We start from the raw sequence: 70,444 nt of genomic DNA on the forward strand, positions 1-70,444 counted from the left end.
CCACAACAAAGACCTATGTTGTTGCACCGCACACTGTGAATGTTCCTACTAAGAATGGTAAACTCAAACATCTCTAATGGATTATTGATACAGAAGCCACATATCACATTTCTTGCACCCTCTCTGTTTTTGTTTCATACAAACGCATTAAGCCCGTTCTTGTAAATTTACCTAATGGTTCTTCGCTCACAGCACACTTCTCTGGCACTGCTGTTTTCACAGATAGTTTTTACCTGATTGATGTACTTTATCTCCCAGAATTTCATTTCAATCTAATTTCAGTGACCAAGCTAGTTAATACTCTTGCTTGTAGATTGATTTTTGAGCCAAAATTGTGCATGATACAGGATACCAAAGTCTCGAGGATGATTGGTGCAACTAAAGAGGTTGGAGGTCTCTACTACCTTGCAAGTCCAGTATTGCCAACACCTAGATTGTCTTCCTCAGCACAATTTTTAGCTTGTTTGTCTACTGCTACTGCAGCCCAGTCTTCCTCATAATTGTGGCATTTTTGTCTAGGCCATCCCTCTTTTGATAGGCTTAGAATTTTAGGTAAAGCTTTTCCATACATTGCTTGTAATAAGGATCAAATATGTGATACTTGTCATATAGCTAAACAACGAAAATTGTCTTTCCCTGTTAGTGATAGCCGATCCAATAAACCTTTTGATTTGATTCACATTGATATTTGGGGTCCTAGTTCTATATCTTCAATGCATGGTCATCGTTTCTTCTTAACCATTGTTGATGATTTTTCCAAATTTACTTGGCTATTTCTGCTTCAACATAAGTCTGAAGTGGAAGCTCTCATTCCTCATTTTTGTGCCATGATTGAAACTCAATTTAATGGCAAGGTCAAAATAATTTTCTCTGATAATGGACCTAAATTTTTCTTAACCAAATTTTATTCTTTTAAAGGGATCTTACACCAAAGAGTTTGTGTTGAAACACCTCAACAAAACTCAGTTGTTGAACGTAAACATCAACACTTGTTAAACGTCACTAGGTGTCTCCTATTTCAGGCTCATTTGCCCAAAGTTTTTTGGTCTCCTGTTGTGGCTCATGCCACTTTTCTCATTAACAGATTACCTACCCCATTCTTGAATAACAAAAATACTTATGAACTTTTTTACAATAAACCTCCTGATTTTACTTTCCTTAAAACCTTTGGTTCTTTGTGCTATGCTTCTACTCTTTCACGCCATCGTACTAAACTCGATCCTCGAGCTCGTCGGTGTGTGTTTATTGGTTATAGACATGGTACCAAAGGCTATTTGTTGTTTGACACTAAGTCAAGGGAAGTGCTCCTTTCAAGGCATGTGGTGTTTCATGAGACCGAATTTCCTTTTAGATCCATGAATCACAATTTAGACCCTTGTGTAACTCCCTCGTTACCTACTTCTCTGGGAACCGAGGACCTTGATCTTTCCCCTTTGACCCCAGGCCAAACTGATGCAGCTCCACTAGGATCCCCTGAGGAATTGCCAGTCTCACAACCTGTTACACGCCATACAACTTGTGCTCGGCGTATTCCTACTCACCTTCGTGATTATCAAGTGACCATTCCTCCTTCTCTAGCTGCAGTCAATTCCTCCTCGCGGGCTTCAAGCACAGGTATCATGCATCCTCTATCCTCTGTTGTTTCTTATACATCCTTATCCCCCAAGCATTGTGCCTTTACTGCTAACATTTCTAGCATCATGGAGCCTAAAACTTATGCTCAAGCAGCTCAGCACAAAGAGTTGCAGGATGCCATGGATAAGGAGCTTGAGGCTCTTGCTCGAAACAACACCTGGACCATTTTTGATCTCCCACCCATAAAGAAACCAATTGGTTGCTTGTGGTTTTATCGTATCAAACACAAACAGAATGGTACCATTGATCGATATAAAGCGAGACTTGTAGCCAAAGGCTACACTCAGGTTGAGGGTCTCGATTACCTTGACACTTTCTCCTCGGTTGCCAAGATGGCCACTCTTCGCTTGTTGTTGGCTCTCGCTGCTTCACAGAATTGGTTTCTTCATCAGCTTGACGTTGAGAACGCTTTTCTCCATGGCTCTCTTGATGAGGAGATTTACATGCGCTTACCTCCTGGTGTTTCCTCAGCTCGTCCAAATCAAGTTTGTCATCTTCAGAAATCTCTCTATGGGCTCAAGCAGGCGAGTTGGAAGTGGTATAATACCTTGGTTACTGCTCTCAAATCATTGGGCTATGAGCAGTGTCCTCATGATCATATGTTGCGGCTTAAGTGCACTTTTGTTTCAGTAACAACTTTGTTGTTATATTTTGATGATTTTTTACTTACCGGCAAAAGTTTGGAGGACATTCAAGCAGCCAATTCATTTCTTCATAGTCAGTTTCATATCAAGGATATTGGTGAACTCAAGTTCTTCCTTGGTTTAGAGGTGGCTCACTCAACTAAGGGAATTTTCCTTACTCAACGCAAATATGCTCTTGAGCTCCTCACAGATGCAGGTTTACTTGGTTGTGAGCCGGTTAAAACTCTTATGGATTCCACACTTCATCTTTCCCAGAATGGTGGTACACCCCTTGCTGATCCCACCAGCTATCGTCGCCTTGTGGGCCAGTTGCTATACCTTACAACCACACGACCTGACTTGAGCTATGCTGTTCAACAGCTCAGTCAATACCTAGCATCTCCTACAAACCTTCATCAACAAGCGGCTAATCGTGTTCTTCAATATGTTAAAAGAGCCCCAGGGCAGGGTCTCCTTTTCTCATCCACTGCTTCGGAGAAGCTCCAAGCTTATAGTTATTCTGATTGAGCTGTTTCCCTGATACTCGACGCTCCATCACTGGTTATTCCATCTTTCTTGGCACATCCCTGATTTCATGGCACACGAAGAAGCAAACCATGGTGCCTCGTTCTTCATCAGAGGCAGAGTATCGAGCACCGGTTGCAACTGTATGCAAAGTCCAGTGGCTCTCATATTTATTCCAATTCATGGGCATTGTTGTTCCTCTACCAGTGCCTCTGTTTTGCGACAATCAATCTGCCATTCACATTGCTCAAAACCCGACATTTCATGAGCGGACCAAGCACATAGAATTGAATTGTCATGTCGTGCGCACGAAGCTTCAGGATGGGTTGATTCATCTTTTACCTGTTTCCACACACAATCAGTTAGCTGATATCTTTACAAAGCCCCTTCCTCCATCTTTCTTTCCTAGTTTTATTCTCAAGCTGGGCCTGCACAATCTCCATGCTCCAGCTTGTGGGTGGGGGGGGGGGGGGGTAATACAGAGTAATACTTAGTCTATTAGGCAGTTAGTTTAGTAACAACTAGTTTGTTAGTTTGTTAGACTAGTCAGTTAGAGTAATTAGACTAATTAGATTAGTATTTAAGCTCAAAGTTGAGATTGATGTATTCACCAATTCATTTTTCCACTTTTCTTAAATAACAAATCATCAATTCTCTCATATCTCAATAACATGCATGCAGCTATCATCTTTCAGAACAATGTGCAATTTCTTTAGAAGATTTCAGTGATATGGAGGATTGGAGTAAGAAATTTTATTAGGTGTATTATGAATAATGTTTCATTCACACCTTTCTTTGAGGTGGAGAAAGGTGGAATGGGGAGAGAGATAGGAAGAAAAGAAAAAGTAAGAGGAAGAAAGTATAGGATGTGATAGATGATAAGATGAGAGAGATAGAAATAAAAAGAGGTGAAAATGAAGTGTTTAAAAACTGAGGTGTGTATATATCATTATCCGTGTATTATATATGTGAATGAAACTTTTGATTAAGAAGTGGTTCAATTCCTTTAATAAATTGTGTAACCTTAAGATAATTCTGAAAAATATTCTTAATTATCTTTCCGTAAAAAAATTAAAACAGGTTTAATTAGTAAATTATACCTGTTTTTGTGAAAATTATTTTCAATATTTTTATTTTATATTTTGAATTCGCATGAAAATATTATAAGTTGTTGTATGGTTAGACGCATGAGATCAACACCTTGCTTGCCGTGCATTTAAAAATTAATGAATAAATCTAAACAAACTAATCAGTCATTTTCACCGGAAAAAAAAAAAAACTGATCGGTCATCACTAGTACTTTTTTAGGAAATCTTGAATATTAAACTTTAAATTTTAGGAGTCTAAATAACCTTATCTGAACCCATTATATCCAAACCCCTGACCTCCCTGGAACGAAGAAGGTAACGCGATTTAGATCCCTAGGGTTTCAGATTTGGGTATAATGAGTTCATATAAGGTTCATGTGAGTTCACGTGATACTCACGTGCTTCCCTCTCTCCTCAGATCTCCTTTTCTCTCAAACTAGACGTCTACGTAAGCCTCCTCCATTAAGAAATAAACGGTAGGACTAATGTTGCACACGACCTACAACGTCGGGGACCATCCATGTAATTAAATTAGGTGGGGGACCAAAATCGTGGCTTTGGTAAACATCGAGGACCAAAGTTATAATTAAGCCTAAAAAATTTTAACTACTGTGATCTGTGATCGATCCCGATCAAGTAAAAACATAAGTTTTTTTGGTTACAGGGTAAAAACATAAGTTTTTTTTTTAAACTAAATGAATTCCAAAATTAAGAAATTCTCAGATAATAATTTTTTATTTTTATTCTTACCATCATTATTGTTATATATTAGCCCGTTGTTATCCATAAAAAGGGCAATAAAACTATCTTTTTTAAATTGGAAAGATAAATAATTAATATTTAAAAAAAAATGATCTACGTGAACAAATAATTATTGAGAGAAAATATCTACGCTATTAAAAACTAGAAAAAGTTATACGCCAATGATAAAATCAATAGCCTTTTCAACCTTTTTTTTTTGTGAAAACCAAAATTTAGAAAAGTATGACAAAATTGAAAGGAAAAAGGAATATCGAAAAATCAGATTTTTAATTATCATAGAATGATTATTTTGAATCTATCTAATTATCATAGAATGATAATGTGATAACTAATTAATTGGTCGATCCGGAATATCTAAAAGTAGTTCTTTTGTTTACAAGAGGAAATAAATTTTTTTTAGAAGTTGAACTGAAATCAAAATCTCTCTTTTTTTTTTTGGTTTGTACTTGCTTTTTTCTTTGTTAAATAAAAATCAAAATATCCAACAGAAAGTTAGGTGCATTCCTTTTTTGGTAGTTTGAAAAGCTTAAAAACAGAACACGAACAAACATAGCAAATACAAAACAAGGGCAACTAGCCACTATCTAGTCAGTGTAGAACCTCCCTGATAGGATAATCCTATTAAAATAGAGCAAGTTACCTCCTGAGTCATGTCATCTCAAAAAACACCTCAAAGCACCCCAAATATCATACTCATAAAACGTTTTCAAAAAAAAAAAAATCACTGAAAATTTACCAATTTTCTTTTACGAAAAAATAATGTTTCATTAAAAAATAATTGACAGAATATCCAACCGAATACAAGCATTAAAACAAATAGGAACACTGTCAGTCCAGACCTCATCCATATGAGAGGTTGAATATTTAAAAGAAAATAAGCACATCATTAAGTCCTAAAAAGAGCTAAACATGAAATGTATATCCATAAGTAGTTTTTTTTTTCTTTTTCTGAATCGAGTATATCCATAAGTAGTTACAAGAATGAGACCACCAATTAAAAAAAAATCAAATCCTAATAAAATATATTTTTTCAAAAATCAAATAAAATATTAATTTATTTTCGTCATCTGAACTACCTAAATAAAATCAAAAATAGATTGATGAGATTATGTCCATGATCTGCGTATATGATCCCTAGTTACTCTATAAATATCCATATCCATGTAATGTGAAACCTATTAATTAAATTCAACTAAAAAGATTTTCCGATGAATAACAAAAAAAAATCAATAAAAAGATTAAAAGCCTTACTCTTTTCTTTCCTTTCTATTCCTTTCGTGTTACAGTTGATTGCTTGTCAATGGAGCCCTTAACTTCCTTACGGCCCGTTTGGTAGTCAGAATAAGATATGATATGATATAATATGTGAACAAGATAGCAACATGATAGGATAAGAGCATGATAGACTCTTATCATATCCTGTGTTTGAGGTGCACATGATAAGGACAAGATATGATAATAAAAAGGGTTAACTGTTATATTAGTCCCTGTCTTTGTCTCGCCGTCTGAGGTAGGTCCCTCCCCGGAAAAAAATTTGTCTGAAGTCCTCTTGTTTGAAAAGTGGTTGGAGCAGGCCCTCGCCGGAGGGCGGAGCTCCGGCGAGTGCATGTGTGGCTTGGTGACTAGGATTAATGAACCCACGTGGCATTAAAAAATAAATAAAAAATAAAAATCAAATTACAACTCAGAATTTTAAACCTAATTAACCTATTTCTAATTAACCCTAACTTAATTAACCAAAAACTAATTTCCCCCCCAAACTTAACCCAATTCACACCAAATCAACCCTACCCCCAAATCAACCCAATCCCAATCTGAAGTAGCAGGGTTCTCCTTCATCGTAAGCCTTATCGTGTTCTTCCTCTGCCGTCTCCTGTTCTTCTTCATCGTCTTCCTCTTATCGTGTTCTCCTTCCTCTCTATCTTGTTCTTCTGGGTCGGCTTTGGTGCGGCTTCTTCTGGGTCTTGTCGTTTTCTCCTTTTCCTCTCCTATTTGGTGCGACTTCTTCTGGATCTTACATGGATAGTTCTTTTGGTTTCAAGGGTTCCACTGCTTCCTCCTCTCGTTCCAGGCAGAGGCCACGATCTGCAGGTGCAAGGGCTAACTGTCCTTGTGGTCTTCCTCTCATTATTTACACTGCTGGTACTCGAGTGAACTCAGAAAGGAGGTTTTTGAGATGCAGAAATTGGCATATAAGTGTTGTATACTTTGATTTCAATCTTGGGTAACCGTTCTATTTGGATTTCAATTTTGGATAACCCTTCAATTTTTCTACACTTTCAGTTACCAGGCACATGTAATTTCTTTTTTTGGATTGATGATCCTGTTGATGAAAGACAACCCAGGCATGTAGAGGCTGATACTGACATTTCTGAGATTGACAATTCATCTAACTCTGTGCTTCCTGGACCTGATTTGAAGAAGAAGATGAAGAAGTTAAAGAAGAAGGTTGAAATTGAGACATTTCACAAGAATGTTGCACGGTTGATTGCTCTGATTTCTTGGATAGTCACAGTTCTGGTGTTTTTGTATGGCAAGAGTTTGAAGGGTTGAAGGGTTTCAAGGGTTTCAAGTTAATTCTGTTTTAGGGTGGTTGGTTTGTGTTAGGGAATGAATTTGGTTGTTTGTTCTAGGGGATGTATGTGGTTGTTTGTGGGATGAAATACTTGTTGTGTAGCATGAATTCAACTTAATGAAATGAAAGAAAAGTTGTTGTCTCTCATTTATGTCTCATTCCTACTTCCTTTACCATACACAGTTAACATTGAAAGAAAAATGATAGTATAAGGACTTAAACATGAAGTCAAACATGTAAGTAAAGATGCAAAACTTTAAACAGAAACAAGAGAAGGACTTTAACCTTGAATTTGAAGTGCAACATCAATACATAAGGAGGACTTAAACATGAACTTGTTGTTTGGACCATATAGTCACAACAAACAAAACAACATAAACAACATAAAAGCCTGTTTTAATAACTAACAAAAGCAAGTGGCTATAGTTTTGTGGTCCACAAATCCCCACTCCCTAAATATTACAAAAAAATTGACCCTAGTGGCCATGTGGTGCATCTGCTGCTTTTGACAAAAAAAGATTCCCACTCCATTAAAGTTGTCCCTCATCCAAATCACAGTCAAGTTGAACCTCCAAGGGTGTTGTCCATCACAACACTGCACTGTGTTGGAACATTTCCTCCACCTTCTTCTTCTATTATTTCCATTTGATGTCCTGCATCTGCTACAGAACCTGCTGGATCTGAGCTGCCAGGTTCAGGATTTTCAACCATAGAACATGAAGTAGTCGCCCCTCCATTGTCATGAATTAGTGCAGCTATATATTTGCTTTTAATGCAGCCATCATCAAAAGATCTAGGAATTTCAGGTACCTTTTCTTTCTGAAAAAATCATAAGGAAAAGTTTGCTATAATTTGTGTTCACAAAGTGAAATTAAAGCTTATTGGTTGATTATGGGTTTAGGAAATACCTGTTTTCCATTATTGTGAGGGACTTGGACAGTAGCAGAAGTTGGTTCCCTTATCACAATCCCAGGTAGAGAAATTGGTTCATTGGGGGGTTTTCTTTGGGTATTTCTTACAACTTGTCTTATAGTGACCATATTGCTTGCACACACTGCACCTCTTATTACCTTTTTTCTGTTTCAATACACAAGTTGCATTACATTCAAGAAATACAAAATTATGAACAAACAAAATTTAGTAGAGTTTAGTGTTAATACCACTTTCTTATTCTGACCAGTTGTTGGTTGGTGTGTTTCATCACATGGAGCTGGAGCTGCAGTGGCCTGTTGTGATTCAGTCTCCAACAATTTCTCCAGTACTGCATCCATCTGGGCATCAAGCTCTGCTGCATCTATCTCTATCTCTTCTTCAATTGGGTTTTTGCAGCCTTTCTTATTGTGTCCATACTGGTTGCACCTGCTACACCTCACAAAAGCACCTCCTCTCTTCAACTTGTTTGGATTAGGGTCATCATATGGGTCCCTCCTTCTCAATTTTTTGGGCCTCCCTGCACCTCTCTTAAACAGTGGTGGCAGAATGCACTCAGGGTCATTTGGTGTCACAATCCACTGGTCAGGGCCAGGAAGTGGAGTGATTTCATGCTCATAAGTAGCCTTGAAAGCACCTCTTTTGTAACAATCATCAACATAGCTCTTTGGATCATAACCCTTGAAGTTAATTCCACACACTGCATGCCTGCAAGGAAAGCCATTGATCTCCCAGAATTTGCAGCTGCATTTCCTGTCCCTCAAGCTTACAACATGCCTCTGCAAAGTGTGAGCATGACGAACTTCAAACTTCTCATTTCCCACTTGCCTAGGAATCCAGTTCTTGCTCTTTCCCACCTCAAATCCTATTCTTTTAAGTGGCTTTGGCATAATCTGACCTGTCCAGTTGTTAAGCTTCTCCATCATCTTTGGAAACCTCCCCATGACATAGGTCCTAATCCACTCCATCATAGTGAGAATAGGTTTGTCTCTGGCCAAAATAATTGCAGCATTGAAGGACTCCGAGAGGTTGTTCATGATGACATCACACTTGGGCCAAATGCTAAATGCATGACTGCACCAAGAAGATGTTGGTTTCTCCATCAACCATTCAAAGGCAAGCAGATTCTTTTCCTTAATGAGCTGCATTTTCTCCCTCCATTCTTCTTCATATGTAGCTTTTGCGGCTGCCATCATCAGGTTCCTTAAAAGAACTCCACCACCAAACTTTGTCTTCAAATTTGCATACAGGTGTCTCACACACAGCCTATGATCACAACCTTGGAGCAACTCTTCTTTGAAGACTTCCATCAAACCCTGTGATGATAACATAACACAAGCCAGACAATTAGATTATCACCATGACATTGTAATATTTGTAAGTGAAAGAATATATATATATATTTACCTTTTGTTGGTCTGAGATAAAGCACCATCTACTTGACCTTGTAGGGTCAATGTCATCCATCAACAGCTCCATAAACCACCTCCAACTGTCCTTGTTCTCTGATTCAACCACAGCAAAGGCAAGGGGGAAGTATTCCTCATTTGGATCACGAGCTACAGCTGACAAAAGGATCCCTCCATGTTTTGTTTTCAGATGACATCCATCCAAGCCAATAAATGGCCTACATCCCCCCAGAAACCCTCTCTTACACCCTTCTAAGCACATATAAAATCTGAGGAACCTAGGATGCAAGCTAGCTCTTGGTGTCACAAAGTTAATTTTGCATGTGTTACCTGCATCCCTCCTTCTCAACTCATTGCTGAATCTCCAAAGCAAAGTATATTGCATTTCAGCAGCTCCATCAACCTCCTCAGTTGCCAACTTCTTACCTTTCCAAGCTCTGTATCTGGTAATTCCAATTCCCAGATTTACCCTGAAATCATCAACAATCTCATTTGTGCTAATTTTGTTTACAGTCCTGATTTTGTTCAACAAATTTTTCTTCACCCATCTAACATTGGCAGACTTATTATCAAAAACCCTTGCACATGTGTGCTCTCCCTTAAGAGTTTTGATTCTATAAGTCTGTTTGTTTCCAACTTTGCTACATAAGATCACAAATGGACAGCCATCACTCAAGCATACAACCCTGCATCTCTTACTGTCATTCTTCTTGAATTTATATTCCCTGTTATTTTTCATACAGTAGTCAGTGAGGGCTTCCTTGAACTGTGTAAGTGATATAAACTCCATACCCAATGTGAATTTGAAATCTAGGCCCATGTCATCCTCATTGAATCTTTCAAACCTTCTCCTAGGAATCCCTTCCTGCTCACTATCAGTGGGGACACTTTCAAGGTCCTCACTCTCATAGCCTCCACATAAATCTGTCTCATCTCTCTTTTCCCCATCATCATTATCTGCTGCAGTTTGTTGAAGCATTTGAGTAATGTGCTCATTCAATAGGGACTCAGCCTGAGCAAATCCTGGGTTTGTAACTTCCTCCCCTTTTGCTAAATCCCTTTCTTCTTCACTATCATCGACCCTATCAACTTCAGAAACATCAGAATCATCATTTTCTTCTTCCTGGTTATCCTCACCAGCTTTATCACCATCTACCCCATCTACTACTTCAGGAACTGCAACTTTAGGGTCCACAACATTAGGGATAACGGGTTCAGGAATCACAGCTTCAAGGAGAACAGGTTCAGGGAGAACAGTTTCATTTTGTAGCATTGCAACTTCATTAGGAAATTGCTCATCATCAGATAACTCTACAACTTCAGGAGGTCCCTTATTTGTTCCTTGTCTCACCATTGCTTGAAACCTACCTGACTTTCTCACCCTTAGTTTTTGTACCTTAACATTCTTGTTGGCATCTTTCTTCTTTTCCTTTAATGCAGTAGGTAGAGTGGGAGGGTCTTTGGATAGATTGTCCACAAATATAACACCTTCATGGTCATTTCCAACTGCATATTTAGCAAATTCCTTGGCATCCATATCTGTTGTGTAATTCCTGAAAACATGCCAGTCAACATCCTCATCAGGAAGCCACAGTAAATCAAACTCTTTGTAGCCAAGACCTTTGACAATTTCCACAGTCTTAGAGTAGGACCATTTAGACTCATCAAGATCATGGAACTCACTTTTGGCACCACCGAAGTAATGCCAGTAAGGACTACTTCCAAACCAACCACCATGTCGCACAACCAGTGTAAAAACCATCCTGAGAAATCACAAATTTATCAACCACATAAAACAACAGTGAAGCATGCTAATATAGCAACCCTCATACCCATCCCTGCACCCTAAGTCATTGTAGACGAAAACCCTAAGCATGCTAATATAGGACCATATGCCATTATCGAAGAACCCAGGAAAACCATAAACCCAAAACAACGAACCAAAAACCCCAAACCCAAAACCACATGTCATTATTGAAGAGGAGAGGAAGAACGAAACTTACTTTGAAGAAGCACAATGAGCGGCGAGCCGGAGCAAGAGAACCGGCGAGAACACGAACGATGACGGAGAATTCGATGGTAGACGATGGTAGGGGAAGAACCCTGCTACTTCAGATTGGGATTGGGTTGATTTGGGGGTAGGGTTGATTTGGTGTGAATTGGGTTAAGTTTGGGGGGGGGAATTAGTTTTTGGTTAATTAAGTTAGGGTTAATTAGAAATAGGTTAATTAGGTTTAAAATTCTGAGTTGTAATTTGATTTTTATTTTTTATTTATTTTTTAATGCCACGTGGGTTCATTAATCCTAGTCACCAAGCCACACATGCACTCGCCGGAGCTCCGCCCTCCGGCGAGGGCTTGCTCCAACCACTTTTCAAACAAGAGGACTTCAGACAAATTTTTTTCCGGGGAGGGACCTACCTCAGACGGCGAGACAAAGACAGAGACTAATATAACAGTTAACCCTAATAAAAAATGTATCAGATTTATATGTGAATAAAAAACACATTTAAAATTGATCATTATATTAAATTTAATTTCTTTACATTTTCATAAATGAGTCTATATTTTTAAATAAGTAAAATTAATTTAAATTTTATTAATTAGCCTATTTTATTATTTTGAAGATAGCCTATATTTTAAATAAAATTATGCAATTAACCAATTGGTTTTCCCTTAGTTGTGACACGTGATAATTAACAATAAAAGATAACTAAATTAAGAATATTATTATTTCAAAATTACTTTATATTTAAATTATAAATTATTATATAAGTAGATAAGTAGTTTTAAATAATAAGATATGAAAATAGAAAATTAATCTATTACTATTAAAACATCAATATTTATAATCAAAAGTTTTCACTTAGCTGTGACACGTGATAAATAATAAAAATTAACTAAATTAAAAATATTATTATTTCAAAAATACTTTATATTTAAATTATTATATAAGTAGATAAATAATTTTTAAATAATAGGATATGAAAATATTAAATTAGTCTATTATTATTATTAATAAATCAATATTTGTAAGTGAGTAGTCTATTTTACTATTTATGAATAATAATTTTATTTATTTTTTATTTTAGTTAAATTAATATTTTTCTATTTATTAGTTAATATTATTATAAGTTATAAATTATATAATATTAAAATAAATTAATTTGGAGTTAGGATATTGAAAGAAAATATATAACTGGTATCCTATCCTGTTCTATCCTAGCTCCCCCCTTAGGATAACATTTACACATGATTGACAGGATATGATAGGAGACAGGATAGTGTTATCCTATCCTGCTGGCGCAACAAACAACAGATAACAACAGGATATGATTATTATCCTGTCCTATCATATCCTGTCTTGACCACCAAACGGGCCCTTAAGTATATATAACGCGTGTTCAAGATCCAAATCGTTCATCGCACAAGATAGTCCTGCCAAAGATTATTTCAACCTCTATTTTTATTACACTCATGGAAATACTACATATGATCCCATCTTTCGGATCCCCTGTCAGGGGTGGAGGCAGAAATTTTATTAGGGGCTAACGAAGATTTAAAGGAATGTAATTTATAAGAAAATTTTACTTATTCTCACAAAGCATGTGCAAAAAGTTCATATATAACTAGCAATATTTATAGGCATAATAAATATATAATTAGTTTGAGTACAAGAGATACTAACAAGCTCATAAGCATTCTGACAAGAACAAAAAGTCAGACTTGACAAAAAACATTAGTTGGGTGTGCCCTCTCAAAATGTAGTACAAAAAGTAGCTCACTGTAAGTTCATAGCAGATAATCACAGAGAATAACCACAAAATATCTCTTCCATACCAAAAACATTACTAGCACAAAAGTCTCATCTTATAGATGACGATGAAACCTGAAAACTATAAACAAGTTATTAAATATATTTAAACTTAATATCGTCAAACATATAAGAATGTCAAACATATATACCTTCGAACTTGAAGACTGAAGTTGTGCTCGTCGTTGTTTCATAGAGTAAAAATCATCAATTATCATATATGTAGTATATTTTTCAGCAATTTCCTTTTCAATATAAACAATCATGTAATCAGTGAGAAAATCATCTTCCATCAACTATTCTCCTCACGAATGCGTACTATTTGTAGTTCTTTTGATTGGCTGCATTTTGCTCAAACCATGATGTGCAACCATATGGACCAACATCTGGAGCAACATGGTGGAATTACATATGTTGCTTGTTCAGTCGTTAAAGTCAAGCTTGTTGTGAGGTTGCTAACTGTATGGTGATTCAGAAGTTTTTATCCTATGCTGTGCGTTTTATCTTCTGAAGGCGTGTTTGTTTTAATCTTGGCTGAAGTAACAAGATTGATAGCGTGTGGACCAAGTCTATCTCAAATTCTGTTTTACTTGGTTCTGTTATTTTATCCTGGTAAGATTTGATTCCATGAAGATTCTTTCCAGAAGTGCTGTTGTGGACTCTATGACGTTCGGCCCATTGAAGATCCAAGCCTCACGTGAACGTCTATATAAAGGAGTTTATAAACCCTAGCAAAATAGGGATTCTGAGCGTGATATACTGATCTTAGGGTTTATTATTTGAGTCCTGTTGTGAGTGTTGTACCAACTTAGTGCTTTAGTTCATCAAAGTACTGAGTTGAATTTGTTTTAGTTGAGTTGTAATCTCATCAAACTGTTTTTGATAAACATGTCTTGATCACTGTGGCAGTGATTGTTAGGAGTTAGAGAAAGTTTTCTCATAGCTTAGAGGAGAAGGGCTAAGCTTGATTCACTTGTGTAATAGTGGTGAACATATAAGAGGCTCTATACTAAGGGGGAGTACTTAGGTATAGGAGGGACTTTTATGTGACCTGAGAACTATTATTTGATAGTGAATTGACTCCTGGATTGGTATCCTCCAGACGTAGGTGATGTTCACCGAACTGGGTTAACAACTCCTTGTGTTTTAACTGTTTGTTTATTTTTGATACTCTGATTGTGTTTTGTTGTGCTACACATTGTTGCAACATTGTGTATCACATCTGTCCTAGGTGAATACGAATTTCAATTGGCATCAGAGCAGGCACCCTGTTCTGGTTGGGTGAGCTCCAGGGAAGACTGTTTCGGTTCCAATGGACAACTCAAAGGAAGGTGGTTCTGTGAATAGACCACCTATTCTGGATGGCACCAACTACGACTACTGGAAGGCGCGTATGATTGCGTTTCTTAAATCAATTGACAGCAAGACCTGGAAGGCTATTGTCAAAGGTTGGAAACATCCGGTCAATATACCCAAGGAAGGGTCATCTGTTGGTGAGTTGAAACCTGAGGATGAATGGAATAAAGAAGAGGATGAGGAAGCGTTGGGCAACTCTAAAGCGTTGAATGCTATATTCAATGGAGTGGATAAAAATATGTTCCGATTGATCAACACTTGCACTGTGGCAAAGGATGCTTGGGAGATTCTCAAGACTGCTCATGAAGGGACTTCCAGAGTTAGAATGTCGAGGCTTCAAATTCTAACAACTCAGTTTGAGAACTTAAAGATGAAGGAAGATGAGACCATTTCTGATTTTCATATGAGACTGCGTGATATGGCAAACTCCTCATTCGCTTTAGGGGAACAAATGTCAGAGGAGAAGCTTGTGAGAAAGATTCTCAGATCTCTTCCCAAGAAGTTCGACATGAAAGTAACTGCTATTGAAGAAGCTCAAGACATAAGCAGTATCAAGGTGGATGAGCTTATTGGATCTTTGATGACTTTTGAAATGACTCAGAATGATAGACCTGAGAAAAGAAATAAAAGCATTGCTCTTGTCTCAAGCACAGATTTAGATGATGATATGTCTGACAATGAAACTAATGAAAGCATATCTGAAGCCATTGCTTTTCTGGGAAGAAAATTCAACAAGGTTTTGAAGAGGCTGGATAAACGATCAAGGCCAAATGTGCAAGACAAACGACCTGACAACTTCAAGAATCAGCAATTTCAAAGAAAAATGAAAGATGAAGACAAGGCAGGAAATGGCCGAGGAGTTCAATGTCATGAATGTGAGGGTTTTGGCCACATCAGGGCTGAATGTGCCACATACTTAAAGAAACAGAAGAAAGGAATGGTCACCACTTGGTCTGATGATGAATCTGATACTGAAGGTGAAGATGTAACAGCAAACAAAGTAACATCATTCATGGTTAGATGTGATTCAGATGATGGAGACAGTGACAAGGAAATCTCCGATGAAGAACTTGCTGAAGCCTATAAACTTCTCTACACTAAGTGGAAAGAAGCATGTATCTATGGTCAGCAACAAAAGAAGCAAGTCCTTGACCTTCAAGCTGAGAAGAAGAAGCTAACTGAAGAAGTTGCCTTATTGAACTCAAAAATGGAAGGAATGACCAAGTCCATTCGCATGATGAGCAAAAGCACTGATATTCTGGATGAAATTCTTGATGTGGGAAAAAGTGCAGGTGATAAGACTGGGATAGGATTTGATTATCGTGCTGTTAACAAGGCAAGTCAGAACATGACCAAGGAACATGTGCAGATTGGAAGGCAATCAAATGTTAAAATGTGGAACCACAGGCCCCAGCAATCGGTTACACATTCGTATGCTCAAGTCAGGAACTATCAAAATTCAACTTGGAGATGTCATTACTGTGGCAGATTTGGTCACATTAGACCATATTGCTTCAAGCTGTATGGATATCCTATGCTTCAAGGTGTATCACGAGAAGATGAAAAGAAAAGTCCAGACAAAAGAAAGTGGAAGCCTAAGGTTAATTTTACTGCTCTCATTGCTCACACCTCTCTGCGCGCATCATCAAAAGAAGACTGGTACTTTGATAGTGGGTGTTCCAGACACATGACAGGAGTAAAAAGTTATCTTGAGAAAGTGAAACCACATGCTAAGAGCTTTGTTACTTTTGGGGATGGAGCCAAAGGAAAGATCAGAGGAATTGGAAAATTGTCTGACACAGGATCTCCAAACCTTGATGATGTCTTGCTAGTTGAAGGGTTAACTGCAAACTTGATCAGCATAAGTCAACTTTGTGACCAAGGCTTGAAGGTGGTGTTCAAACAGTCTGGGTGTGTTGTCAAAAATAAGAACAAGGATGTGCTGATGAGAGGAGCTAGATCAAAGGACAACTGCTACATGTGGACCTCTGAAACAACATCTTTGTCTGCTCTATGTTTGATGTCTAAAGAAGATGAAGTTAGAATCTGGCACCAAAAGTTAGGTCATCTGAATCTTAAGAGTATGAAAAGGATTGTTGCTGAGGAAGTAGTTAGAGGGATACCAAAGTTGAACATCCAAGAAGGAAAGGTTTGTGGTGAATGTCAGATTGGGAAGCAAGTCAAAATGTCTCACCAGAAGTTACAACATCTGACTACATCAAAAGTGCTTGAACTACTGCACATGGATTTGATGGGGCCAATGCAAGTGGAAAGTCTGGGAGGAAAAAGGTACGTTTTTGTTTGTGTAGATGATTTTTCCAGGTTCACTTGGGTAGAATTTCTGAAGGAGAAGTCAGACACCTTTGAAGTGTTCAAAGAACTATGTCTCCAAGTGCAAAGGGAAAAAGGGAGTGGGATTGTCAAAATACGAAGTGATCATGGAAAAGAGTTTGAAAATGGTCAATTCTCTGAGTTTTGCTCATCTGAAGGAATCAAACATGAATTCTCTGCTCCTATCACTCCTCAGCAAAATGGAGTGGTTGAAAGGAAGAACAGGACATTGCAAGAATCTGCTAGAGCTATGTTGCATGCAAAAAATCTACCATATCATTTTTGGGCTGAAGCCATCAACACTGCCTGCTACATTCACAATCGTGTCACTATTCGTCAAGGAGACACAGCCACTCAGTATGAACTATGGAAAGGAAAGAAACCTACAGTGAAGTATTTCCATGTTTTTGGGAGCAAGTGCTACATTCTGACTGACAGAGAACATAGGAGAAAACTGGATCCTAAAAGTGAAGTTGGAATATTTCTGGGGTATTCTGGAAACAGCAGAGCTTACAGAGTTCATAATATCCGCACGAGAGTCATGATGGAATCCATTAATGTTGTTGTTGATGATACATCCAATGAGAGAACGGAACAAGCACATGATGAAGATGATCTACCATATGAGTGTACTGATGGGGAACCAGATGAGCCAGCAATTCAATTCCAAAATGAACAAGAAGACACTGTCTCTCAACTGCCTTTAGCTACCAAAGAACCCTCTATTAGAATTCAGAAGATACATCCAAAAGAAAATATCATTGGTGATCTGAATGATGGGGTTATTACAAGGTCAAGGGATCTAGTTTCTAATGCATGCTTCATATCAAAAATAGAACCAAAGAATGTCAAAGAAGCTCTGACTGATGAGTTCTGGATTCAATCCATGCAAGAGGAACTGGGACAGTTCAAGAGAAATGAAGTGTGGGAATTGGTTCCAAGACCTGATGATGCAAATGTTGTGGGAACTAAGTGGATATTCAGGAACAAGTCTGATGAAAGTGGTAATGTGACAAGGAACAAATCTCGTCTAGTTGCTCAGGGATACTCTCAAATAGAAGGGGTAGACTTTGATGAAACATTTGCTCCTGTTGCTCGTCTTGAATCTATCAGATTATTGTTAGGAGTAGCATGTGTGCTAAAATTCAGACTATATCAGATGGACGTCAAGAGTGCATTCTTGAATGGTTACCTGGATGAAGAAGTCTATGTGGAACAACCTAAAGGGTTTGTAGATCCAAGTTTTCCAGATCATGTGTACAGATTGAAAAAGGCTCTGTATGGCTTAAAACAAGCACCTAGAGCCTGGTATGAAAGATTAACAGAGTTTCTGATCAACAATGGTTATGACAAAGGTGGCATTGACAAAACCTTGTTTGTTAAGAAAAATGGCAGTGAACTCATGGTAGCTCAAATTTATGTTGATGACATCGTGTTTGGTGGCATGTCGAACCATATGGTGGAACAATTTGTTGAACAAATGAAATCTGAGTTTGAAATGAGTCTTGTAGGCGAATTAACTTACTTTCTGGGACTTCAGGTAAAACAGATGGAAGATACCTTATTCATCACACAAAGTAAGTATGCCAAGGGAATTGTTAAGAAGTTTGGTCTTGAGAATGCTGGCCATAAAAGAACACCTGCTGCAACTCATATCAAGCTTACAAAGGATGGGAAAGGTACTGATGTGGATCCTAGTTTATATAGAAGCATGATTGGAAGTCTTTTGTATCTCACTGCCAGCAGACCAGATATTACTTTTGCAGTTGGAGTTTGTGCTAGGTATCAAGCAGAACCAAAGACTAGTCATCTCATTCAAGTGAAAAGGATCATTAAGTATATCAGTGGTACAAGTGATTATGGCATTTTGTACTCTCACAACACTAATTCAGTGTTAACAGGTTACTGTGATGCGGATTGGGCTGGAAGTGCTGATGATAGGAAAAGCACATCAGGTGGATGTTTCTTTCTTGGAAACAATCTAATCTCTTGGTTTAGTAAAAAGCAAAATTGTGTCTCTCTCTCTACGGCAGAAGCGGAATATATAGCTGCTGGAAGCAGTTGCACTCAGTTGTTGTGGATGAAACAAATGTTAAAGGAGTATAATGTGCAACAAAATGTTATGACATTGTTTTGTGACAATCTAAGTGCTATCAACATATCTAAAAATCCAATTCAGCACAGCAGAACAAAACATATTGACATTCGTCATCATTTCATCAGGGAGTTAGTTGAAGATGGCACTGTTACTCTGGAACATGTCTCAACTGAGAAGCAGTTAGCAGATATTTTTACCAAAGCTCTGGATGCCACACAGTTTGAAAAATTGAGGCAGTTATTGGGTATCTGTTTATTTGAGGAATTATAGCAATTAAAGGGATTTTTGTGTGCCAACGGCTATTTTGTCATTACTTATGAGACACGCTTAATCAGGAATTTCCATTGTTTCTTGATAATCTCTCCTGCAACTTCCACTGTGCAACTTCAAATCTCTGAAACTCACTCCAAAACCGTCCATTCTTTTCTTGAAGACCCGTGTTTCCTTCTGTGTGTCTTCTTCACCATGAGTCAAGATTCTAGCAAGAAACTCACTCCTGAGATGAATGCTTACGGGGTAAAGGTATTGGGTTTGAAATCCAAAACCCCAAAATCTTCAAAGGTTTCAAAATCCTCTCCTCATACCTCTGAAATCGCAATTGCTCAAGGTATTCCTCAACCATCGTCTGATCCGAGTAAGATGAAAGGGAAAAAGGCTCGATCCAAGTCAGATGCGTCCAAAGCAAAGAAGAAGATGGTAACGAGAAGCTCTGAGGGAACCCAGGGAGTAAATTTCGAGGCTGAAATCAACTCAAGTACAGGTGATGATGTTGCTGATTTTCGTATCACTGAAGTGTTGGACACTCCTCTCAAGGAAGTTTTACATGCAAATGTAGATCCAATTGTTCCATCACCAAGCAACAACCAATCAAGCCACGGTGTTGATACTGATTGCAACAAGAATTCTGATCATCTTGAAGAAGAGGTAATGGTTCCCATCTCTACTCCCTCTGTTGATAAAGATATGCATGTCGAGGATGTTCAGAATGTCATTGAGAACTCAGAATCTGATGAGGTGTTGCTCAACACCCTTGGTACTTCTGCTTCTGTTGCTTCAAAGAGGAAAAAGATGACTGTTGTTCGTAAGTACTCTACGCGTTCCTCTGGCAAGAAGTTAGGTTTGGGTTTGAGTGAAAACAAGAAGCGCAAGAAGGTCATTATTCTTGATGATGATACTCCTGTTGTCCAGAATGTCAAGAGAAAGGTTCACAAAGACAATGCTGCTCCTGTTGTTGATGAGACTCCAATTGAGGAGTTGGATAAGTCAGATACTGGTCCTGCTGCTCAGAAGCGTAAGATTGGGAAACGAATTCCAGAAAATGTGCCTGCTGCTCCTTTGGATAATATTTCTTTTCACTCTGAAGAGAGTGTTGGCAAGTGGAAGTATGTTTATCAGCGCAGGATTGCTCAAGAGAGGGAATTGACTGGTGAGATTCTGCATTGTCAAGAAATCATGAAACTTCTTGAGGCTGCTGGGTTATTGAAAACTGTTACTGAGATAGGTGGCTGCTATGACAAGTTGGTGAGAGAATTTATTGTGAATGTGACTACAAATTGCACTGTTTCTGGGCATCCTGAGTTCAGGAAAGTTTTTGTGCGTGGTAAGTGTGTCCATTTTTCACCTGAGATCATTAACCAGTATTTGGGAAGGAGCACTGTTGCCACAGGAAATGAAGAGCTGTCATTGAGTGCTATCACTGAAGAACTCACGGCTGGTCAGAATATGGTATGGCCTGCTAAAGGATTGCTGTCTTCTACTTATTTGAGTGTGAAGTATGCTATCTTGAATCGCATTGGTGCTGCAAATTGGGCTCCTACTACACATAGCTCAGATGTTTCTTCAGGTTTGGCCAAATTAATTTATCTGGTTGGAACTCAAACTCAGTTTGATTTTGGTGAATATGTCTTTGCTCAAACTATGAAGCATGCTGAAACTTTTGCTGTCAGGCTTCCTATTGGTTTTCCTTGTTTAATTTGTGGGATTATTTTAAGTCAACATCCTCAAATTCTCCTTGATGATGAGGTTCCTAGCAAGAAAGCTAGTCTTCTCACTATTGATTCCAGGCTGCTAGCTGGTGCCCATGTTTCTGATGTTGCTGATTTGGCTGAGATGACTCAGGGGGAGGGTACTTCCTCTCAGAAGACTCCTGAGACTCCTATTGCTGCGCTTATTGCGGTGTCTAAGATGCTTCAGGACACAATTACTAGTTGTACATTGAGGAAGAAGAATGTGGACACTCTCATTCTGCAGTTGACTAAAGGCAAGAGGCCTCTTGAAGACAATGCTGCTGATGATCAAGATGCTGCTGGTACTTCTGATGATGACACTTCTGCTAGTGCTTAGTGTATTTGTTCCTTCTCCATTCAATCTGGTTGTAATATTTTGTTGGCTTCTGCTGACTCTCTGCACCCTTTGACAAATTCTGCTAATAAGGGGGAGAATGGTGTTGAGTGTTTTTGTTATTCAGACTAAGTATGGTATTGGTATTCCGACTCAGTAGTGTGTTCAGTTCATCATATGCTGTGTGCGGTTTTGTGTTAATGGATGAGTATGGTTGTTTTTGCATATGGTTGTTTTTGCATTGTTTGGCTTTCTAATCATGTTTTAGCAAAAATTTGCCAAAGGGGGAGATTGTAGTTCTTTTGATTGGCTGCATTTTGCTCAAACCATGATGTGCAACCATATGGACCAACATCTGGAGCAACATGGTGGAATTACATATGTTGCTTGTTCAGTCGTTAAAGTCAAGCTTGTTGTGAGGTTGCTAACTGTATGGTGATTCAGAAGTTTTTATCCTATGCTGTGCGTTTTATCTTTTGAAGGCGTGTTTGTTTTAATCTTGGCTGAAGTAACAAGATTGATAGCGTGTGGACCAAGTCTATCTCAAATTCTGTTTTACTTGGTTCTGTTATTTTATCCTGGTAAGATTTGATTCCATGAAGATTCTTTCCAGAAGTGCTGTTGTGGACTCTATGACGTTCGGCCCATTGAAGATCCAAGCCTCACGTGAACGTCTATATAAAGGAGTTTATAAACCCTAGCAAAATAGGGATTCTGAGCGTGATATACTGATCTTAGGGTTTATTATTTGAGTCCTGTTGTGAGTGTTGTACCAACTTAGTGCTTTAGTTCATCAAAGTACTGAGTTGAATTTGTTTTAGTTGAGTTGTAATCTCATCAAACTGTTTTTGATAAACATGTCTTGATCACTGTGGCAGTGATTGTTAGGAGTTAGAGAAAGTTTTCTCATAGCTTAGAGGAGAAGGGCTAAGCTTGATTCACTTGTGTAATAGTGGTGAACATATAAGAGGCTCTATACTAAGGGGGAGTACTTAGGTATAGGAGGGACTTTTATGTGACCTGAGAACTATTATTTGATAGTGAATTGACTCCTGGATTGGTATCCTCCAGACGTAGGTGATGTTCACCGAACTGGGTTAACAACTCCTTGTGTTTTAACTGTTTGTTTATTTTTGATACTCTGATTGTGTTTTGTTGTGCTACACATTGTTGCAACATTGTGTATCACATCTGTCCTAGGTGAATACGAATTTCACTATTGATCCCAACTTATTAGACGCGGTTCTACCTCGCATAGGTGAATGTGCTAGGGGTATGCTGACACCAAACATTGAAGGACGTCTCATAAGGGGCATAAAAGTGACGGTTGAGGTCACCGCACAGTTTCTTGATGAAGAATACACGCAGATTTGCAAGAAACAGTGAAAAATTATCATCCTTTAGAACTAACAATGTGCATTTTGTTTAGAAGATTTCCCCAATGGTGGAGGATTCAAGTCTAAAATTGATTCTACTAAACGTTCACGTCCTTTTCATAGTGTGTAATGTGTATTGTTAAGTGGATGGAATGTACTAGTCGTCTAGTGTCACACTCATGTCCACTATGTCGTTCTCAAATAATATGAATGAATACAAGGTTACAATTTTCTCAATTATTAGTACCTTCTATAGAAAACTGTTTTTAAATTGTTCCCCATTTTCATATTAGGTACCTAGATCCCCAAGGTTAGCTCTCCGCAACAGCTTAATGAATTCTGTCCAATCTCTCTAATTGGGTGTATCTACAAGGTGGTGGCTAAATTGCTAGCAATTAGACTGCAACCGGTTTTGGCTAAGGTCATTGATGAGAGGCAGTATGCATTCATTGGCGGTAGAAACATGTTAGATAGTGTTATGGTGGTTAATGAGGTAGTCCATGAAGCTAAAATCAGGAAGCGACCAACTTTAATCTATAAAGTTGTTTATGATATAGCATATGATTCTGTTTATTGGGACTTTTTGGAGTACATGATGAGGCGCATGGAGTTTAGTGAGAAGTGGATTGGGTGGATTATGGGGTGTCTTAAATCTGCGACTGTCTCTGTTCTTGTCAATGGGAGCCCAGGTGCTGAATTCAAAATGGAGAGAGGCTTCCGACAAGGGGACCCCCTTGCTCCATTTTTATTCCTGATTGTTGTTGAGGGACTGAATGGGTTCTTTCTTAATGCAATTAAGGTAGGAAGTTTCGAGGGTATTTGGTGGGGGACAGCTTGGACATTGATGTCTCTTTGCTCCAATTTGCTGATGATACAATCTTTATTGGGGAGGCATCTATCCAAAACTTGGTGGTGTTAAAAAGTATCCTCCGTTGCTTTGAATTATGCTCCGGGTTGAAGGTTAATTTTCACAAGAGTAAACTGGCAACTGTTGCGGTTGGGGTTGGGGTGGCTAGCCAATTTGTGTCTTTTTTAAATTGTAAGGTGATGGATATACCGTTCGTGTATTTGGGAATCCCAGTAGGTGCTCGCCCAAGTTGTCAAAGGATGTGGGAACCAGTGATTAATAAAATTAAGAACAGATTGTCTTCTTGGAAACAAAAGCTCATTTCCTTTGGGGGTTGTATATGCCTCATTCAGAGTGTGTTATCCTCGCTCCCACTGTTCTTCTTGTCATTCTTCAAGATGCCGCTGTGTGTGGCGAAGATCTGCACTAGGCTGATACGGAACTTTCTGTGGGAGGTAGTGAAGTGGAGCGGAAAATAGCATGGGTTAGATGGCCAGATGTTTGCAAGCCTAAGGATGTGGGTGGGCTGGGAATTAAAGATTTGCCTTATTTTAATGATTCTCTTCTTGGGAAGTGGATGTGGCGTCTGAAAACTGATTCTGGCAGCCTTTGGTGCTCGGTGATTAAGGCAATCTATTTTACTGGCTCATCAATTACGGAGTCAGCTTGGTGGAGGGGAGTGCAGGAAGCTTGTGGTGGTGAAGTCGGTGGCTGGTTTGAGGAAGGAGTATCAAAGCAAGTGTGTGCGGGTAATACTGTGAAGCTTTGGCTAGATGATTGGTTGGGTGCTGGTGTTTTGAGGGAAAAATACTACGGGCTCTATAACTTGTCAAGGCTGAAAGGGGCTCTTGTGTCGGACTGTGGTTATTGGGAGCACGGGAAGTGGTGTTGGAATTTCAGCTGGCGTAGAGAGCTTGTGGGGAGGGAGATAAGCAGGCTGCAATCGCTTATTCTTGATCTTGATCGTGTTTCTCTGATAGAAGGAGTTCCAGACAAGTTTTCATGGCTCCCAAGCCATGACGGATTGTATACCGTTAATTCTTCCTACTCGTTTTTGCAGGGTGATATGGCGATGGCCTCTGATTTGGTATTCAAAGCCATTTGGCAAGCTGCAGCTCCCTCGAATACTAAAGCTTTTGCGTGGAGATGTTTGCTGGACAGGATTCCTAGTTTGGATAATCTGTTGAAGCGTCATGTGATTGGGTCCAGTGAGGAGGCAGTGTGCAAGTTGTGCCACAGTGCTGTGGAGTCAAGCTCTCATCTATTGTTTGGGTGCCCGGTGTCGATGGGGGTTTGGCAAGAATGTCTAAATTGGTTGGGTTTTTCCACTGCTTTGCAGGTTAATGCTCGATCACACTTCTTGCAATTTCAATTAGGGAACACTTTGGCTCAGAATTCCAGCTTGTGCTCTGTGTTGCTAGCCGTGATTTGGACAATTTGGATTCAACGGAATGATGTTATATTTAGAGGTGGGGAGATTTCTTTATCTACTGCTATGGAATTGGTAAAAAGAAGGTCGTGGCAATGGCTAACTGTAAGAAGCAGTAGTTTTTGTTATTCACTCTTAGAATGGTTTACCAATCCTATGTCATGCATCTGATCTTATTCAAGTGTTGGTGGTGCTGCGTGTAGCTTTGTATGGAGGGTGGGATTGCGTGGAAGCTGGGGACAGCAACATGAATTATGTGATAGTGTGGACCTCTAATTCCAGACATGCTCACTGTTTGTTGGGTTCAAGTTTATTGCTTCCTTTTGTTAGTTTTCTGTTTGGGTGCTTTGTTTCTTTGATTTTGTTATCGTGTATTTGGGTTGGAGTACCCCTTGTACTCCCAATTAGTAATACAAATTTGGCTTATAAAAAAAAAAACCTAGAATCGATGAAAATCATGTTAATTTCTTCATTTTAGTTACAACTATATTAATTTCATCTATTTATGTGTCATAATTTTAACCCGAATGTGGTCCCGATCAGCGCTTTGGCTTATAAAAAAAAAAAAACCTAGAATCGATGAAAATCATGTTAATTTCTTCATTTTAGTTACAACTATATTAATTTCATCTATTTATGTGTCATAATTTTAACCCGGATGTGGTCCCTATCAGCGTTGTTAACCCGAATGTGGTGATTGTATGCTGATAGAATTTTGATGTATTCTTTATTCACAAAATTTCAATTTTTTCAAACATCTTTTTATGTATAAAAACTGGCTGGTGATTTCTAAATAATCCAAGTAGAACTGTCCAGCATGTTATCCCTCTTTCTCTGGCTAATTATCTTACTAACCATAAAACACTTTGTCCGGAATTGCGAGAGCAATTAATAAAAAAAAAAATGAATAGCCTATCAAACCATTATTTTTTCGTGAAAACCAAAATTTAGAGAAGTATGAAAAAATGGGTCCTGACTCCTGAATATCTAAAAGAAGTTTTTCTTTTACAAGAGGAAATATCATTTTTTTAAAGAAGTTGAACTAGGATCAAAATATCTTTTTTTGGGGTTAGTATCTTGGTTTTTTCTTGGGTAAATCAAAATCAAAATTACCAACAGAAAGTTAATTAGGTGCATTAAAAATTTAAAATCAGTTATAGTAAGTCACCTCCAACTTTTTTTAAAGATTTGCAATAAACTGAAAAATCTATAAACTATCTTTGAGACATGAGTCATGTCATTTCAAAGCGTGAAGACACCTCCAAGCACCCCAACATCATACTCATAAAGCGTTTAATATAAATTCACTGTGAAAATCTAAAATATCTAAACAAATTAACTTTTAATAAAATTAAATATTTAAAAGAAAATAAGCACATCATTAAGTCCTGAAAAGGGCTAAACATGACATGTATAACCATAACTAATTAAAAGAATGAGACCACAAAAAAAAAATCAAATCCTCATAAAATATCACTTTTAAAAAAAATTCAAATATAATCTTTTATCCGTATCTTAACTACCTAAAGGAAATCAGCTTTCAAGATGAAAAAAAATAAGAAACCCCTAAAGTTAATCAATATATTAGATTGATTTTTTTTGAGAGAATATATTAGATTGATTTTACCAAAAGATCACTACCAAAATTTTTTTTTTTACCAAAAGATATATTAGTTTGAGATCTTTTCCGTGATCTTCTCATATGATCTCTTGCTACTCTATAAATATCCAATGTTTATGTGAAAACCTATTAAATTCAACTCATAAGATTAAAAGTTAAAACCCTTACTCGCTCTTTCTCGTCCTATCCTGTTACAACAGATTATTGATCACTTGGCAATGGAGTCCTCAACTTATTTCTTGGGTGTAAGGCCTGCAAGTCATTCCATCGCTCAAGATAGTCCGGCTAGAGATTATTTCAACATTTCTTTTCACTGCAAACATACAGTTCACCCCACAACTAGTAGATCTGTAGTTACATATGAACGCATCTTCTGGATCCCTTGTGACATGTTGCGCAATTGTAATGAGCACACAATCTTAGCCTGGGATGATGACGCTAGATACCTCCATCAATTATTCTCCTCACAAATGCGTACTATTAATCCCAACGTATTAGACACAGTTCTACATCACATAGGTGAATGTGCTAGGGTTATGATGACACCAAACAGCGAAGGGCGTCTCATAAGGAACATAAACGTGAAGCTCGTGGTCATCACAGTGTGTGAAGATAATGATTATGCACAAGAGGAGGAGGAGCATCTCGCCGCTTTGACATCATCATCTCGATTTTCAGATTTGCTAGAGACCGTGGAAGATTATCATCCTTCAGAACAATGCGCAATTTGTTTAGAAGATTTTAGCAATGGTGAAGGAGTCAAGTCAGAAATTGTTTCTACTAAATGCTCACATCTTTTTCATAGAGGGTGTATTATTAAGTGGATGCAACGATGTACTAGTCGTCAAGCGTCACACTCATGTCCACTATGTCGTTCTCAAATAATATGAATGAATATAATATTGTTACAATTGTTTAGTACCTTCTATAGACAACTGTTTTTAAATTGTTCCAGATTTTCAAATTAGGTACCTTGGATCGATGAAAATCATGTTAATTTTATTAGTAGAATTTCGATGAAAATCAGTCTAACTATAAGAAGATCATTAAAGCACAGTTTCATTACGCATGTTCATACCTTTGAGGAACTCAAAAAGCTCCATTTACAGCAGGGTCACCCTGGGTGAAGAAACATTAGTTCCCACAATCTCATCTAGTTGAACATTGTTCTCGTCGTGAGAAGACTACTTCTGCAGAACCCTATGACAAAACACATTTTTATAAATAACAGCATGAGAGAAAAAACGATTAGAAGGACAATTATGAGTTATGACCATAGCATGAATAGGACAATTTTGACAATAGCATGAATATTTTTCCGCACCAGGTTTTATGAAATCAGACAAATCAAAATCGGTAGCCTTTAAAGGTGAATCTTATCTGTTAGATTTGAAAAGAAAATTGTGCATACAAAGAGGAAACAAAAAGATTTTCATGTATAGTTGCATAACTACATATTGCATATATATGTCAGTGGACTGGACCACACCTCTGGTTTCATGTCCCGTTGTACTAAACCATGTAAATGATACTCAACCGCAACCTTAAGCATTTGCCTTACAACCACTGCTGCATCTTTCTCAGTATAACGACTGTCCTTCTTTTTAAAAGCAAAGGTAGACGAAGTAAGTTTAGGTAGAAGAATAAAACACATGCCAAACACAAAAATCCGGCAGAATATAGTCATTTGTGACCCTGGTTCTGAAATTAAAAAAAACTGTATTCATTACAAGAGCCACTTTCTCAGTAGAACCAATGCTTGTTGCCTCTCTTGACGACACAGATCTTTAAATCTCTTCATTTTGGAAGGTACAGTGAGATTGAAAAGAATAAAAAGATATCACTTTTGGAATTTCACTTGTAAGAGTCCTAGCATATTTAGCATCTAATAAGAGAACAAAGCTAAGTTTTCAACATGCAACTTATCCATCAAAGTCGTGAACCAGAACCACATGAAATTTCTCAGAAACATGTTCTTAAACATCACATGGTAAACCACACCAACTGATAGAGAGAGGATAAAAAAAAAAGCATGGAAGAGAAATCAAAACCATATCAAAATGGTGAAATTACTAGAAGAGAAACAAGAAAGTTGAAAAACGTTGAAGCATTACCTTGCTAGTTCGGTAAGGGAACACCATATCTATCTGAAGATCCAAATTTACAAGGTCGTCAAGAGGTAAAACAGGTGGATGGACGCGGGTGCGATGGTGAGAGCTTCCACCACCGTCCAGAGCACGAAGTCATGTCCGCCGTTGCAGAGCTTCCACCATCCTCCCTCCCTCCCTCTCGATCTCAGAAATCAGAAACCTGAAGGTCAAAGAGTCTCGAATTGAAAAGTCTGGTTCCTTAAAACCTAATACAAATTCATCTACTAAGGATAAAAATCTCCTTACAGGAATGGGTTTGATCGCATCTTTGGAGGGTGTTCACTTGCTTGTGTTGCTTCAACGGATATATTCATAACGTCTCTCTGTTGTGCATTAAATGCGTCAGCCCATAGCAGTAGATCTTTTGATAATAAAAATGTAGACTTGATGTGAATGAATACAAGGTTACAAATGTTTTATATACCACCCCAAAAAAAAATTATCAGGTCATTAAACTCTTCTGGACGATATCTAATCATCCATCCAAAGCCATATTTGATTAAATTCAACCAATTGCTCTAAAGAATGCATAACGTAAAAATTTGAAGTCCCCCAAAACAAACAGACAATATTATTCGAACTCAAGATAAAAATGTGCCCTCAGATGTCAAAGTACTTATTTAACATCCTTGAAGCCAGTTCTCACTTCTCACAAGACACAGACTCACACCTCCACCATCTTTACCCAATTGTTATTAGATGACAGTGACACTAATCAACATTTATTTTCTTCATTGGCTACTAGTAACAGCCTTAAGTCATAATCCTGTAGAAGATGATGGAAATATATAGACTTAAGACTTTGTTTGGATGCAAACAAAAAAGAACTTATTGGAGCTTACTTAGCAAACAGCCCCTTATTTACATTCCCATTTTGATCCTAGCAACTATCGCACGCTCTTAATCTTTTATAATCTACCATAGTTATTTTGGAGGGGTAAGAACATCATTGTTATTTCTCATTTCTCTCCGTGGATTACTCACCAGTCTACAATTACTTTTATTTCCGTCACACACAAGTACAATTAGAATAGAAGGAACGGAAATCAGTTTACATGAAAAATAATAAACACATAACACTTCCCAACCTTACAAGCATTTAATCGAACAGATTGTGTGCAGAGAATGTGAATATGAAGTGGAAGTTTGAGAAAGCTTACCTCATAGAGAAATAGAGAACACCATTGCGATTTGTGGTGGTTTCCTAGCTGAGAATGAGTGCTCCTTGATGATTCCTGAGAATAAGTGTGTGATTTCAGAGCTCAGAAGATGCGTGAAGGGGAAGGAGAGTTTCACGAGTTTCGTAAGGGGTTAGATTTAATTATTAATAAAGGGCTAATGGTCAAATTTGACGATTTTGTAAGGAGTTTGAATTTAGTCATTTGATAAAAAATTGGTGTTTAGTGACGGTAAAAAACAACTAGTCATTATAAAAATGGTTGTCACTAAACGTCATTAATGAATTGTGTAACATTAGAATAATTTTTAAAGGTGAATTCTCTAGTACCCAAAAATTATTTTGGGTATGATACCCGCATTAAGTGATTTAGTAGATTATTTTCATGTGAAATAGGGTTTTAACCGTCAAGGTTTATTGATGATAAAGAGGGCGACATCTGGAGATCATGACCGGCGAACGATTTGAAACAAATTTTTGGCGATGCGGGGGAGAAGAAGGGTTGAGAATTGTCTAAATGATTACTTTGCAAATAATGATAAGAATATTAACATTTAAAATTTAGAGTATATTTTTTATTGGTACACATTATTTAGAGCATGTGTGACTCAATCAAAACATGTATATTTATTGGTACACATCATTTTAGGTACCATACCTTGATCTGACTTAAGGTATCACAACAAGCACCAAAAAATACTTAATTATCTATCCGAGTTGTCTAAATGGCTCATGGTAAAATTTGGATTAAATATCTCATAGATGGATCAATCACGTTTAAGATAAGTGGAATAAAATATTCATATTTTATTTATATATAATTTCATTGGTCTATTGGGGTGGAGTTTAGTAACCCTCATAGGTCATGTAGCTAACCCGTAAAAAAAGTACAAGAATAAATATTTTTGATTCTTAACAGCAAAGAAGCAAAGAAAACAAACGCAACAAACCCCCTACTGCCTAACCACCACAGAACCCTTGGAGTCTGCCAGAAGTAATCCCTCTATACCAGGCGGGGATCCTGGACGAGAAGAAAATCTAACTCTTGCCTAACATCAACCTTAGCTAAGAAGTCTGCACTCGAATTACCCTCACAAAGAATGTGTTCTATCCGCACCTTCCACGAACGCTTCACCAAATCACAGATATTCCTAATCAACACAGCAAAAACATGAAACTGTTGTGGAGGGGCACACACCAAGCCAATAGCCAACATGGAATCAAAGAAACACACAACCTTTCTATAACCGAGCTTCCAGGCTACACGAAGCTCCATATGGAGGACTGAAGCCTGCAAACCATAACCAAGGAACCCAATGATCTAGTTGCCACCATCATCACACAGACACCCTCCAAAACCCGCACGGGCAGGAGCATCCAGCAAGCTACCATCACATTTGATCGCAATCTCTGAAGCATGAGGTTTGATCCATGACACGAAGCGAGGTTGAGAAACACACTGCTGCGACGACCAAGAGTGGAGAATCAAATCCCTCTTGTCCGGAATCGAGCGTAAGACTTGATTCTCCGACCTAACTTCTTGATCAAAATATGTGCGGTTTTTCGCCGTCCAGATAGCCCAAATCGCTGATAATGTTGTTGCCTCTGCCCCAACCAACACCCTTCGAAACCACTCGCGAGGCTCCCTGATAGCAAAGGATGAATGGTTCGTTGAAAATTAATAAATGAACCCTTTCTTTGAGAAAATTGTTTTCAATATTTTTATTTTATATTTTGAATTTGCATGAAAATTAAATATTGTAGGTTGTTATGGTTACTGTAACGCCCCAATTTCTAGGTATTCTTAGGCGATATCTAGGCTAGGGAAACTCTCAGAAAAATTATCGGGTCGAAAACTGTCGCAGGGGTATTTTGGTCAATATTTTTAGCTCGGAAACTCAAAATCAGAATTTCGGAAAACAAATTAGATGGGGTCGACACCAACGATGATTATGACGACTAATCCTACTAACGTTAAGCTCAGCCGAGAGTTTTAAGCCCAAAGGACGGAACTTTAGCCAAATATGGGTATTATGAGCAGAATTGAAGTTTGGCGGCATTTCGGCGAGATTCGGCGAAATGTAATCCGCTAAACATGCTCAGGGGCACGTAGGGAATAAGTTTAGACAGAGAAATCAAGTTATTTGGACAGTTTTACAAAAAGCTCAAAACTTTGAGCACATAAAAACATAGAGAAAAGCGACATAATTTACGATCAGAGGTAAGGAAAAGCATCAGTACCTCGAGGCCTACGCGTAGCAACGAACTGTGGGACGATCAGGCAAGAATCGGCGAAAAACTCTTCTTCCTCCTCCTCCTATGGTGCTCGCGGGTTTGGGTTTAAAATGGGGAAGGTTTTGTGAAAAATTTTTCATTTTCTTGCTATTTATAGGTTTTGGAAAATGCGGAAAAATGAAAATTTCGCGATTCTGATTTTTCCTACGTATTCCTCTGTGAATTCTAAGATAGGTTCTGGCGACAGAATTCCAGAACTAAAAACAGGTTTCTTGGAATTAAATCAAACGATCCAAAGTCGGTGTAAATCGATTTTACCCGAAAAGTTACTTTTTGCAGTTGATGTCGGATGAGAAAACTTCGTTCTGAAGAAAGATTAGAAACATCGAGAGAAATAGGTGTACGCGTGTAGAATCTTCGTTTGAAGCTCCGAATAGAAAAAGTCTTCATCGTCGGCTGATTTTAGGTTTCTTTAACTATCAGTGATTCAGTTTCAGCAAACTTCCGAGTATTGGAATTTGACCTTCGTACATTCCAGGGTTTCGTATCGAAACGTGTGACGCCCGGGGCCGACGAGGGCGGGGAGTGATCGCCGGTGCAGTGAGGCACGGACAAGGAGCGGCTCCTGACAGGCTTCTAGGCGGAGGGGTACATGAATGAACCGATCTCACACCCGAACAAGAGGTATTCCGAGACTGTATAGGGATGAACTATACAGTTGAGGAGGGCATAAGAGATTTGATTGGTACTACTCATAACAACAAGTTGCAACTTCTTTTTGGGAGCCCAACTGATAAGAACTCCATGGTTAAGTGTGCTTGCCTTGGAGCAATATCGTGATGGGTGACCTCTTGGGAAGTTTTCCCGGGAAGTGCGCGAGTGAGGACAAAGCGCACTGAAAAGACTCGTGTTGTTACCATGAGGCCAGTCGTCAGATCGGGATGTTACAATTGGTATCAGAGCCGACCTCTCCCAGTACGGTGTGGTTCGGGGACGAACCAAGCGGAAGTTGGTGGGCCTGTTACGCCCGGGGCCGACGAGGGCGGGGAGTGATCGCCGGTGCAGTGAGGCACGGACAAGGAGCGGCTCCTGGCAGGCTTCTAGGCGGAGGGGTACATGAATGAACCGATCTCACACCCGAACAAGAGGTATTCCGAGACTGTATAGGGATGGACTATATAGTTGAGGAGGGCATAAGAGATTTGATTGGTACTACTCATAACAACAAGTTGCAACTTCTTTTTGGGAGCCCAACTGATAAGAACTCCATGGTTAAGTGTGCTTGCCTTGGAGCAATATCGTGATGGTGACCTCCTGGGAAGTTTTCCCGGGAAGTGCGCGAGTGAGGACAAAGCGCACTGAAAAGACTCGTGTTGTTACCGTGAGGTCAGTCGTCAGATCGGGATGTTACATGGCACACACTCCAGCCATAATTCATAGCCAATCTCTCCACCTCTGAATGTTCCATATTACAACCCAGCAGCGTAGTTTTACCTAAATTTACCTTTAACCCGGATGCATAGAGGAAGGCTATCAATGTGTTACATAAGATTTCCAATTGATCTTCATTATTTTCACATAACAGCAAAGTATCATCTGCAAATTGCAGATGATTTATAGCTAATTGAGGTTCAATCTTCACACCGCTAAAAGAGGTTTCATGTAGAAGCTGGTTGAGCATGCAGGACAGTCCATTAGCTACTATATTGAAGATGAGAGGCGACAATGGGTCTCCTTGTCGTAGGCCCTTATGAATATCAAAGAATTCGGAGGGAGACCCATTAACCAAAATGGCTAGAGACGCTGAAGTGATACAATTTCTGATCCAATTTATCCAGCGTTCGCCAAAGTTCATCTCATGTAAGGTATCAAGAAGGAAATCCCATTCAACACTGTCATATGCTTTGGCGAAATTGACTTTCAGTAGTAACCCTCCTTTCTCACTTCTCCTCAAAAGATCCACAACCTCATTCGCTATAAGAATACAATCTTATATCTGACGACCATGAGTAAAAGAGAACTGGTTCTCAGAAATCAATGACGGCATCAGCTGTTGCAATCAGGAGGCCAATACTTTGGATATCAGTTTGTAGGCGCTACCAATCAAACTGATTGGTCTATAGTCCGACACGGATAGAGGAGCATTGTGTTTGGGTATTAAAGCGATGAATGCTGAATTGAGTCCCCTGACTAATTTTCCAGAGGTGTGGAATTCCTCGAAAAATTTTAAGATATCCTCTTTCACCACTGACCAGAATTTCTTAAAAAAGTTAATATTGAACCCGTCCGGTCCTGGTGCGCGGTTGCCGTCGCAAGTCCTTACCACATTCCAGATTTCCAGTTCAGAAAAATGTTGCTCTAAGGCTTCCTTCTCCCGTCGGTTTAATCTGTATAAATTGCTGCACTTCAACATTGGCCTCAGCTTATCCTCACGGTGGAAGAAAGATTTGAAATGGTTTAAAATGGCTTCCTTTATCTGCCCTGGCTCTTCAATAATCTCCTCTTGGACCAATAATTTGTGAATTTGCTTCCTTGCTTGGCGGACCTTGCAGGTGGAGTGAAAAAATGCTGTATTCTTATCACCCTCTTTGATCCACCGCACACGAGCTTTCTGTCTCCATTTACTTTCCTCCACTCTATATTCTTGCCATAGATGCCCCAGAACTTCAGCCCTCTTCTTTCTCAAATCATCAGTCGTTCCTTCTGTCCCCAATATGTCCATTACCTCTTGCAGGTTTGATTCGAGTGAGCGCAATCTTTCAGCCCTGAATAGCCTCTCCACCCTTTAATTGCAGTTTTCAGCCCTTTCAGCTTTTGAAGGAGAACATACCCTGACCACCCTGTTACTGTCTGAGAGCTCCACCAATTTTTCACTAGGGTATCAAATTCCTTATCTAACAGCCAGCTATTGAAGAACATAAACGGTTTGGGCCCAAAATTTACTGCTCCCATTGTTAGTACCACAGGCCTGTGATCAGATAATCCCCAATTCTCTGTTGCCTGACATAAGCCTTCAAATCTATTTACCGCTTCTTCATTGAAAAGCCATCGATCAATACGACTCCAAACTCCTCCATTCCGAGAGCTATACCATGTGAATTTAGAATCTTGCAGAGGTAAGTCAATCAGATTGTTCCTTGCCACAAAGTTGTTGAAAACTATATCAACATCATCACTGAGACTGCTTCGTTCTCCTATATTGAGGATACTGTTAAAGTCACCCCCAATCATCCAACAACAGTTGAAATTCCTCAACTTATCAGATAATGTGGAGAGAAAATCTCCTTTTCGGCATCAAGGTTGGGCCCATATGCGTTTCCAAGCAACAAGGTTTCATTGTCAAGTCTCATGATGAGCCCCAAAAATCTATCCTCTTTTATGACATGTTCTACTGTTAGATTATTTCCTTTCCAGAGAGTCATTAGACCTCCCGCTGAGCCAGTAGCTGGGATGAACTCTAATTCACAATTCAAGCTTTTTGAGAAGCACTGAATCTCCTTCAATCGACTAATATCAAGTTTAGTTTCCTGTAGGATAATTACCTCTGGATTGAGTCTGCGAATAGAATCCTTCACCGACCTCCTTTTCTCGGCTCCCCCAAGTCCCCTCACGTTCCACGACACCCACCTTCTTCGATTCATCAGCTTAACCTCTAGTTATTGCAACCAATTCGTCGGAGATTCCTTTTATTGCTTGATCATCTGAGCCTTGAAATTCCAGCCCCAAAGATTTCCCCAGTAGCCAGGCTTTTGTTGCTCTGGTAAAATAAGGTTCTCTATTTTGGTATGAGCTTTGGAGTTGAGGGTGGGGGTTAGAGGAGGGACCGCCGCTGATAAGCTCTCTGGACCTCGGTGTAGAGGGTATTCCTCTGGATTTAGGCTGCCTAGAGCTGGAGGAGGATGAGTAGTTTTTATGAGTCGGGCTTCTATTTGCTGTGGTATTTTTTCTTGGGCGCCCTCTACCCCTTTTTTGTATGGTTATTTGTGTGGTTTGGGCCTCAAGTGTTTCTGGCCCACAATGAGGGTTTTGTTGCCCTAGGCCCGATAACTCTGTAGGGTTATTGTTTAGTCTACTAGGGTTCAAATCAAACTCTCTGTATCCCTGTTCTTCAATCAGAAGTTGACCTTGGTTCCCCTCTAGTTGTGTTGCTCTGTTACTCGTGTAGCCCCTTGTCTGCTGAGTGAGTGTTATCTCCAGAATTGACCTTCTGACCAAGTCCCACATATTTTCCCATCTGTTCCTTTCATCTGTTATTGTGCTTGGTATTCCTGCCCCCAAGGTTACCTTTTTTAGAAAGATACCAGTTTCATAGCTAATGAAAATTGGCTTTACTCTACTCTGCTCTCCCCTGTTTTCTGGCATGCCCACACTAATTTTGAAAATGTTACCTAGAGAAGGTATATCCATCTGCTCCCCAAAAGGAAATAGTTGGACGTTCCTTGTTGTGGTTACAGGACCCACCATTGTTTCCCCGACACTCTCCCCCATGTCTTCGACCCCTTCTCCGGTTGGATCCACCGGCAAAGTCACCGCCGGAGATCCAACTACCCCTTCCTCAACGACCTCCAGAGATGATTCGCTGATCACCGTGTCCCCTGATAACACTTCCTCATTTTCCCTCGTGTTAGAAGCCCTTAGTGAAGATGAACCAGAATTTTCACTTCCCTCAGGATTCGGGTGGTCAAAATCAGTGCAAGGGTCTTCTTTTAGTGAGATAGTCATCCAATGATCATTGATTTTCACTTTTATGGATGAGGTTTGGATGCCTGGCAAGGACGTCGAGATTAAGACTCTCGCAACATCATAACGTCTATGAAGTCTAGTATCATCATCCATAGCCACGTACGTTCCGAATGCGCATACTATGGTGGAAAAGAAAGATTCGCTCCAAGCTCCGATTGGGACATTTCGAAGTTGTACCCAGAGCATGTGTCTGAAAGGTACTCCTAAAGGTGTGGCTGTCAGGAATCCCACAAATTTTTCTCCCAGAAGTCTTCCCTGCTCAGCCATGAAGGATAACAGGGCATCATTACTCTCAAAGGCCAATGCAACTTCTGATGTCCCCCAAGCTTTGACCTCTACATTGGATACTCCCTATGCCTCTATGTAGGATTGTAGCGATTTTACATTTGATCTTCCCCTGGTGGACGCGATAATGATATTTCCCGTTCTCATCATGTCTTCATCCTTTAGTTTGTAGCAACATTCGTATACTGAGTCACCCTGTATTTGATCCCTTGCCGTTTTTCCTGATAGTTTTGCAACTTTAGGATTATTAAAAGGTTCTCGGTGGAAAAAAGGATATCTGGCTATAGTCACAGACAACCTTGTTCCAAAGAGAAACCTTCCATTCAATTGGTTAATGGCCCTTGTCATTGCTGCCTTCGTCGAGAATCTGACGAAACCAAACTTAGAGTCTCTGTTCCTTTTTCTCTCTTTCTGGATAAACAATCCTTCTATTCTCCCAAATCTCTTCAGTTGTCCTTTCATCTGCTGGTAAGTCACCATCTCTTTCAGCCCATCTATGAACAGGGTTGGAACTTCAAGCTCCTTTTGGTCTTCTTCTCTCCTCTTTTCCCCGGGATTCTTCCATGACTTGGATGTCTCCGCCACCGTATTATGCCTCCATGGTTCTCGACCTCCATCGTACGCTGCCTTATTTTTTCTCAGAGACTTCAAATTCCCTTTGCTCCCTAGAGAGAGGTTGGAGCTTCTCTCTCTAAAACCCATTTAGTCCTCTCTAGATTTGATTACATGTTAATATTGCAGAAACTATATATTAAGCATAAAATAACAAATTAAAAAATGAATAAAGCAACAAGGATACGTTTGCCAAATTTATTGAATGATGACATTAGTAATATTCACAAATGTATAACGAAACAAAGAAATGGCACATGAAGAGCCAAATTTAAGATGAATTCACGTTCTAGAAAAAATTAAGATGCATTCAAAGTTCCTGTAACAAATGTCGAGAAAAAAGTAGTGTATACATTTTTTTATTCTTGGTAGCATACCTAAAACGGGTGATTGTTTCAAAATAATTAATATTTCACCCTTTTTTAGATTAGTCTGACGTTGGGAGTAGAGAATTTTTTTAAAGTCCTTTTAATAGTCAAAAACTGCGCATGCAGAGTTGCAAATTGAAACACTGCAGACGAAAATTTAAATGACAGCTCAACAATCCGTTCTAACCGTTTTATGACCTGTTTACACCGGTTCTACCGATTTTAACCGGTTTTTGCGGTTTTCATCCGATTTTTAAAGTGCCCGGTTTTAGGCTTGTTTCATACCATCCACCTGACCGGTTCTCGATTTTTTCGGTTGAACCGACCGGTCCGGTTCGTTTTTTAAAATCATGGTTAAGATGTGGCGCCGATATCTCTTGGTGTCTTGCTCCTCGGTCCATGGGCTCCTTTGTCTCCCCCAACAAGTGGTATCAGAGCCGATGGTTCGTGGGATCATGGTAACGTGCGAAGTTTGAGTCCCACATTGGTTAAGTTAGTTGAAGACTTTATAAGAGATGTGACCCATAAACCTAATGCCCTAAGGTTTTGGGTTAAGATGTGGCGCCGATATCCCTTGGTGTCTTGTTCCTCGGCCCATGGGCTCCCCAGTCTCCCCCATGGTTAAGATGTGGCGCCAATACCTTATAAAATGAATGGGGATTCTCCCTTTCTGGGCTCCAATGAGGCCATTTATTTAATGAAAAGAAAATAACTTGATGTGGAATCTGTTTTAAGCTTTTAATCTTAATTAAAAAGGGAAGGGTTTGGGGCCTCCCCTATGGGGCTGCGCGCCCCACCCTTTTTTTTTAAACCCAAAAGTGCCCTACGGAAAGGTACTTTCCGTATTCAATTTAACTGAATACGGAAAGGTACTTTCCGTATTATATTTTGATGACTACGGAAAGGTATTTTCCGTATTTAACTCTGACAGGATTCCCCCTTTTTCCACCATTACTCCACCCTCACCAACCTTCACCAACCCCTCACCAGCCCCCCTGAACCTCCTCAATGCCTCTAGACCACCCTCTCTCTCACCCTCTCCTACCTCACTTTCATTCCCAAGCTCTCCACCACCATCCACTCCTTCATTTCCCAAGCTCTCCACCACTACAACAAGTGTTGTAGTAGAGGTAAGTCTATGTGTTTATTTGTTGTTATTTTGTAGGATTAAGTAGTGGAAGTAGTTAGATTAAGTAGTTTAAGTAGTTAGATTAAGTAGTTTAAGTAGTTAGAAGGATGGGTTTTTGAATTCTGAGTCGTGATATAATACGGATTGTTATCTTCCGTATTGAATATGGAAAGGTACTTTCCGTATTCAGTATGGAAAGTAACAATTCGTATTCGGTATGGAAAGTAGATTTCCGTATTGAGTATGGAATGTAACTTTCCGTATTCTCTTCCAGGGATGACAGATTCATTTTTCTTTGGTGAGTCACAATTGATTGAAGCTGGATTTCACAATGGTCAACCTGAAGAGGCCACTACAGAGGTGCCACCACCAGCATTTGTGCCCCCGTGTATAAGTATAGATGTCTCGCATTTATTTGCAACTGATCAGGTATTCTTTGAACATATTTTTGCATTGTTTTGAGAGTGTAATATATCAATTCTTATTATGTCTTGATCACCCTTGTAATCAATTCTTATTATTATAACAGATTTTCCCTACCCGTGATGATCTTATCAATTGGGTTCATGGAATTGCGATTGAAAATGGATATGTTACGTTGATCACAAAGTCAGATTATGGTGGGAATGGAAGCAGAAAAGCTTATGTCATGTTGGGGTGCGAGAAGCATGGTAAATATGTTCCTTATAGAGACCCTGACCTTGTTGAAGGGACGAGATCACAAAAGACAGGTTGTCCTTTTAGACTAAAAGGACGACCTAGGAAAAATGGCATAGATAGAGATTGGCGGCTAAAGGTGATGGAAGGTATACACAACCATGAACCAGCTAGGTCACTACTTGGGCACAATTTTGTTGGTCGTCTAAAACCCGGAGAGAAGGAGCAAGTGAAAAAATGACAAGGAGTTGGGTTCCACCGAGAAAGATGTTGTTGACTTTGAAGGAAAACAATCCTTCAAACTTGACTACCATATCTCAGATTTATGGTGTTTGCAAGAGGTTAAGAAAATCCCTCCGCGGGGGATTGACAGAAATGCAACACTTGTTGAAGAAGTTGGACGGTGACAAGTATGTCCACTTTGAAAGACATGAGCCTGGATCGGAAGTCATTAGGGATGTATTTTGGGCTCATCCAAATGCTATCAAACTGTTCAACACATTTCCATATGTAGTGATTATGGATTGCACATACAAGACAAACAAATATGCAATTCCCTTGCTTGAGATTGTTGGACTGACTTCCACAGATAAGACATACTCCATAGCCTTTTGCTACATTGTTAATGAGGGCACAGATGACTACGTTTGGGCACTGGAGTGTATGAAGTCTCTATTAGCTGATCAAGCCATGTTGCCTAAGGTGATTGTTACTGACAGAGATCTTGCCTTATTGAGTGCTGCTAAGCAAAGCCTTCCTAACACTACACATTTATTATGCTTGTGGCACATCAACAAGTGTGTTTTGGAAAAGTGCAAACTCTATGTTGGCACAGATGATTTTGCTGAGTTGGTTATGATGAAGTGGGCAGAGGTGGTGGATGCTGCAACAGTTGAAGAATTTGAAGTGAAATGGATGCAATTGTTTAATATGTGCAAGGCAAAATACAGCAACTTTACCTCCTATTGTTCTACTACATGGTTGGTTCACAAGGAGAAATTCGCCAAGGCATGGACAAATCATGTGATGCACTTTGAAACAACAACAAGTAACAGGTAAAAAAATTACATGAGCTTAATTTATGCAACCAGAAGTTGAGGCATTGACACATTATTTCAGTTCTTTGGATACTGGAGGGCAGAGTATGGTAAGGAGGAAGCTTCAAGCGATCTATTGTCCTGAAAGCAGTTCACTTTGTACTCCTGCGGTTAAGATAAGGTCCAAGCGCACTCTTAAGGCGAATGAGAAAATACCACCTAAGAATAAAGCAATAGGATCCTTGACTCGTGATCTTTCAGGTTTTGAACATGTTGATAGGGAGATCAGAGAGGCAAAGAAGGTTTCACAACCACCAAAGAAGAAGAAGCGTGTGAAGAAGTCTGATACAAGCTATTTCATGGGTCATTTTCCAGCCTTTTTCCACCCATATATACAAACAGTTCAGAATGTTGAGGATGATAGTAACTGTGGCTATAGAGCCGTTGCTGCATTACTCGGACTACCATCAGGTGAGGAAAGTTGGTCATGGGTTAGGGCAGCGTTGATAGAAGAACTTGAACGACACAGAGGGTTGTATGATGAAATGTGGTCCAGACATGTGGTTAATGCCTTACATTCCCGACTCACTCTTCCTCCTGGTGATCCGGCTACCGAGGATAAATGGATGCAACTGCCAGAGATGGGATACCTTGTAGCAACCAGGTTCCAAGTGGTTTTCATATCCATCTCCTCTACGGGTTGTTGGTCATACCTTCCACTAAGAGGAGAAGGTCCACCGGATGTACATCCTGTTATAGCTGTTGGTCATGTGATTAATCACTTTGTACAGGTATTTTTTGATTGAGTACACTAATATCCAATTGGTGAATTGATTTGTTGTATTTGCAAGTTATCTAATTTTATTGTTATTCTCTATAATGTAGCTCCATCTAACTCCTGGACATTCTATGCCGCCAATTGCTCTCCAGTGGGAACGGTATGTTGATCCTACATCAGTAAGCTGGTGCGCCCCATATGGTACACGTTTAGGAAGATTCACATCAGAATTCGAAGCTTGGCTTGTTACTTTTGGTGTTCCTCTTAGTCACCAAAGCTATGTAGACATCACCTCAGATTGACACCACACTTTTGTGTGATATTCATTTGTAAACGCTCTGTAATATTAATCTGATGGGCCTTGCCTTTATGATGTTCATTTGTTGCTTTTAATAATATTAATTTGATGGTCATTGTTATATTGATGGGCCTTATTATTTTGAATCAGCATCAGGGATAATTAACATAGACAACCACTCTGTCATCAGAGTCCTGTCATTTTCATCCACCCCATCATCAGAGTCCTGTCATTTCCAACCACCCCATCATCAGAGTCCTGTCATTTCCAACCACCCCATCATCAGAGTCTTGTCATTTTCATCCACTAAATGACGAACTTGAAACCTGACATTACTATCTACCACCAACCAACCCCAACCACACTTGTATTATCCACCAAACACCATAAATCTTTTGACCATTCTGCTATAAATCTCTCTGGGTTCTTTATTCTTCTTCATCCTTTTCTTCATGTCTTGCTTTCGAAGATAAAAAAAAAACAATGGAACAAGACTGGGATGCATTAGTCCGCCGTTGCAAACGTCAAGGCAGCACTTCTAGCAGCTCTCGTCCTCTCATTCCTGGGCCAGCTGGCGCCGTCCAGGCTGCCATGTATGGGCGTAGATCCAACCCTAACACACTACTCATTCCGACCCAAGAATTTGTGAGGCGTGCGCTCGAAGACAGATCAACCGAAACCGATCCTGATTTCAATTCAAATGCTTGGCTTACAGCCCTACAATTGGTGGAATCTGCCACTCCGCTGGGCACAATCACAACGAATGTTGAGAGAGTAGAGAGTGTTGTTGCTGTTATTAAATCATGCACTCCCAATGGTTTCGGAGATGCCAAAGTTACCCTCAAGGTATTTGCTCGCTTTTGTCCAGCTTCTTTAACCGTCAATTTGTTGTCTCATTTTCTCTCACGATTGCATTGATTTAGGACCCTACGGGCACCGTTGACGCTAGCGTCCATCGCAAGGCCTTCACTGACGGGGAATTTAGGAATGTCATAACTGTTGGATCTGTTCTTGTTCTCCAAAAGGTCTATTACCTTAAACATTAATCTTGCTTCATTTGAACAAGTACGCATTAATCTTTTAAATTTGCAATTTACTTGCAGGTTGTTGTGTTTGCACCGAGTAAATCTGTTCGTTATCTGAATATAACGTTGCCCAACATAGTCAAAGTATTTCCACAGGATAGCGGACCCCACGACTTCATCGATATCACTGAGGATTAATTTTGTTTTCGTGTTGCTTCTGAATAATTTCGTGTACCCTTTAAACTGTTTGCCATGAATTATTTATGTTACTTATCCTGCCTTTGATTATTTACGGTGTAGTTATACGGGTTTTTTTCAATACAAGAGTCGGCATATAATGAGTGAAAATAGAAAGCATGATTAATATAAAGAGAGTCCTAATACAAAGAGTGACATGTCATAATATAAAAATACAAAAAAAATATACAAATATACAGTCAATCACTCGCCCCGACCCCTACCGGCCCCTCTACGACCTCTAGGTCCACGGGCTCTGCCTCCACGGCCTCTACCTCCACGCGCACCCTCTGCAGGAGCACCCTCTGCAGGAGCACCCTCTCCACGGGCTCTGCCTCCACGGCCTCTGCCTCCACGCGCTCTGTCTCCACGACCTCTGCCTCCTGCAGCTCTAGCTCCTCGGACAGCAGCAAAGGCTACCCCCTGGGTACCAATGAAGGCATTGGATCTAATAAGATCCAGCGCCCTCTCAGTGAGGGATCGGGAATGCGTGCCCTCTGCAGGAGCATCTGGCACCTCGAGTGACTGCTCCAACAAGTCCACGGCCCGACGCATAACAGTCTGCAAAAATAATGTAGATACATTAGATACAAATAAAATATCATGAACAAAAAATCACAATTGAATGGAAAATAAAATTCAAACTTACCACCGCACTGAACTCCTCCCTCCTATCATCAGGGATGATGAACCGATGGGACACAGCGCTGTACCACCTCATGTAATCCTCCACAGTCTCTCCCGGATATGTAGCGGGGATCCCCTGAGGGCGGAGGTGCGGCGCAAACTCAGCAAAGGCAGCATCTGCGGTCTCAGCAAGGGACCCAGACGTCTGGATCTCAGAGGGGTGTCGAGGGACATCCTGTATGAAGCCAAACTGGCGCAGAACCCTCTCTGGTAGATGCCGTCGAACAACACGGCCAAATGGCGACCGGATGTAGCCAGAATACATGGCCCTCGGATCCCGTGGTCGATGAGCCCGATGGTCCTCAAATGGGGTCCATATAACGTCATACACCGTCAGCTCATCGAGCATGACTCGCCTCTCATCAAGGCCTGCATGCCCGACCCGGGACATAGCCCACCGCCGCGCCCTAGGCTGGTCCTGCGAGTACTCCGGATCCGCCCTACGGATAATGACGCGGTCAGAAAGGTACTCGTAGACCCATCCTAGCAGGAGCGAGCTAAAACCTCCCATCTGGGCCATCCCCCTCCTGGACGCTCGACTAAGCTGGTCGTATAGCGTAGCGAGCGCAATCGCGCCCCACGCGTACTCGCACACTCGACCAAGATCCTCCAACATCCCTATCCAGTAGACGGTCGTATGGTAGCCTCCGCTCTTGCTAGCAAAGAGCGTGGCGCCTAGCTGGTTCACCAGCCAAATCCGTGCATCGTCCTCATATCGGTGCTCTACAATGAAGTGAATTAAGTTAATAGTTTATAACAATACAATAATAATAGATACAAAGACAATACAATAATAATTAAGACATACCCGCCAACGCAGCCTCATACCGGGTCTGCAAGACCCCAAAGCGAATAGTCTGGGACCTATTCGTATCAAACTCAGCCTCATAAATACCAACAGATCCTCCCATCAACTGAGCACAGAGCGCTGCACACTCGTCCCTCTCCCCCCTCCCAGGCGTATAGAACCTCGACCCCATGGGGAGATGGAGAAGAGCCGACACGTCGTCCAAGGTGATAGTCATCTCCCCGAACGGGCATGTGGAAGCTACTAGTCTCCTCATGCCATCGCTCCACAAGGGCCAAAATAAGGCCTGCATCTGTCACCGGGTAGCTGCAATAGGGTAGCTGATGAAGACCCGTCTGCTCAATCAACTCTCGAACCCGCCTGTGACTGTCTGAATCACCATCACAAGCAAGGTTCCAAACCTTCCCCCCAGCTGTGGCCACCTTCAACTGTCGACGGTCCACATACCGCTCGTCTGTGCGTAGGAGTGCATGCCACGCCCAGGGAGCCTTGTGATCAGCATAATGGGTGAGGAGCGATAGCTCAACAGGCCCCCCCGGAAACGGCGGCAACCTCTGGATCAGGTCCTCCTCGCCACCCTGTGCCCCCTGCTCCCCCTGCTCTGGCGGCAGGACATCAGCATCAACAGTAGGCGGAGGAATACTATCCTCGTCAGATCCTCCCATGCCGGATGAGGCCTCGCCTGATGACTCCTCGCCGGAAGACTCCTCGCCTGAGGACTCCTCGCCTGAGGACTCCTCGCCTGATGACTCAACCATGGGAGAGGGCGGAGAAACAACTGTAGGTATCTCAACCGTGGGAGACGGCGGATAATCAACCAGAGGAACCTCAATCATGGGAGACGGCGGAGAAACAACTGGAGCTGAAGCCTCCACCGCCTGAGAGGTTGCAGCATGATCGCCGCGCCGGCTAGAAGCATGTAACCGCCGGTGTCTATCCTCAGTAGCCCCGACATCCTCACTAGAAGCATGAGACCTCTTTCTGTTCTTCATTCTCACTATATATTCAGAGCAAACATTCACTATATATACCATTTCAGCCATAGACAGAAACATGATGCAAGCAAATGGAAAATTCCTAGAATTTTATAAGTACATAGATGATAATCGGATCTTCTGTGGATTATGCATGCTTGGATCAACTTTTATTTTCCTAATAATCAATTATGGCATCTAGAAACTACTCACAAATGCTTTGGAAACCTTCTATAATTGATTCTGAACCCAGAATCAATTATAAGTGTTGGGTTTGGTTCTGAGATGAATACGGAAAACGTTTTTCCGTATTCAATACGGAAAACCATGTTCCATACTGAATACGGAAAACCATTTTCCATATTCAATACGGAAACCTGTGATCCGTATTTACCTAGAAACGCCATTAACGACAATGAGCTATCGGCCCTAAACCCAAACCACATTCAAGACATTTCAGCCAACAATACCTCTACACAAGCAACAATCGACTACCCTAGGGTTCAATGATTAACATAATTTCAAGTTAAATGGGGAAAATCCAAAAATCCTTACCTCTAGGTTTCAATTCTGAGAATGGGGTGTGAAGAGCTTTGATGGAGATGATGGAACCTTTCAAGTACACGGTTCAAGCAAGGGGAGCGACAGAGATCGAAGGTTGAAGAGGGGAGAAGAGCTTGGCAAAATACGGAATGAAGTTTGAAATGGGTTTGAATAAACCCTTGCCGGTTTACCTACTAATATAATACGGATATAAGACTTCCGTATTGAATACGGAAATGTTGCTTCCGTATTCTATTAAAGGGGGGCGTTCCAGTAATTTCCCCACTTTAAGTGGGGCGGGGAGCCCCATAGGGGGGGCCCCAAACCCAACTCCCGCAGAATGGGTGTTGTTGTCACGTTTCAATTTCATTTCTCCCAACTATTTCATTTCAATTTGACAGATATGACATACATCAATCTATTGTAAATCTTGAGGCTTATACGATACATTAATTTTGAGTCTTTTTCCTTGAATTTTCAATTTTATATGTATGAATGGATGTACGTGGGTCTGTGTATAATGTCATGTCCTACAATTTTTATAATTTGGTGAGTCCGAGAGTCGTGTATTATGTCCATGTTAGTGCCTATGCTTCATAGTTAAGATTGCATTCTTTCTTGCGGGAGAGGAAATACTAGGAAGCCCTAGAAAAATGGGAAAGAGTTGGTTTCTTTAACTTGACAGAAGGATTAAGTACACTAGAAATAATGTCATCCTTATTGACTTTCTTTTCATCATTAATATTCAATGTGTCAAACCAGTGCCTGCGAATAGAAATATAGCCATCTTTATTGACTTTCTTTTAAGAATATTTATCATTTAAATTCAACAAATTAATAAAATCATACTTGAGACAAGAATAACAATTCATTCATTCAGAAAGCCCTTTTTGAAAACGCAATACAAACCTTTAAGATAGCCATGACAAGTACTATCACAATCCAAGTGCAAGCATAAACATGAAAATAAATAAACATGTCAGAAAGCTCCTATCTAAATATTGTCATATTTTCTTGTCATTTTTTTCTTGGATAGGGGTTGTGGCGGAAGAGATCATGGTATTTGAAAAAGGAATAAACTTCATACCCAAGGAACTAAATTTTATAATCCCAATTAAAAACAATGATTCATAATTATTGGAGTGGAAAGATTATGTTGATGTTACCAGAAGTAGAAGAAGAACATTAACAAATTTGCAAGTATTACCAAGATGCTCTTGACACTTCTTGCTACATCAAGTTAGTATTTTTATTCGTGCCAGTATGGTTAACCAGAATGTTATTCAACCAAGTAAGCCAAAATCTAGTGATCTAACACATTTTGTATGGTAGCAAATTAAAAATGTGTTGGATCGCAAGATATTGGCTGACTTGATTGAAACTGAAACGAATGGAAAATACGAAAATATAGAAACCAACCAAAATAAAAGGACTTCGATTAGGTATTCTAGTATTCTTGTTAAATCCTGAATAGATTTCCATATTGCAAGGGCCTCCACCAATGACCTACCTGCTTGTGCTATCTGTACACTAAAACACTACAATACTAAGAAAGAATATTCACTGTAGCATAGGACTCATGAGGGAAAGTTATTAATTTCATGAGTGTAAAAATAATATTTAAGCTACTTGATTTTGAGATCTTCATATGGAATAACTTTAAGCACAAGTGCCCATGCTATGGGCCAAAAGGCTAAGAGGTAAACAAAGAGGTCTCCTATTGTGAGACCATACAGAGTTGACACAACGATAAGGACAATGACTCTAGTAAACATACACAACTTTCGTATTTTAATCCACAACAGGGAATATACGTTGTACTCCTCTTTTGGAATCGAGAGTATCTGGTATTTAAATGCAACAAATTAATATAATCATATCTGGAATAATAAAACAACTGTTACTTTATACCTATTTATATTTTTTTGTCATTATAATTGTACATTCATGATATGTTGGTGGTAAAAAAAAAATGCAATTATTATTCTCAGCATGACAGTATCATGTAAGCTAAAGTATTGACTGCCTTTTTAATTTTAGTAAAAAAAGTATTATAATAAAATTCCATAAGATGAAATGAAAAATAAAATAACTCATTCATATATATTAGTATTTATTAAAATAAAAATTCTCAATTAAAGTGAATTTGAGGTAAATAAATTGTTTTAATAATAACAATGTTATAACATGTATATATGATGTTAATAATATTAAATCTTAATGATATACTGAGTTTTTTGCTATTACGATAATGATTTGTAATTATGATGAGTAATAGGAATACCAAAAGCCAACTTCACCTCCAAGCTTAAGTTTTAGCTCTTGGAACATACGCCTTTCTCTCGTCATGTGACGCGAGCACCCACTGTCCAGATACCATGATTGGTGTTTCAGTGGAGCGATCAAGGATATCTGCAACATAGATAATCTTATCCTTAGGTACCCATTTTCTGGGTCCTTTCTTGTTAGTTACCTTAGAGGTTCTGACAACCTTGGGTTTCTCAACATGATATTGTAAAGGAATTTGAGTATGATATTTAGGCATAGAGAAAGTTCCCTTTTTGAGAGGGGGGTCAGCAACTTTAACAGGCAATGGTTCAGGCAATATAGTACCAGAGGGTACAAAATGTTCATAGAGAGGTTTAGCCTTAGGCATATGAGGCTCATTTCTACTAGGTCTAGAATAGCTAATGCCATACATTTCATTTCTGCTTACGCCATAGATCATTGAAACCATGAAACTTCTGTCTACGCTTTTAGCTAGGAATCTTTGAAAAGATTTTTTATATTTAGATTCATTCTTAATATCAGAGGCATCACAAGCAACAACTTCTTCTAACTTAACAATCTGGTTTTTGAGCACAGAGTTAGAGTTTACTAAAGCATGATTATTCTCTTTTAACTCAGAAATAATTTTCTCATATTCAGTAGAAGTCTTAGAAACAGCAGAGAGATCCTTTTTCAACTTTTTATGCTTAGTCAGGAGAGAGTTATATTTATCCATGATTTCAGATAAAACACATTTAAGTTCAGAGGTTGAGAAAGAAGCGAATACCTCATTTTCATCGTCAGAGTTTGGATCTCTCTCTGATGCAGATTCAGAGTTAGTTGCTTCCAAGAGTCAAATAACAGACATTTTAACAAAAGCACTGCCAAAGCCCTTGTTTCATGAGCTTATGTCCAAGTTGGGAATTCACAATATCTATCTTCCAACTTGAGGGGGGTGTTAGCAGTTAGTGGTTCTGTTAGTTTGTTAAGAAGTTTGTTAATAAGTTATGAGTTAGTTAATCTAGTGGTCAGTGAATAATAGAGTCTTAGGCCCAAGTAGTTAGTATATATAACTTGTATTGAACAAATTGTACAGTTTTTTATCATTCAAATGAGATTTCATTCTCCCAATTAGATTGTCTCTGAGTCTTTGATGTGTTTTGATATGGTATCAAGTTCCTTCATGTTAATGTTTTCTTCAGCAATAGAAAACAACTTAACTTCGAGATTATAGACTTTGAAACCTATACGCATTTGCTGCAAGTAACATGATCTATAATGAGCAGCTAGCCACCATACTTTTACTTCACCCTTCTCGTTCCAGAGGAACAACTTTTGATGCGCATTAATTAAAGGGACTACCCCCAGACCATGAATCTAATCTCTTCTCAACAGAAAATTGTAGCATTCCTCAAAAGGCTCAACTATGAATAGAGTGTTTCGTTCTACCCCTCCAACACGGAGACTCAACATGACAACTTCGTTGGTCCGTGAAGCCTTACCTCATGATCTGACACCATAATGTTTTTCGGTATGAGGTCTTCTTTAGTTTTGCTGAACCTCTTAAACACTTAGGTCTAGGTAGATTGAGAAAATGAGTAAAAATAATATATAAAAGAGTTAGATTCTTTGTTTAAAACGAGCGATTTTAGTCCCTGATGTTAATTGCAATTTTCGTCCCTGATGTTAAGCCTTTGTGCAATTTGAATCCCCTTTGTTTAAAACGAGCGATTTTAGTCCTAAAACTTTCAATTTGTGCCAATTAAGTCCACCGTTAGTCTACCGTTTAATTCAAACAGAATTTACATATGTGGCTGCTCATTAATGACGTGGCTCTGACACATTTTGCCACTAAGATGCCACTCGGACTCCACGTAATAAAAATATAATTAATTAAAATTCTAAAAATAAAAAATTCATAATTTATTTAACTTTAATCCAATTAAATCATTCATCCCTCATCATGATTGTTAGAACATGTTGCCATGCATTTTGTCAAAACAACCGATTGTCGAAGCAGATGTCGTGGCATCTGACCTCGTAAAGCTTGGGCATCAGTCGTCAGCTTGTGTTTCTGTTGTGGGCCCTCTGAAGATTTACTGAAGATATGTTTTTGAGTTACTTGAGGAGCAAGTAGCTATTCCAGAAGGGTTTATTTGTTGGGTTGTTATTTGTTGAAACAATCTTTGTTAAAATATTGGTTTCTATCTTTTCTTGTGCAATAAGAAACCGAATCTATCAAGATTGCGTTTTGAATTGCTGTTACTGCAATCTGTTTCTTCAGCCCGTGCCAACCCTAAAGCCCATGCTACCGCTGCTGAAGTCTATAAAAGGATGAAGACCTAAAACATGAAGGTGTCGAAGCTGATAGAGAGAGATCGAGTGTTTTAGGATTTGTTAATTGTGCTTTGTCCTTGTTAGTTGTGAATCTGTCTTTGCTCACAGATTCTATAAAGCAAAGAGAGATTCTGTGTGTTTGATTGCGTTCAAACTCTACTTGTTCATTGTGTTCACCAATCACTGTGGCCGTGATTGAGAGAAAGTGAGAGGGGCTCTCATACTTAGGTTGAGATTCTAAGTAGAAATACACTGGGTAGATTAGGAAGTGAACTATGAACTGAGTTGTTCATGAGTATCTGTAATTCTTGAATCTTGAGATAGTGGATTTCCTTTCTTTGGGTGCAAACCCTCCAGACGTAGGTGAAAGTTTTCACTGAACTGGGTTAACAATCACTGTGTGCTATTGGTTCTGTTGTTAAGTTTTGTTTTATTGTTAAGCGATTGTCGAACCTCTTGTCCCAGCATCGTGCAGGACAATCGTATCAGAGGGAACCTGAATTACAATGATCCATCTTCATCTCCAGTGAATCAACAACAAAAATCTGGAAATAAATTTCAGAAGTAACAACAAATCAAGAAGCTATAGAAATTTCAGAAACAAAAATAAACTTTTCCCCTTCCTTTACCAATCCAGAAACCAAAAAATATTTCCAGAGAACAACAAATCCGAACCAACAGATCTCTTTCCATTACCCATAAACCAACCCCACAAAGCTCTTCCCTTTACCCAGATGGCAACAACCATGAATCACTGCTCCCCTCCCTCGTCGCACGACCTCCGCAGCCAAGTACGCATGAAGTCGCTCTCCTTGCTGTGCGTCCAAGATCCTTTCCCTTTTTACCCCATTCTCTCTCTCTCTTCGATCTGGATATCTCTAGATCTGGAGACGCTAAGACGCACCACAATTCCAGAGAGAACCTGAATCTGGCTTTCTCTCGAACCTGAATCTGGCTTTGGTGTGCAAAGAAAAAAGAAGTAAGGATTTGGTGCCACTTCTCTTCTCCTATGGTTTTCCTCTGTAAGGATTTGGTGCCCACTTCTATTATCCAATGGTTTTCCTCTCTCATCATTTGGGCCTGAAAAAAGACTCCTTATTAGAACAGTGGCACGGGTCTGGAAATTATAGAGATTTGAGTTTGATTTTTCTGGAGATCAGGTTTTGATCTTTTTTAATTTTGGTGAAGATGATGGAATAAGGATAACAGAGATGAAGGAATGCAGAGATCTTTTTTTTTAAGTTGAGTGATTTGAAATAAAAAAAATCATTTAGGTATAATTTCATTTTTATTTAATTACTGATGTGTCATTTTTGGTGGTGTAATTAGCAAAAAGGAATCCTGATAAGAATATTCCGTTTCAAATTTAACGGAGACTAACGGCTGGACTAAATTGGCACAAATTGAAAGTTTGTGGACTAAAATCGCTCGTTTTAAACAAAGGGGATTCAAATTGCACAAAGGTCTAACATCAAAGACGAAAAGTGCAATTAAACCATTCTCAAAAAATTTGCTTCACAGCCCAATTTGACCCGCATCTTGTGCGAGAGCAAAACAGGAAAATAGAGGTGTATGAGATATCATAGATCATATATCATATATGATATAAAAAAAGTGGGAGATAGAACGAGAAAGTACTTGAAAATAAAATAAAAGAGGAGTTGTCTAAATGACCTTAATTATAATTGGGTTAAATAACCCAATGATGATGTATTCCAATAATATTGTAACACATGTCTATATAATTTCCAACTCAATTCATTATTATTTTATTTTATTTATTTTTATAATATTTACTTTATTAAGAGTTAAATACATTTTTAGTCCCTAAACTATCATGAATTATTAGTATTGATCTCTGAAGTAAATTATCACTAAAATACACAGTGGCGGATCCAGGATGCGGGGGTCAGGGGGTTCAAAATTTTCAAATGAACACATCGGTAAAAATAAACAATTACAATTTCTAATACAATAATACCAAATCAATAAATTGGGGAGACCACAAAAGAGAATACATTAAACTTTCACTTTAACTAATGTCATGCACTCTATAATTGCTGCAGCAGAAGAAGAATTGAACAAAGTGTCCAAACCGATGACTCATCACACTGTGATTGAAGATTCCTGATGTTTGTTTGTGTTAAAAGAAACAAGAAGAAAAATGGTCAAAAAATTAAAGGATAAATGAAAGGTTAAAAGTAGTATCCGGTCATTATTGTACAACTATACTGCTTATTTCTTCTGACATTTGTCATTCCTAGAAGCATTATAATTGAGAAAGGGTATTGCATTAGTATAGGTTCTCCACAATCACGTATTTCAGCCAGTGTGAAACATGAAACATTATCACATTGCAGTCATTTTGCATCTTCTGGTTGATGCTGGTTGATGCCCTCATGAATTGATAAGAAAATCCCATGACTCCAAAAGGTCCAACTTATCATGTAATATATAGAGTGCCTCAGGTTATATTATGGAATTAATTGATCTATCTAGTTGACTACACCCAGAGGGAAAAGGCTTTGGTTGCTGTTATGCAGCATTTCAGTCTCAGATATCAAGTATGAAGCTTTGGTTGCTCGATTGTGATTTCAAACCATCTATCTTCCAACTTTCAAAATTCCATTTTAAAGGCTATAAATCCATGAAAAAATGAAATTTCAAAGCAGCAGCACATAGAAAGCAAGATCAGAAAACACTTCATAGGACTCCTTGAACTCCATAATGCAAAACTCCAAGCAATTAAAACTCCATAATGCAGAAAACACTTCAAGACTAACTCTCTAATCCAAACTAAAATTAATATTTTCAACACATCTTATGATCTTAACATAATTCAAAACATATCAATCACCATTTACAAGGTTATATTTTTTTGAAATCAAAAAAGGTTATATTACCACATCATAAGAGGTTAAATCAGGGTAGAATTTCTTTCCTAAAGCCAATGGACCTAAAATTTAGAACTTAGAAGGTAAGAAACTACTAATTATGCTAAGGAATTTATTCCCTTGCTCCTTCATTGTTTCAAAGCTTTCAGCAGGGAGGATGTGTACACGTATAATACCAAATCATGTTTCCTTTTCTTCCGTCATATCTCAACAACAGCGACATGGATTTTCAGTTTTCACCAAAAATCAATTTAGTAATCAATTAGCTGCACACAAAAATCAATTTAGAAAGTAGCAACCTTACCCTGTTACCCAGTAACCCACTGACTGAAAGAGAAAGGAGAAGCCGAGATAGTCAGATAGAGAGGCCGGAAGAGGCGCAGCTGGGTAGTGACTGGTGATGCGTGGCGACTGGCGCGGTGGTGTGGCGTGGGCGTGGTGGTGGCAGGTGGTGCGTGTGTGCCGGTGTGTAAGATCAAGGTTTGATCAGTGGTTGCATCTCTATGTTTTGATGATTACAATTAAGGTTTGTGATGATGAACAATTGTGGTACCCTAATGTTTGTCTTTTTTGAGTTGTGACAAACATGTTCTGAATCTGACCCAAGCCTATTCGTTCAGAAGAAGAAGAACCAAGGGTTACTAAAAAGAGAGCTCATTAACCTACCATGTTCGTTCTGAACAGTGGCAAATACTTCAGAAGCTCTGAAGATGGAAGCTCTCAAGAAGATCTGAAGAACTCAAGTCAGAAGTTCTAAAGACCAGATGTTCCAGTGGAACGGTCCAAAAGCAGAAGACTCAAGTTCTGAAGACCTGCAGGAAGTTGGTTCTGAAGACCCAAGCTATTCTAGCTCTGACGATCAGAAGTTCTGAAGAACTTATTCAGAAGCAGAAGTTGCAAGGTCAGAAGAATCCAAGCTTCAATCTGACGATGATCAGAAGCCTCACCAACGTTCATCTGAAGCTCCTTGATCTCAAGTCAACTGGTGAAAGGACAGGTCGCTTTCACAGTACAACGTCGTACATGTCTCAGTCTGTCCGCCACCTACCATTGTACAGCCTAGCAGTCTGATATCACAGAATTGCCACTCCAACGGATAAAACCCTAGCAACGGCTACATCACAAGTCTTGGAGTATATAAAGGCTGAAGAAAGAAGAAAGAAGCTAAGAAACTTTGCTGAAAATATTCAACACATACGAACCATTGTCTTAGCATTATTTCTTCACTGCTTTTAAACATCTGAGTTTACTATTCGCTTGTTAGAAGCACTTATTGTAAACCCGAAACCTTTTACATCACATTGTAAAGTTCATCAAGAGACCAAGGTTGGTCGGATCTTGAGAGGACTGAATCAAGGTTGATTCAGTTGTTAGCTAGTCTTAAGAGGATCGATAGATCAGCTTCTTAAGAGGATACTAGTGTGAAAATCAGTGTATTGTTAGTCACTTAGCAGGTTGCAAAGTGCAGTTGTAACACTCATTGATTTTAGTGGATTGCCTTCATCAGAAGAAGGAAGAAATCACCTTCACAGGTGGACTGGATTAGCTTGAGCTTTTATCTCAAGTGAACCAGGAAAAAATACTTGCGTGCTTTTCATCTTATCATTCTGCACTTAGTTTTTATCCTCGAGTTGTGAAAAAGCTTAAAAAGTATACCCGTGATTCAAAAACTCTATTCAAACCCCCCTTTCTAGTGTTTTTCGCACCTTCACGGTGGACCTAGGGTAGCGACTAGCGAGAGAAAGAGGGTGCGTCTGAGACTCTGAGTAGTGAGTACGCTGTGTGAGAGAGAGGGTCTTCAGTGCAAATTAATTTTTTCAGGGGGTTCAAAAAATAATCTATACAAGGGGTAAGTGGAAAATTTATTTTTTTCAGGGGGTTCATCTGAACCCCTCAGTATAACGTGGGTCCGCCCCTGAAAATACACCCCTTAACTTGTACAGTGTGTGAGGGTTTTTATTCCTTAAACCATTTTAGTGATTATGAGCATGGTGAATTGTAGTTTTTAATGACACAGGTTTTACTCGAGAATTAATACCAACAATTCATACCTGGAGAGTGACTACAATAAAAAATTGGCAGTGACTATTTGCGCCTCCTATTTTGCTAAGTGCGCCATCCCCAAAACTGAAAAAAGACCAAAATACCCTTCAGTAATTTAAATTAAAAAAAAAACTACCTTATCTTTCCCTACAAACCCTCCCCCCTCTTTCAACCGTATAACCCCTCTTCCTCTCCAACCCAATTTCAAAATTTTCAACCCTCACAAAATCAAGTCTCTCAAACCCACATTAACCATGGGAGGTTGTATTCTGTGTCTTCATTCAGTCCCTCGATTTGATTCTGTCATGGGAGGATGTTTCGTGACTTGCCCGCACTTTAAACTGCGGACAGGTTTTATGACTACCGCATGTTTAAGTGCGGTTAGCCTGCGGATAGTCAATTTTTTTTAATTCTCTCTGAATTCTCTTTGAATTTGCCTTCCGTAGTTTAAACTGCGGAACTATTATTCCAACACATCACGTTCCGCACTTTTAAGTGCGGAAAAATCAATTTTATTTAGGTAGCAGTACCAGACCTTAACACGATTGAAATGACTAAGTTTTTCACTTCCGCTAACAAGTTAGCGGAAGGTATAAATTTCACACTTCCGCACTTATGTTAGCGGGAGCATGTAATTTGTTTCACTACCGCATGTTTAAGTGCGGGACTAACCAATTACGTCGGAAAGTCGCGAAATCGCGATGAAAGCTAAAAAAAGCTGAAAAAAAGCTCGAAAAAAGGTAAAAACTTACATGGGTAAGCTTCTATTCTTGACTTGAGATCACCCAAAAGAAGTTGGGAGTGGAGGATTAAGAGGAGGATGAGGAGGAAGAAAGAGATGGTGTGTGGGAAGTAAAAATAAAATATTACCTTTTTATGTTTTTTACTAAGGGCATTGTTGGAATTTTTAAAAAAAGAGATGGCGGACTTAGCAAAACAGGGAGGCGCAAATAGTCTCGGCCTAAAAAATTAAACTTTCATCATGTTCAGGAGTAACCTAGACATTCATCACAAACCCCAAAATTCTACAATAATCACATAAATTAACAAATAAACCCGGAGATGTTAGTGTCTATTTACAGATTGATTTTGGTCCTGAAACAGGGAATACATAAGAAAATAGACTTAAAAAACTAGTTCACTTGATCGATCACAAAGAATTCCTATCTAATTAATGCACGAGCCAAATTCAAAATCAAAGAAGAAAGCATCATTCTAGAGAAGAAAACGAAAACAAAATCTGGGATTAAAAAAATGAGAGAGAATTATGTGATCATAAAATTCACATCTGAACAATTACTCCCAAGTGGAAATGTTGCGGTGTCAATTTGATATACTATTACCCATAAATTTAAATGAGATTCAATCAATTAAAAAGGAGGGAAATGAACTTTAAACCCAAAAACTCATCACAAAATATTTCCCCTCAAATTGAAGAGCGCTCTAAGCAATAGAATGCCAGAACAAAGGAAGAACACCACCAAGTCCCTGAAACCACGCAACCCACGAACATCGCCATCGAACCAGCCCTCGCACCACCGCACCAGAGTCAAACCACCACGCCTTGAGCCGCCATCGAGGCACCGTGCCAGGCAGTTTCTAACCCAGATCAGAGCATACCATATAGATCTTAACTTTAACGATTTTGGGTATTGGGTTTTTTCAGATCCGTCTGATTTAGAAGGAGAGGACGAAGGTCAAAGAGATAGATAGTGAACACCAATAATTCATGATAGTTTATGGACTAAATACGTATTTAACTCTTACTAAAGTGAATATTATAAAAATAAATACTTAAAATAATAAATGAAATGAGTTGGAAATTATTGAGATATGTGTTTTAATATTATTGTAACACTTTATTATGGGTTATTTAACCCAATTTTATCAAGGGTCATTTAGATAACCCTTAAGCTCGTCAAGGTCATTGGCTCTTTCCAAAGCTTCAACCGGATATTCATTGGTTTCTTTAGAGGTTCCTTCTTGTACTACCATAATTGCTTTACCTTTGCCACTACGATCAGCCTGTGTCCGTTGGAGTGACTACCTTACTCTTGAGTCTTGACTAGCTTAAGTGTGACCGGCTGGCTTGAGTCAATTATGTATTCAATGACAACTCTCTTCCGAGTCAGTGTACCCTTCAGCCACGGCTATGTTGATTATCTCGTGCTGCTGCTAAAAGCATTGGGACCTTTGGTCCTCTCGATATTAGGGATGACGAAGTTTTTTTTTTGAACTTAGGGATGACGAAGTTGATCCAACACATTGACTCCTGCTCCCACTTCCGAATTTTTTCTAGAGCAATCTCCCGGTTATGGATTCTTTTGTGTACCGGTAGATTTGGTGATCTTTTCCCTGGTTCATTTCCCATCCATTGGTCAACTTTGTTGGGAAATAATCTGTTGGGGAGATGCTGCAACACTTGGATTGATGAGGATGTTGATGACGAAAGCACTTGAAGATTCAAAGCGTGCATACGCACTAACCTTTAGGTTCAATTCGCCCCCACCAATTAATGTATATTGGATGCAATTGAGAAAATCGGCGAATTCCCTTCAGGATACTTTGAATTCCTTGATGTGGTTTGCACTAACACACCAAGCGTATCTTTGATAATAGTTTACAAAAGTATAATTCTCAAACTTCACTCATGCATTAGTGAAGTGAAGGATGATTTAGGATAAAGTAAATGGAAGAGAAATTGACCAAAATGGAGTCCAATTTCGTGCATATATTCTGTCTGATTTTCCTTGCCCAAATATCTCCTTATATAGAGATGTTAATATCCAATGGGGAAGAGGAACATCTCTTTGTGAAGAGATCTCTCAGAAACCGTTATTATATTAATGTTCGGAATATAATCTTAATAGACACGTTGGGCCGCTTGGCAAACACGCCCATGCACTTTGGGTCGCGCCTCATGGATGAGATCGTGTGTTCAAACCCACCAGGGACACGCCAATAAGTGACTAGTGAGCCATCCACCAGTCCACTACCAACATAATGGTATTATAATGAACATAAAATATTATAACCATATCCAATTTATATTTTGGAAATATTTCTCACAAACTTTGACATCAACTGGGGGTTTTCTTGTCTTAATCACTTCAACCTTTTCAAGACACTAGGTAAGGATTGTTGGCTTCCGGGTTCAACCAGAGAACTCATACATTTGTTATGCTAATTCATGATTCTTTTGTTCAGCTCCATCATGGCTTCAACATATATAGCACTCAACAACTTCGATATATATCGTAGAGCCTAGCGCACTAACTGCACATGGAAACTCATTTCCAGTTGATCCCATGAGTGAATTGAATGGGCCTAAGATTGGTAAACCAAGAGAATGAATTCTTGATGAGAGAGCTTGGGAAGAACTTTATCTTTGGAGCTTCATTGATTGGCCTTGTGGAGGGTTTTTCCAATTTGTGCCATCGGCAGTAATGGCTTTATAAAAGTTGTGCCGATTTTTTGTCTACGACACTCACGTTTGACATAAGAACTTCTTGAACTTGATCGTCAACATTTGTGTTGATTTCCTAACTTTATTAAGGTCTCAAACATGGCACTGAAGAAGAAAATAAGGGAGACTTAAGGAGTGGTGGGGATGATGATGACAATGTGAGTTGCTTTCAGCGGTGGAGTGAGCCGTGTCTGGCGTGTCCAACAGTGAGCTAAGGGATCAACATCCGGGACTTCACGATGTCCAGCGACATCAAAATTGTTTGCATAGAAAACAAAAAAAAACAGATCATCTAATTATTTCCGTTTTTTTTTCTAGATTTGAATCCACTACCAATATATGGGTTGTGGATATGAAAGAAACGTTTTGGTAATAATAATAATTATGGGTAATTGTAATAGAAAGTAATGATAATAACCAGCTCGACTATTAATAGAAACTCATGTGGTAACGTGGTACACAAAGACACGTCATAAAGGCTAGCAGTGGTGGCGGCCTTGATGTGTTTGTTGCAAACAAAATACTGTTTTAAAATTTAGCCTCGCATGTAGCGACGAATCAATAACCTATTGTAAATTCACCGCTGATGACAACCTGTCGCTAAAGCTTCTTTATTTGTTACTTTAAGATGTAATATGTGTCCTCCCTCATGTTCGAACTCGAGACTTCTCTAGCAAAAGTGATGAGTTTGGCCATTTCAACTAGATTACATTTTGCGCCTATGAATATTATGTTGAAATATAGGTAAAATTAGGTGATGTTGTTTAAGTCTCAACTCTCAACACTCACCAAAACGTAAGACTATGAATCCATTTCCACTTTCACGCTCTCTCAGAAAAACCCCAACTCTCAATTCTCTCTGAAATTTCCTCTCACTGTTGAGCATGTCTTAGCCACCGCTGACACTTCTGCTCCTCTGTCGCTGCCGCTCATGCACCTCTGTCGCTGTCACCCCTGCGCCGTTGACCTCCCTGTCTGCGTGAAGGTTTTTTCTTCTTCTCTTTCTTTCTTACGTCATCGTTTCTTACACCCCTATCTGTCTAAGTTTGAAGTTACTGAAGTGTTTGGCACATGTGCTTGTGGGTTTTCAATTATAAATAGTATTAATCTGTTGCATTGAGATATTGGAGGTTCTAACTTGCATTTAAAAACTGGTGCATTGTAAACAAGAGAAAGGGGTGGAACCGTGGAAGGAACAACTTTGTAGATCTGTTAAGCTTCTCTGTGATGTAGCGCGGCTGGCTGCGCGCTTCGATGATGATGTCGCTCGTCGGATGAGCCCGGTCGGACTTTAGCCCATCTGAATCCGTCTCGGGCCCGTAAAACAAGATTAAGTATTTTATTAGGATTTTATTTATTTTCAATTAGAATCTTTTAGGATCTTATTTATTTTTGATTAGGAACTTATTTATTTTCAATTAGGATCTTTTATTTTAAATTAGGATCTTTTAGGATCTTATTCATTTTTCTATTAGGATATTTTCTTTTCCTATTTAAGCACACTTAAGGTAATAGCCTATTCAGCTTTTGGATTAATAATAAAATTCCATAGTTTTCTCTTCTTTCTGGTGGATTCCAGAAACCCTATTCTTTTAGGATTTGCGGTTGCAATCCTAGTACGACTTCCGCTGTATCAAGTGGCATCAGAGCAGGTTTCTTCTGTCTCTTTTCTTTGCTTGATCAATTATGGAAGATCAACCAGTGACCAAAGCAGACCTAAAGGATGTTACCGCAGCGGTTACCGCGGTCCTAACTGCTATGACGCAACAGATGACACAACAGATGCCGACGTTAATGACGACTCTAACTGACAGCGTCAACAACATGAACTAGCAAAGAGACGGGGGAAGAGAACCGCGTAGGGTTCCACACGGAGGTAACAACGGTCGTGACATTATTACGACAAATTCAAGTTCCGAAGGAGATGAATCTGATGAAGAAGAAACAGTTGACCAAGAGAATCAGAATTACAACCTGTGACTACCGAGTGAGAGCTGATATTCCATTGTTCTACGGAACTATGGGAGTGGAAGAGTTTGTAGACTGGCAGATTGACGTTGACAGATTTTTCGATGTCATGGGCGTCCCCGTGAATAAGCAAGTCAAGATGGTGGCGATCAGGCTGAAGAGTACTGCTGCTGTGTGGTGGGATAAGCTTGTAGTCCAAAGACAGAGACAGAGAAAGGGGCCAGTTAGAACTTGGCGTAGAATGAAACAATTGATGATGGAGCGATTTCTACCAGAAGATTACGAGCAGATTCTTTATAAGATGTATATCGATTGTGAGCAAGGAAAAAAGTCTGTGACAGAGTATACAACTGAGTTCTTGCGTCTTTCTAAGCGTAATGAACTGGGAGAATCCGAAAATCAGAAGGTGGCTCGATACATCAGTGGCTTAAAGGGTTCTTTGCAGGAGAAGATGGGTTTGCAAACTGTGTGGATCGTGGCTGAAGCATCCAGTCTAGCTGGGCGAGACCCCAGGGCCCCTTGCCCAGGAGCGCCAGCTTAGGGCGACGAGTAGACCAGGGACTTGGGCCTCCTCCCAGAGGCCCAACCGGCCCATTAGGAAGAGTTAGAGACGCCAAGCCCAACTCCACATCTATAAATAGGGGATGAATACCAATTGTAAAGGACTCTTAGCTCATTGGAGAAATAACAAGATTGAAATTCAGTTACTTTCTCTCTCTAAAGCGGCTACACTCTCCTTCTCTCTAGGAATCTCGCATCATGTTCCTTACACTCTAGGTACTATACCCCATCTCAATGTTCATGGTTAGAACATTTGGCGCCTTCTGTGGGGAACGATAGATTTCGATTCCCGGACTACGTGGATTGCGATTTGGTCCAGAGAAGTTCGATTTTATGTGTGATTTTCTTCGATTTTAGATTTTTCGGCCGAGTTCTTCGTTTCACTAGCGAAGATCGATGGAGACATGTCGTCGACGACGCGACGAAGATCAGGCGCTCACCTCTGCGTCGCGTGAGAGGCAGGCCGCGACGCGAGCAAGTTCACCGTGAAGAAACCGATCAGTTAACTCCTCCGCCACCACCTCCATGTAAGACCCGGTTTTAGGGCATATTATTTTAATAATAATATTAAATAATATTCTGTGAATTGTTTGTGCTATATGTGATATTATGCCTTTTAAAAAGGTGATTAGTTGTTAGAAGCAATATTAAGTCCTAGAAACCTCTAGACGTTTATGAGTGCGACGATACGAGCATTTTGACTATAATATTGCTAGGGTTCGGCGACGGCGACTTTTAGGTCAAAACCGACCCGACAATAGCGATGAGTTGGCGAATCGAGTCGACGATGACGATTTCGTGGGCCGCACCATATGGGGAGGTGCTGGGCATGATTGTAAGAATATTCTAGGAGAGAATATTCCTTGGTTTTATTTTTGAAGGTTTTATTTAAATAAAATAAGGTTTTATTTAAATAAAATGCATTTAAATAATTTTAACCTATGGTTTAATATCAAAATTAATTCTGAAAATATTTTTGAGGCATCATGGAGCTGGTGCACGAATTTTTGGAGCCAAAAATTATTGATGAGGATTTTTTATTTTAAAATTGAAGTTTTGATGCATTTAGGAGGGAAATGGTTCATTTAATGCATTAATTATTTTGGGGTTTTTATTTAAATTATTATTTTAAAAATTTTTGGTGAAAATCTGAGCATGGAGAGTGTGTGGTCGGCCAAGACTTGTGGAGGAAGGAAAAAGAAGACTTTTGCAAAAATTTCCTTTTCTAGCTAGGTTTTATGATGGAGAGAAATTAGGGATGTGATTCTTTGATTTTCTATTTAATGGGGGATTGATTTCTAAAGTTTTAAAACTTCCAAGGATCCCTCCAAATCTGATTTAAAACTCTTTTGACTCAGATTTTATTTCTTTAAATAATTAGGGATTTAAATGCTAATTTATGTGGGGTTTAATTTAGGAAATAAACCTAAATTTGAGGGCTAAAGATGGAGAGTTTTGGAAAGTTCTAGAAAACCTAGAATGGGCTGAAGGAGGGGCGGTTTTGGGCCTCACTTGGGGAGGAAGAAAAGCAATTAATGCTTTGCTCTCACCTCTCACAATAAATAGAGAGCTCCTCCTCCTCATTTTTCACACAAGCTCACTTTCTCTCCTCTCTCCCTAGCAGTGAGCTCTCTCCCTCTCTTGCCTTCTTTTATTTATTTTTTTATTGCTTTTATTTCTAAGCCTTGAGCAAGGCCATTCTCAATTTGCTCTGTGGTTGCAGCTTAAGCTGATCTGCCAAAAACCAGAAGAGAATGATCTTGATCGGGTTGCTTAGGAATGTTTATGTTTTGGGGGTTTTTCTTAAGAAAATTCATGATGTTCTTAAAATGTTTTTATGATCTTCAAACAATTATTTTAGAAAAGAGGTTTTGATCTTGGGAGGATTGAATCTATGCGAAACTTATGTTTTTCTTCGAAAGTTCTTCAAGTGTTCTTACGATCTTCAAGCAAAATGTTTTAGAAAAGAATGTTTGATCTTATGAAAGAAATGATTTTGGATTTTCAAGGTTTTTTGGGGGGAATTTCGTGATCAGCAAGGGGATATGCTTATGATTGATTCGATTGTCCGATTAGTAACGTTACTCTGCCCGTTTGTTGGTAGGAAATTTCCAAGTGTAGATCTAGCTTCAAGGAGCAACCCCAGACTTCTAGGAAAGCGTACCTTTGAGGTAAGGGCACTTCGGCCTCGGCCTAGATAAATTTTTTGTGATTGTGATTGTTAGCAAGCATGATGCTAGGACTATTGATGATGTATGTGCTAGATATGCTATATGATGATGATGCAATAAATGCTAGCTAGTGTTATTATGAACATACCTATATGCCTAGGATGTTAGCTATATTTATTGCTATGCATGTAAGTTATTATGCGATGATATGTTGTTCATAAGAGATGAACGTGATGGGCTTAGGGCCTAGTGATGATGACTGACTTGCATGGCATGCACTGTGGACCAAGTGACCTGGATTGGGCTTGGTTGGCCACAGCTAGTGACCTGGATTGGGCTAGTTGATGGTGACGTTCAGGGGATGGACCTGAACAAAGGACAAACGTGAAACGGCAGTGCGTTGGAGAGGTCCAACCCCGATCATCAAGCTGTTGGGCAGCTGTGCGTTGGAGGTGTCCAACCCCGATCGTGGAGTCGTGTTCGTCTTGCTTTTCCATGAGTGTGAGACCTAAGTTTTTAAGTTTGGAATAAACCGAATAAAATTTCTCTTCACGAATAATTTGATGTAACGTGGAGGGAAAACCTGAACAAGGGTTAAATGGATGGAATGAATTTGTGTAAGGGGAAAGTTCAAGAAAAGCTAAGGATTGTATCAAAGTCGATAAAAGTTATAGCACGACAAGTATTCGCATTAAGCCTAGGACAAGAACCTTAGGAAAGAAAACTAACTTCCACCTTTGGAACACTATAGGAAATTTTCCAAAAATCTTCTAGAGGAATATAAGACTTTCTCTTATTCCTTTCCATAACCAGCGTTTCGATACGAAACCCTGGAATGTACGAACGTCAAATTCCGATACTCGGAGGTTTGCCGAAACCGAAACCCTGATAGTTCAGAAACCCTAAAATCAACGGACGATGAAGACTTTTTCTATTCGGAGCTTCAAATAAAGATTTCATCCGCGAACGCCCACTCTAATCGACGTTCCGAATCTTTCTTCAGAAGGAAGTTTCTGCATCCGAGGTCAAAAGCATAAAGTGCATAAAGTGCATTTTAAGCCGGTAAACATTAAAAACAAGCCTCGAAAACCAAAAATCATACTGATATATCTTTGGAGAATTAGAAGATTCAGCGGGAAGAATATCATGTCTAAAATACGTAGGAATCAGTAGGAAAAATCGGAATCGCGAAATAATCATTTTCTCACGTTTTCAATTTCCTATATATACTTTGAAAAATGAAAAAAAAATACAAAAACAAAAGCTTCACAACACACACACACGGCCGAGGCATTGGAGAGGAAAAAGGAGGAAAAGTGATTTTTCCAATTCTTGACCGATCGTCGTTCCGTTCGTTGCTACGCGTAGACCTCGAGGTACTGATGCTTTTCCCTACCTCTGATCGTAAATTCTGTCGCTTTTCTCTATGTCTTTCTGTGCTCAAAGTTTTGAGCTTTTTGTAAAACTGTCCAAATAAGCTGATTTTAGTGTCTAAACTTATTGCCTACGAGCTCTAGAGCATGAATATCCGGTTGTTTTCTGCTGAATCTCGCCGAATTGCCGCCGAGTTTCAATTCTGCTCAAAAACCCATTTTTATGCTGAGGTTCCGCTTTTTTGATCAAAAACTCTCGACTGAGCTTAGCTTTAGTAGGATTAGTTGTTATAAATGTCGTTAGGATCGACCCCATCTAATTTGTTTTTCGAAATTCTGATTTTGAGTTTCCGAGCTAAAAATATTGACCAAAATACCCCTGCGACAGTTTTCGAGCCGATAATTTTTCTGAGAGTTTCCCTGGCCTAGATATCGCCTGAGAATACCTAGGAATTGATTTAGATCGAAGAAAAAGTTCGAAAACCCTATTTTCCATAGTGGCCGAAACCTATTTGCTTGGGTACCGTGTCCAAAAATAATTTTTGGGTCTCTATGACCTGAGTCATTGCGTAGCTCTTTCAATTGTCGAAATTTTGGCGCCGGTTTTGTGTCATTCCGAGTTCTGTAGCTCGAGTTATGCACGTTTTAGCGAATAAAGTGTTTTTGTACAAAACTTGAATCGAGTCAAAACTCATCCATTCGGGAGAAGCCCTTCCATTCGTGCCTAAATGTTGAACTCTGAAGCTTCTTGAGCTTTGTCGAACATTAGTTAGGATTGTTTCGACTTTATCGACTTGTGTTGATTCATTATTGCTTTGTTTGCTCAAAGGTTCAATTGTGGAAACTTTGGGATTGACTGAACGAGCTTGTGAGGGAGACCTACACCGCGAGACTGGAACAACTCGAGGTTAGGGAAACTTACTTACTAGCTATTGTATTGTAGGCGTCGATAAATTCGACTTGAATATTGTTTGATATTGAATATTGCTGGATATTGTTTATCGCTTGAAATTGGAAAATGTTTTCTGGAGGCTTCGGCCGTGTAAAACTTATATGAGACGTGTGTCTCCGTTTTCTAAGAGGCTTCGGCCGTTTACTGGTTTCTGTCTTATCGCTTTCTAGTGGACATGACAGGGTTATGTTTTGCAGCACTGCATTAATGTTCCATCGCTCAATAGAGCTTGATGTATTTGTGTTTATGATTAAATTGTGCTAACTATATTCGTGCATTCAATGCGACTTTCGGAGTGTGGATTACTCTTATCTTTGTCATGGCAATGACGGGTTTGTATTAGGAATGTTTGATAGGTCGAACCAAGGTTCGAGCCTTTATTGTTTTAGGAATCGAGACCTTCCCGGGGAATTACTTGGGTTTATTGGGATCTTTTTACTTATAGAGTTTTGGAACAAAAGAGAAACGAAACTTGACCTCATAAATGAAATTCATAATGCATTAACCAAAGGTAGAACATATTCAAATAGTAATAACAATTTCTTGGAAAAGACTTAGGATCTGAAATAAGTTTGAAAACGGGAAGTGTCGGCGATCCTAGCGTTGTGACTAGGACAGTCACTGAGTGCGGATGACACTCCTTGCTCCTTGAGCATTTGGTTCAGTCTTCAAGAGGATGAGCCGTTGTGACGAGAAGTCACAGAATGCGAGCAACATTCTCTCTAATCGTTGATGAGTTGTTTGGCCATCGAGATGGTTAGCCAGGGTAACTTGAAAGGTCACTGAGGGCGAGATGCATTCTTTTGCTCGTGGAGCAGTTTGGTTGGCCATCGAGACGGTGAGCCAAAGTGACTAGGATAGTTACCAAGTGCGACTAGCACTTCTTTGTTTACCTTAGGGTATTGTAGAGACAATGTACTCTAGCTAGACACGCGTACCTTGGTGAGGACGTTTCGTTGTTTGGCTAACCATATTGCATTCATGCATACATTTCTTGGAAAGTGTGCTGCTTTCCGAAGGACGATCTCAGATCGGACTTCATTGGAGCGAGATGCTTCACAGGAGCATGCTGCTTCACAGGAGCGTGCTGCTTCATAAAAGCGAGATGTTTTAGCGGAGCGAGATGCTTGGCTTGTCTCATCCATCGAGATGGTGACATTTTATCCGGATCATCTTTTGAGCATGACATTGCATTGTCACGCCATGCACCTAACTATATTTGTTGATGTGTTGGAGATCCAATTGTTATTTGTGATTTGATGATGATAAACATCGTTATATATCTTGATGATTTGATGTTGATAAATATGTTATGTATATACCTTAGGGTAGGCAATACATAAGTTATACGTATATATACAACATATATATATATACCCGCTTATTCTTCACATGTTGCTTGTATTATCTATCATATTCTGTGAGTTGACCCTCGCGCCTTGGCTTTGTGTTCATGTTTGTGTTTGGGCGGTCGGTCTGCTGCCAGACGTTCAACAGCCGATTCGAGATGGTTCGTCGTTCGGGGAGGACCCGGAGCGAAATGACTACTACTGAGCCTTCGACGTGGACCCGGACTTCATGCATGATCAGATGAGGGTCGATGTTAGGGGTGTAGTACATCGGGTGTCGTTGTCATAGCTCTGACTGTCATTTCTTATTTTGGGGCAGGGTAGGTCCCCGACTATTAGCTTTTTGTGTGGTTCTCTTCCATGAGGATCACAGGGAGTTTGTCGGACGTAGAAGTCTTTATTTTGGAAGCCATTTTGGGCTGACTTACTCTTCGGAGGACTGTATTTATAAAACTTATGACTCTATTTATGAGTCGCACTTATGTGCCTGCGGGCACTACTTTCAGTTATTTGATGTTACTTTCCGTCACTTGAGGACTATCGTGACGATGTTTTTAGTTGCAGCGAGGGTTGTACTTATACTGTATATTAGTCGCTGTTAATCGCGATTGGGTTGAGTCTTTAATTCGTCAAGTCTTTTATTTACTTAAAACAAATATCGAAAAAAAAATATACCTGCTTTTCCGCTTTATTTTATTTTTGAGTTACTAAAGTGACACTCGGAAATCGGGGTGTTACAATGAGGGATTGGCTTATGGATATCCCAAGCGTCTGCATGCATGTGCACGAGCATTGACTAACAATAAACTATGAGATAGTTCCCTATACTTGTGAAACTTAGAATTATGAGATAGTTCCATATACTTGTGAACCTTAGAACTTAATATAGTTCCCATATTTGTGAATGGTAGCATAGTGAAGAACTCGTGATTGATAGGGTAGTATACCCTACTTATGATGTGTGTGTGTTAGAAGTTGACCCTTGCTTGTTTGTTGTTTGTTGTTTGGGGCGCTTAACGCCTAGACAACAAGCATGCGTGTGATCAATCGAGATGCGACCCTATCTCTGCTTGATGTGGACGACGGCAAGGCTCGAGACATCGACTGCGCGACTTATGGTTCAGCTATGGGATTGGCGAGAGCAGAGGATGCGAGACGATATGATGCGAGCGCCGGAGGAGGCCTTGGAGGTCACGCGACCTATGAGTCGGGTATTGAGGGTGATAATTGAGTCTGTACTTGGGGGTGGGCTGAGTTTGTTTATAGGGTTCGAACCTAACCTAGAGACCTTCTTGTGGTGTTGGCTCGGGGGCGGTCAAACACTAGTTTAATCATTATGTTGTAATTTGAAAGAATCATTGTACGCTTCCAAAGCTTTTATTAATAAAATGAAGTTTATTCAGCATTTATTCTATCTTTTACTTACTGTCATTAAAAGGTTTTATTCCAACGAAAATTAACACACGTTTTTGGAAAAAAGGTTACTAAAGTGACCCTCGAGAAATCGGGGCGTTACACTCCACCTCTTCCTTCTCCAACGCCCCCACTACCTTCTCCAACTTCACCGGAGCAGCAGAGGTCACCAGTGCATTCACCCGGAGCTTCGGGAGAGGAGACTCCGGCACCTCAAGCACCGATCTCCGGACAAGACTAGAGGCGCTTGGTCCGTAGCGTCGATGATATACGGCAGTGAAAGGATTACTTACAGGAACAATTGGAATATTATCGTTACGAGCAACAGGATGAAGTGGAGCACGAAGCGGAAGCCGTTGCTGAATTTGAACCGTTCTCGATAGTAGTGAGGAAGGTGGCTATCCCGGATAACATGAAAAATATTTTCCTCGAGAAGTATAGCTGGAAAGATGATCCCAAGGAGCACCTGCTATATTTTAACACAAAAATGACAATTAGTGTCGCTTCCGACGCTGTAAAGTGTAGGATGTTTCCAACTACGTTCAAAGGCACGGTCATGGCGTGGTTCACAACTCTACCCCGAGGATCGATCACGAATTTTCGTGATTTCTCATCAAAGTTCCTCGTTCAGTTTTCCGCCAGTAAAACCAAGCAGGCGACAATTGAGGATCTGTACAATGTCTGCCAGTCCGAGGGCGAGACTCTGAAGCAGTACGTGAAACTATTCAGCGCGGCGTCCGTCAAGATTGAGGAATCAGAGCCGCATGCTTGTGCGCTTCCCTTCAAGAACGGGTTGCAGCCGGGGAAGCTGAATAGCAAATTGAGCCGTAAGCCGGCTCGGTCCATGGCCGAGATCCCCACGCGAGAAAACACTTACATTCCGGACGAGGAGGATGATGCTTTCAAGCGAAGGCGCGCGAAAAAGGAGAAGGATGGTGAACAGAGGGACGCATCGCCAGAAGGAAAAAAGAGTAAGGAGAGAATAGAGGGCAGCAAGAGGCGAGACAGGAAAGTGAGGACAGGGGAAAAGGCTGTGAAGGAGCCATTGTATCCTAAGAGGGAAAATTTCGAGCGTCGTAGACCGTGGCATCAGGCTGACTCTCGCCGGCGAGAGGAGTCAGGAAGAGTCTAAATGCACATTTGGCGGA

The 70,444-nt window shown here is 39.6% G+C and overlaps 7 protein-coding genes and 1 long non-coding RNA gene across 10 annotated transcripts in view; 5 read left to right on the plus strand and 3 right to left on the minus strand.

Moving 5' to 3' along the window:
- LOC130732374 (uncharacterized) overlaps positions 1–500 on the plus strand; it is a 1,389-nt gene extending 889 nt beyond the window's left edge. Inside the window, exons 2-3 of the mRNA XM_057584436.1 lie at positions 94–242; positions 348–500. Coding sequence (XP_057440419.1) covers positions 94–242; positions 348–500 — 302 coding nt within the window. The remainder of the gene's footprint in view (positions 1–93; positions 243–347) is intronic.
- Positions 501–6,651: 6,151 nt separating this feature from the next.
- Positions 6,652–7,186, plus strand: LOC130732409 (uncharacterized protein At4g04775-like). Its single transcript, XM_057584464.1, has 2 exons — positions 6,652–6,834; positions 6,917–7,186. The coding sequence occupies exons 1-2, from the start codon at positions 6,652–6,654 to the stop codon at positions 7,184–7,186; spliced, it is 453 nt and encodes a 150-aa protein (XP_057440447.1).
- A 930-nt stretch (positions 7,187–8,116) lies between these two features.
- Positions 8,117–11,721, minus strand: LOC130734375 (uncharacterized). The gene is made up of 3 exons (XM_057586749.1): positions 9,546–11,721; positions 8,369–9,454; positions 8,117–8,285 (listed from the first exon to the last, which is right to left on the minus strand). The coding sequence occupies exons 1-3, from the start codon at positions 11,307–11,309 to the stop codon at positions 8,196–8,198; spliced, it is 2,940 nt and encodes a 979-aa protein (XP_057442732.1). The 5' UTR covers positions 11,310–11,721; the 3' UTR covers positions 8,117–8,195.
- A 7,889-nt stretch (positions 11,722–19,610) lies between these two features.
- Positions 19,611–21,488, plus strand: LOC130732441 (uncharacterized). Its single transcript, XM_057584491.1, has one exon. It carries the CDS (start codon positions 19,611–19,613, stop codon positions 21,486–21,488), a length of 1,878 nt encoding a protein of 625 aa, XP_057440474.1.
- A 131-nt stretch (positions 21,489–21,619) lies between these two features.
- LOC130732451 (uncharacterized) lies at positions 21,620–24,187 on the plus strand. Its single transcript, XM_057584499.1, has 4 exons — positions 21,620–21,628; positions 22,686–22,817; positions 23,163–23,550; positions 23,661–24,187. Exons 1-4 carry the CDS (start codon positions 21,620–21,622, stop codon positions 24,185–24,187), a joined length of 1,056 nt encoding a protein of 351 aa, XP_057440482.1.
- A 2,684-nt stretch (positions 24,188–26,871) lies between these two features.
- LOC130734377 (uncharacterized) lies at positions 26,872–30,208 on the minus strand. Of its 2 annotated transcripts, XR_009017916.1 has the most exons (6): positions 30,069–30,208; positions 29,155–29,231; positions 28,873–29,068; positions 28,248–28,358; positions 27,837–27,958; positions 26,872–27,466 (listed from the first exon to the last, which is right to left on the minus strand). It is a non-coding gene; the product is annotated as an uncharacterized LOC130734377 (long non-coding RNA). The 2 variants fall into 2 exon arrangements; XR_009017917.1 differs by lacking the exon at positions 28,248–28,358.
- Positions 30,209–41,580: 11,372 nt separating this feature from the next.
- On the plus strand, positions 41,581–42,931 carry LOC130731783 (uncharacterized). Its single transcript, XM_057584007.1, has 2 exons — positions 41,581–41,942; positions 42,037–42,931. Exons 1-2 carry the CDS (start codon positions 41,697–41,699, stop codon positions 42,229–42,231), a joined length of 441 nt encoding a protein of 146 aa, XP_057439990.1. The 5' UTR covers positions 41,581–41,696; the 3' UTR covers positions 42,232–42,931.
- A 665-nt stretch (positions 42,932–43,596) lies between these two features.
- Positions 43,597–46,541, minus strand: LOC130734378 (protein MAINTENANCE OF MERISTEMS-like). 2 transcript variants are annotated; one of them, XM_057586752.1, is made up of 4 exons: positions 46,514–46,541; positions 44,985–45,981; positions 44,139–44,899; positions 43,597–44,050 (listed from the first exon to the last, which is right to left on the minus strand). In XM_057586752.1, the coding sequence occupies exons 2-4, from the start codon at positions 45,274–45,276 to the stop codon at positions 43,694–43,696; spliced, it is 1,410 nt and encodes a 469-aa protein (XP_057442735.1). In that variant the 5' UTR covers positions 45,277–45,981; positions 46,514–46,541; the 3' UTR covers positions 43,597–43,693. The 2 variants fall into 2 exon arrangements, with proteins under 2 accessions (XP_057442735.1, XP_057442733.1); XM_057586750.1 differs by lacking the exon at positions 46,514–46,541 and having other exon boundaries at positions 44,985–46,487.
- Between the last annotated feature and the right edge of the window lie 23,903 nt (positions 46,542–70,444).

The sequence above is a fragment of the Lotus japonicus genome, chromosome 1 (assembly GCF_012489685.1).
Source record: "Lotus japonicus ecotype B-129 chromosome 1, LjGifu_v1.2".
NCBI classification, from domain to species: Eukaryota; Viridiplantae; Streptophyta; class Magnoliopsida; order Fabales; family Fabaceae; genus Lotus; species Lotus japonicus.

What these genes read in the sequence shown, in the direction of transcription:
- LOC130732409 (XM_057584464.1), top strand. Translation starts at nt 6,652, where the DNA reads ATGGATAGTTCTTTTGGTTTCAAGGGTTCCACTGCTTCCTCCTCTCGT. An exon ending in GAAATTGGCATATAAGTGTT is followed by an intron (nt 6,835 to 6,916) that starts GTATACTTTGAT and finishes CTACACTTTCAG; the next exon opens with TTACCAGGCACATGTAATTT.
- LOC130732441 (XM_057584491.1), top strand. Translation starts at nt 19,611, where the DNA reads ATGAGTCAAGATTCTAGCAAGAAACTCACTCCTGAGATGAATGCTTAC.
- LOC130734378 (XM_057586752.1), bottom strand. Translation starts at nt 45,276, where the DNA reads ATGCAGGCCTTATTTTGGCCCTTGTGGAGCGATGGCATGAGGAGACTA. An exon ending in GTATGAGGCTGCGTTGGCGG is followed by an intron (nt 44,900 to 44,984) that starts GTATGTCTTAAT and finishes ACTTCATTGTAG; the next exon opens with AGCACCGATATGAGGACGAT. An exon ending in GGGAGGAGTTCAGTGCGGTG is followed by an intron (nt 44,051 to 44,138) that starts GTAAGTTTGAAT and finishes TTATTTTTGCAG; the next exon opens with ACTGTTATGCGTCGGGCCGT.
- LOC130732451 (XM_057584499.1), top strand. An exon ending in GCATAAAAGTGACGGTTGAG is followed by an intron (nt 22,818 to 23,162) that starts GTCACCGCACAG and finishes TTAGGTACCTAG; the next exon opens with ATCCCCAAGGTTAGCTCTCC. An exon ending in TCTTGTCAATGGGAGCCCAG is followed by an intron (nt 23,551 to 23,660) that starts GTGCTGAATTCA and finishes AATGCAATTAAG; the next exon opens with GTAGGAAGTTTCGAGGGTAT.
- LOC130731783 (XM_057584007.1), top strand. Translation starts at nt 41,697, where the DNA reads ATGTGGTCCAGACATGTGGTTAATGCCTTACATTCCCGACTCACTCTT. An exon ending in TGATTAATCACTTTGTACAG is followed by an intron (nt 41,943 to 42,036) that starts GTATTTTTTGAT and finishes TCTATAATGTAG; the next exon opens with CTCCATCTAACTCCTGGACA.
- LOC130734375 (XM_057586749.1), bottom strand. Translation starts at nt 11,309, where the DNA reads ATGGTTTTTACACTGGTTGTGCGACATGGTGGTTGGTTTGGAAGTAGT. An exon ending in TTATCTCAGACCAACAAAAG is followed by an intron (nt 9,455 to 9,545) that starts GTAAATATATAT and finishes TTATCATCACAG; the next exon opens with GGTTTGATGGAAGTCTTCAA. An exon ending in CTGGTCAGAATAAGAAAGTG is followed by an intron (nt 8,286 to 8,368) that starts GTATTAACACTA and finishes GTATTGAAACAG; the next exon opens with AAAAAAGGTAATAAGAGGTG.